Source organism: Ixodes scapularis, unplaced genomic scaffold (genome assembly GCF_016920785.2).
Source record: "Ixodes scapularis isolate PalLabHiFi unplaced genomic scaffold, ASM1692078v2 PGA_scaffold18__7_contigs__length_3171195, whole genome shotgun sequence".
NCBI classification, from domain to species: Eukaryota; Metazoa; Arthropoda; class Arachnida; order Ixodida; family Ixodidae; genus Ixodes; species Ixodes scapularis.
Genome location: NW_024609844.1, coordinates 2290800 through 2362888, shown reverse-complemented (window position 1 = coordinate 2362888; position 72089 = coordinate 2290800). Strand labels below are relative to the sequence as shown.

General features: G+C 46.0%; 2 protein-coding genes across 3 annotated transcripts; both read left to right on the top strand.

Annotated features, from left to right (window-relative positions):
* The first annotated feature begins 32155 nt into the window (after positions 1 to 32155).
* On the top strand, positions 32156 to 41684 carry LOC115313104 (BEN domain-containing protein 5-like). The gene is made up of 5 exons (XM_040205298.2): positions 32156 to 32465; positions 32590 to 32660; positions 32968 to 33187; positions 34264 to 34392; positions 41375 to 41684. The coding sequence occupies exons 1-5, from the start codon at positions 32156 to 32158 to the stop codon at positions 41470 to 41472; spliced, it is 828 nt and encodes a 275-aa protein (XP_040061232.2). The 3' UTR covers positions 41473 to 41684.
* A 16760-nt stretch (positions 41685 to 58444) lies between these two features.
* Positions 58445 to 63234, top strand: LOC120836418 (zinc finger protein 34-like). Of its 2 annotated transcripts, none has more exons than XM_040205297.2 (2): positions 58445 to 59535; positions 62496 to 63234. In XM_040205297.2, exons 1-2 carry the CDS (start codon positions 59457 to 59459, stop codon positions 63038 to 63040), a joined length of 624 nt encoding a protein of 207 aa, XP_040061231.1. In that variant the 5' UTR covers positions 58445 to 59456; the 3' UTR covers positions 63041 to 63234. The 2 variants fall into 2 exon arrangements, with proteins under 2 accessions (XP_040061231.1, XP_042146024.1); XM_042290090.1 differs by having other exon boundaries at positions 59274 to 59535; positions 62551 to 63234.
* Positions 63235 to 72089: the final 8855 nt, after the last annotated feature.

Below are 72089 nucleotides of genomic sequence, written 5' to 3'. Positions count from 1 at the left end.
TTTCAGAACCTTCCCCTAGCTCACTAATGTCTCTTGATGTGCAATCAATCATTTTTTTCTTTTCCTCTTTAGCACCTGTCCCTGTCCATAAGTAAACAACTCTAATGACTGTTGATTCCCCAGCGACTTTTCCTTTCAGCCACAAATGTTCAGCGCACTCCTTTCTGGTCCTTTGAAAGTTCATATTCTTCTTAATAAATGCTCCAATTCCACCTCCCTTCCTCGTTCCCCCTCCTTTGTTGCATTGTTGAACACACATAGTCATGGTTGCAAGGTGGCTGCTCTATGTCTCTGAGATGTGTTTCCACAAACCCATACACCATTAAATCCTCCTTTTTTAGTTTCCCATTTTAACCTATTTCTACCACGCTGCATGTTAATATATCCAATGTCTGATAGTGCTGTTTGTTTATACTTGATCTTACGTTTTCTCCTCTTTATAACCCTGGGGGCCTCTCCTGACTTTGTTAAGTTTTCAGTTACTTCAGTGCCCCCAGGGCCCTCGGTCCCCCCAAAAAAGCAGTCACCGTGCGACCCATCCTATCCCCCACCCTGTAACCCGTGGCCTCACTGTAGTGAATGCCATCTGCAAAAGGGCGGAAAACAGCGTCGTACACTTCCCTGTTTACTTCCATTACGTCGTACCGAAAGTGTCGACTCATACCCTAATTACTGTGTTGGCTTCGACAACCCTCCCCTCCGTTGCCCCGGACTGCCGCCAAACTTCTAGAATGGTGCACACAACCACGTGCACATTCTCAGACACGTCCCTCAGCTTACGCATTCCCACGTTTAGCTGCTTTCCAAGGTTCTGGCTCCTACCCTTGAGCACATCATTAAGCCCCGCATGAACTATTACTAGGTTTCTTCTCTCACGGCTATCCCACACCCCCTCACGTGCTGCGGTCATAGCATCCACCATACACTTCCCTGGCTGGACCTCTACGGTTACCCTCTGGTCCCCCTTCGCCCTGTTATGCACACCCCTCTTAACCCGTGCTACGTTAGAGCTCCCCGCTACCAGTACTCTAGATCCCCCTGGTACCTCCTCGCCTTTGTCCTGCAACTTATCTCCTGTCACCTGACTGTCCGACGCCTGCTGCTCGAAGGCGCCATTGAGCTGAGTGTCACTCAGCTCTCCAGCGTCGTCGAGCCCGCCGGCCAACAGGCTGGACTCCCGACCGCCAGGGACCCCAGCCTGCAGACTGGTGGTTCGTCCCGCTAGAACTGACACTTCCTCCTTTCTTCCTTCGCTACTCTCACTCGCTCGAATTACCCCTTCCAGGAGCTCTACCCTACTGTCACACTCCCTCTTACGCTCTTCTAAACCCGCCTTCCATACTTCCCCCAGCTCTTCCGCCTGCTTCTCGAGGCCGACCCGCTGCTCCCTCTCATGAGTAAGCTGCCTAGTCAGCTCCTCAACCTGGACCTCGAGACCCACCCGCTTCTCTCCTTCTACCTTAAGCTGGGCCTCAATCTCCCGAACTCTACCCTCCCATTCCCCAGTTACCTGCTGAAGCTTCACACAAAGCCGACACTCGAAACTCATCCCCGCCGCCTCCTCCAGACTTCCGAAACCTGTCTCCTCTAGGTAACACAACCTCCCACACCCCTCGCACTGCACCAACTCGTCCCCACCCTTGTCATGCCAACCCAAATCTAGACCCATATCCAGACCGGGAACAAACCGTCCCTTCCCGCCAAAAATTCAAACAGAGCCTGCTTTGCGAAATTAACTTCAACTGCTGCTGTTCAAACCGGTTCAAACCTAATACTGCTACTGCATAGTCACGTCCAATCAACTCTCAAAAAAGAGAGAAAAAAGAACAAAAACTGGCACTTAGCTTTGGATGCTCGAGGAGAACCAGGAAACACGTCCGCTCACTTGTCGATATACCCGCCACCAAGCGGTGGAAAAGGCGGCGCATGCTAGAAAGCTGTCGTGGGATCAGGCGCCGACGCGCGCCCCGCACTGCTGTGAAGCGGCGAGCGTAGAAAGGTTCTGGATGTACTCGGCGGCGCTGCGGTCGTATGTGCTGGAGGATCCGAGCCGCTCCGAGCATTCCGAAGGCCTTCGGCGAGCAGGTTTGGCTTGCGGTTCGTCCGTTTACCGGTTTGGCAGCGCTAAGTGGCTCCCGTTCTGAACTGGTCTTTACCCCGTGTTTACGGTCGTTTGTGGCCTATGAAGTGTCATGCCGCAGCCCGCTTCATCCTTGCGATCCAGCACATGCTTTAGTGGCGCCCTATCAATCCGTAGAGACGGAGTGCGGCAGCCGTGAGAGCTCCCTCAGCTGACTACCCCTCCTCTAGTTCACGGCCACCCAAGCCAGGACCAGGGACGTCATGAAGGAAGTTACTATGTTCAGTGCGCTCATGTTCGGTGCAAATAAAAAACCAATCAAGAGGTCGTTGCAGGGCCCCTTTAAGGTAGAATTAAGTATAAAAAGGCGCAAAAAATGTAAGCGTACTTTTTCAGGTTTTCGGAAAAATATGTATCGGGTAAAGTCGCTACGTTATCCGTCACTTTAAATAAGTAACGCAAGTACGTCACCCGCTGCTGTCTTAAAAAAGTAAAGGTCACGTTACGTTACTGAAAAAAAAGGCGTTACCGGTAATGACGTTACTTTTAACGCTTAGCACCAACACTGTGCAGCGGCGGCCGCGGCGGCTTGAGCTCCCTTTCGCACTTGGTTAGCAGAACGCGCAAGCCACCACAGCTTTTGTACCGTGGGGCTGCCAGATTCAAGTCTTTAACGATCGGCTGTAGACCTTTACAACCATCGCGAATGAACGTTTTAACATCTCAAATGAATAAATACCTACTTTAGACCGTACCGGCACGATGTAGGTATTCATTACCATGTTCATTAGGTACTCGAAATTCATGTTCACAACGATAAAAACAGCTCCGACCTCTTTTGCTTTGTTGCGTCTTCCCAACAGACTGGATCGAAGAATACAATGGCGACGAAGTGGATATCTTTGACCGTGACAGCCGCACGGGTGACAGCTCTCCTCAGACCGATTGGCCGGGCCCACACAAGCAGCAGACGCACCGACGACTGAACAATCACCCGTGCCGCTTCTGTCCTTACTCATGCTCTTCCGCAACGGATGTCGCCATCCACGAGAGGACACACACTGGCGAGAGGCTCTTCAGTTGTGGTGTCTGCGAGAGAACGTTCGCGCATAAGCCTAACTTGACAGCTCACTTTAGAATTCACACCGGAGAGAAGCCGTTCAAGTGCAACACGTGCAGCAGGGCATTTATTCAGAAATGCATCTTAACTAATCATGAGAGGACTCACACAGGAGAGAAGCCGTACAGGTGCGAGACCTGCGGCAGAGCGTTTACGACTAATAGCGGTTTACACCAACATCGGAATATGCATCACAAGCAGTCTTGTACACGTTACTAAAAAAAGGTAATCGATTACAATTACTATTACTCTTGGCTAAAAAGTATTCGATTAGATTACTTGATTACTCGACGGCAAAAGTAATTGGACATTACTTAAAGAAGTAATCGTTACTTTTCCGATTACTTTATTGTGTGAAGACGCATCTTTAGCGCTCATAACAATGAACTACTTTCAACCTGTATTTCACATTTGCACAAGTATTGGAGAAGAAAAACTGGCTCCCTCTTCGTGGTCGTTGCACCTCCTCAATGCGGACACAAGCATAGACTTCGTTTGAAGACGTTTAATGATTTGGGCGTTCGCCAGTGCGTGTGTGTGTGTGTGTGGGGGGGGGGGGGGGGAGCGGAGGGGGTTCGAGATCTTGTTAAGCTTGAGCAAGGGTTGTCGCTCAAAGTTTGCGTCGCTCATTTTATTATTCACATATGGATGAGCTCGCATGTTATACAAAAGAGCAGCAGATCCAGGATTTGAAACGGATCATATATAGTATCCACTAGCGGAAGAAATCGCCCGACCACTTCTCAACTCGAAACATTGCTTGTCACAAAGACCACATAGGGGAAATGGGGAAATATTTCAAATGCCTTTGTTATATTTTGCATCCCCTTCAGGCAATCTTCGGTTCTGGTTCTCCTACGGGCTGCGAGTAGGTACCCTAAGCAGGATTTTTTAATTTTTTTTTTATTTCTTTGTGTGTGTGCGTGAGGGGGCTAGTTTGAACAAAGGACTCACAAAGCTACATTCTGCTTCCTCAAACTTCGCCCTGAATGGCCTTTGTCACGCACTGTTGCTTCCCTGGGGCTTCCCACTCCCAGTTCGAGCTCGAAAAAAAAAAAGAAGGAAAAAACGGACATTCCACAGAAACTGTACATAAAGATTGACCTCGTTTCCTTGAGCTCCGCAAAAATCTTTCTTTTTTCCGTTCGAAAAAAAAAATCAAAAATTTATTTTTGTCATTTCATAAAAAAAAGGCGTGTGCCGGGGGGGGGGGGGGGGGGGGGGGGGTCCCGTGGACAAATTGTAACGGTTATAAGTAATTTCATTACTTAAAAATATAGTCAAATTACTCTTGCGATTACTGCCTAATAAAAGGAATCAACCGATTACAAAATTACTCCAAAAAGTAATCGATTACAAGTAGTTTGATTACTAGTAATGCGTACGGTACAAGTCTGATCACAAGTGACCGAAACTCTCTCGTGCGTCATAGCTCTGGAGGAATGTAAACGAAATACTCGAGCACCGACGTGTGTCCGTTTCGTTTGGCGATGGAGCTGCGGGGTTCTACTGGCGAACAGTGTGTGTTTAGCATTGTTCAAAATATTTCAGGGTGTCATTTATCGTGTAAACAAAAATAAAAATATGATTTTACCTTAGAAGAAGCGACCAGGGTTCCTTATTGTACACAAAAAAAAATTACCGGACGCATAGTATTTTTTATTCATTTAGAGAGTCATTAATCAAGGTGCTGCAACAAGAGTTTTTGGGTTGTCTGTAGGATCATGTTGCTTACAAGTCGGCCTACTCATACACAGAAGGTACGAAATAATAAAATAACTAAGGTCTTTCAATAGCAGCAATCTTGGACATTGCAAATGTTAAGAAAGCATAAGAAAAACAGAGTAATCTGGAGGGGCCAACACAATTTTAAGATATAAAAATAAAATTGTATTGAAAACTGATTAACCCACCGATCTGGAAAGTAATACTTTGTGCATGAGTACTGGAAGAGAATATACAAGACTCTACAAGACTAGAAGAATTACGAATGCAATGTTATTTCCTAGTTTATTTCGTAATATTCTTCGTGTTTTTTTGCCGGTTTGAATTGCTGAATTGCGATGACATCATTCAACGTGCTTGCTACAGGAAATACTTGTATGTATGTCTTGCTTTTGCATATATAATTTTACTTTTTTTTTGCAGATTGACAACGACTGTCTTTGATCATTTAGGATATTCATACTTTTAGTGCTATACGTTTGGTATTCATCAAGTTTCACTTGGATTCTTCAGGCCTTTCTTTATTCAAACTTCCTCTTCTAGTAGATGGATCAAATATATTTGTTTTACTAAAGGCATGATTGACTGAATTCTGTTTATTCGTGGATGTAAAAACTGTATAGGCATAATATATTTAAATGTCTTAATCTACGCTGACTGTACAATGGTTTTCACTATTGTGTGATGCGGCAGAATTGCTGTGGGTGGAGTTGTATTTCCAAAGGTATAAAATATATTTATTTTTATTTTTTTACATATACAGGGAGTTTGTTGGAAAACGGGAAAAATCGCTCCTGCAAAAACTAAGCACCACACAGAAAAAAGGTTGATGCCGTAATGGTCTGTGTCAAAGGAAAATTGTTAGGGTTCAATTTAAATGGATAATTAATAAGTACTTAAATTGTTATATACTAGATTTGTAAGCATGGTTTCAATCATAATTTTGCTCGGCATCATCTAAAACTACTAAGCACACACGCATTGCAATGATTTAAGGTCCGCGCAGCATTTTAAGGCGTTCCTATAAAATGCTCAAATTGGACATGTTTCTGGGTTTCGGTTTCTTATCGGAGCGCACCTCCGCGCGGGCAATCTCGCCCCCCGTGTCTAAAACGCGCAACGTTCGTGCGCCGCCACGCATTGCACGTGAAAGTGCTTCTCAACACTGGCACCGATGTCAAAAAGCCACACCTCATGTGACAGTCCGGAGGCTTTTTCTAGCCTATCTTGCGATACGTGGCGGCACACGCACGTTGCGCGTCTTATGGTGAATTCCAGTCGTAGATCCGGAGCCCTTTCCAAATCCGCGAGAGAGGCAAAATTCCGCTCCGTGGGACCCGCTCCGAGTCGACGAGGGTAAGAGGAACACGCATTTTTGGAGCTACCTCCCCCACGCCCCTCTCCCCCACACTCCTCCCCCGCTCGAGCTTGACAAGCCCACCAACGCCTCAGCCGACTGATCTTTCCTACGTCCAGTGACAACTGTCACTGCTTAGATGCAGAAATAACACGCCACACAGGCCGGGCAAAATTATACGTACCACGGAACCCATGTCACAAATAACGGAGAAGACGTCCGCGTTCGGCATCGTCACATACCTTTCGGCCGCCTCGAAGTGGCGGAGCAGGCACAGCGATTGCCATCGGTGAAGTTCAGATTTCTGGTATGACTTTATTAAACACAGAGGTAACAAACCATCACTTGCACAGTCGTCGCCTAATCAGTGGGCATGGGATCGGCAACATGACGCTGGTCACTTACGCCCTGCGTTTTTGCTTGATTTCTCAAGCTTGTGCCTTGTCGACGTCCCGTGCGTCGGCACTCCTGGATCATCGCGGAAGTGACAGCGGTTTCTTCGACACGTGGAGTGACTTTGAGTTGCATGCGTCCCCCCGATTCGACAAAGCAACATCGACAACAGCGCCACTAACAGCCATCGGTCCCTAGTTCTACGAGTGGCAGGACACACGATCCTCCAGTGGGCACGGGATCGGCAACATGACGCTGGTCACTCACGGACTGCGTTTTTGCTTCGTCCAGGTTGGTGAACTTCCATCCTTGCATGCTATAAGAAAACAGGCAGCAGGTTTCTAGTTGTCTTCCCATGCCCACATGTGTTTTTGTGTACAATTCGCAAGTGTTCCGATGTTTTTTCATTGCTACTGCTTTCGAGAGATGTGGAAACTAACCCGGGCCCCAAGACCAGTCTACGGTCCGATGCTGGTGTTCAGCCCGAGCCCTCGTTGGCTGATATTATGACTCTGTTGCAAAGTTTAAACACTCGCTCGCAAAGCATCGAGAAGGGTCAGGCCGGTTTGATCAAATCTGTGGACGAGATAAAGAAAAATCAAAGGTCAATCAAAGCACAAGTTGCTGACATTGGCACCCGGTTGTCAACTCTAGAATCACGATCAGTCGCGCTAGATGATTTGTCACGGGAGTTCCGAGCCATGCAGCAGGCGATCCAAGTAGTTCGGAAAGAGAACATCACCGTAGCAGCGCCAGTCAGTGATTTTGAAGATAGACTGGTTTGTGATAATCTCATATTTCACGGCATTTCCGGTTCACCCTCTGAATCATGGTGCCAAACAGAACAAAAGCTGACGATCTCTTTACTGGAATGTGCCAACTTTCAGCTAAATCCAGATAACGTTGAGCGAGCACACCGCCTGGGCCTCTTTCATGCCAACAAGTGTCGACCGATCATCATTAAGTTTTCATCATTTAAGATACGGGAAAAGGTGCTGTTATTACGTTCTAGCTTGAGAGCATCTCGTGTTTCGGTCTGTGGAGACTATTGCCCTGAAACGCGTCTGGCAAAGAGAAAATTGATCGAATTTGGGAAAACGCCATCTTCTGTTTTTCAATTACGGTACAACAAATTAATTGTAAACAAAAAATGTTATGTTTATGACGCTTCGGCGGATAGTGTTTATGAAACTGCTTTGACTAACAGCACCCCTGTTCCTTCGAACTTAACTACACCTGCATCTTGTGAGACCGTTCACTCTGAAGAAGTCGTTCATTCCGGTGGTGCCGCTTCTGAAAGAATCGCTCGTTCTGGGGTCACGGTTGAGTTACATGACGCTATCCATCTTGTAATAACGCGTTTTCCCGACTCCCCAATTTTTCTTTTCGGCGATTTCAATTTTCCTAATATCGTGTGGTTAGACCAATACCCTGTTCCAAGCCTATCCTCATCTCAGTGCAGCGAGTTTGTAAATATGTGTTCAGACTTCAACCTTCGTCAACTAGTTAACCAGCCTACTAGAGTTACTGCGAGCAGTTCAAGTATACTGGACTTAGTCCTTACCATTTGCCTCGACCTTGTCTCGCCGATTTCTTATTTGTCCGGCCTTAGTGAACATTCAGTATCGCACTTTTATTTCAAAGTTCAAAGAACCAAACCTGTTAAAAACGCAAAGCTAATAAGGGATTATAGTAAGGCCAATTTTGCGGCTATTAACGAAGAACTTTGTGTATTTATGGATTCCTTTTTGCTGAATTTCGACCAGCGCACGGTCCGATATAACTGGAATTTATTCAAAGAAATCGTACACAGACTTACAAATACGAACATTTCATGTCATGTCATAAAATATGTCGTACAGTCGCCATGGTATAACGTTACTCTAAAGAGACTTGCAAATAAAAAGAAGCGTTTGTTCCGTGCGGCAAAAGGCTCAACAAGCGAAAGTCGTTGGACATCCTATAAACTAGCCGAACAAAGTTATAACAATGCTGTTAAAGATGCGAAGTTTTCCTTTTTCACTACAACGCTACCGTCAATGTTAATTAACAACCCTAAACAGTTTTGGAATGTGGTAAATCAACAGGGAGGTTATTTTGTATCGCTGACAGATGCGGATGGAAAGTTGGTGCCAAGAGATGATTGTGCGAATTTACTGAACGACACATTTTCAAGGGTTTGTTTCGCCGTTGGAGACTGTCCCAACCCGGAATTTCAACCGCCGAACTTTTTCCCAATGTTTCCAATATTAATTGATCCTGCAGGAATATTCATCTATCATTTTAGCTAAAATTTTTCAGCAGTCCTTAGAGGAATCATGTCTTCCTGATGATTGGAAAGTGGGGAGGGTGGTTCCTCTACACAAGGGCGGGAGTAAGCATTCACCCAACAACTTTCGTCCAATACCTTTAACAAGCGTTCCTTGCAAAATTTTCGAACACGTCATCTACTCCCACCTTGCCAACTTTCTTGATTCTGATGCATTGTTCAGTCTGTACCAACATGGCTTTCGTAAAACATTTTCCTGTGAAACGCAACTTCTATCTTTCACTCATAATCTTCATTCCATTCTTGACCATGGATCCCAGGCGGACTGCGTATTCCTCGATTTCTCAAAAGCTTTCGATAAGGTCAGTCACCAATTATTGCTTTTTAAGCTGAGTAAACTTAATATTGACTTAAACGTTCTTCAGTGGATTCAACATTTTCTGTCTCATCGCTCACAGTTCGTATCTGTTAATGGCTCTAATTCCCATTTAACACCTGTTAATTCTGGTGTTCCGCAAGGTTCGGTTTTAGGACCATTACTCTTTCTTATTTACATCAATGATCTGCCCGCCATCATTTCATCCTCTGTGTGTTTATTTGCAGATGATTGCGTTATTTACCGGGAAATTTCTACCGACAGTGACACAGCCTTATTGCAGTCAGATCTAATCTCGATATCTAACTGGTGCCGCACGTGGCTAATGGAACCAAACATCACCAAGTGCAAGTCAATGCGTGTGTCCCGTCGTAATGCTGTTTGTCCGACTTATTACCTTAATAGCGCTCCACTGGAGCCCGTGCACTGTTATAAATACCTTGGCATCCACATAGCATCTGATCTTTCATGGAATATTCATATTGAACATGTTACTAACAATGCAAACAGCATGCTAGGCTTTTTAAGAAGGAATTTTAGTTCTGTGCCGTCATCACTCAAACTTCTTCTTTATAAATCACTTGTTAGATCGAAGCTGGAATACGCAGCCTCCGTTTGGAACCCCGGCTTTTAATACCTCGTTCAATCACTGGAGGCCGTCCAGAACAAATCCGCACGTTTCACACTTTCCAACTGCCACCGTACTTCCAGTGTAACCTCCATAAAACTATCGTAATCGTTACCCACTCTTGCGTTACGTATATAGGCAATATTTTCGTCTGTCCCTTTTTCACAAAATTTATCATAATCCGGCCATGCGTCACAATCTACTAACTCCTCCATATTATATTGACCGTCGTTTAGATCATAAGAACAAAGTGGGCGTCTTTCCATGCAACAGTAATGCATTTTTTTATTCATTCATACCGCGCACTTCTGTGGCATGGAACCACCTTCCTCATGACATTGCCACCATTGATAACTTGTGAAGTTTTAGAGATGCTCTTTCTAACTTTTTATTTTTTGATATATGACTGCTTATTTTGCCTGTTGTTATTTCTTTGTATTTCCCACTCCCCTCTGTAATGTCTTCGGACCTTGAGGGTAAATAAATAAATAATTTAATAAATAAATAAATTAATTCTTGCTTTATTGCACGAGAAAACGGCGGCGGCATGGAGTGTAAAAAAGTAAACAATCAGTGTCGGAAAAATAAACAGACCTAACCTTGCGTCTGCCTCCTTCCGATTTTCGGCCGTTCCTTTTCTCGTTCTTCCTCTTACGATCGCAGATGTCACCACTTGCGATATGTCACGCTCCAGCCTCGCTTTGCATCCGTTTACTACGCGAATTAGAAACGTTTGAGCCGTCCCAATCACGCGTAATACGACCGAAGCATCCGAGCAGATCCAGCTCGACCGACTCAATGTTGTCGACAGCGCGGCCGGTCGGCTCACCCCCGCCGACCTCATCGCGCATGCGCCACGGCCAAGTTAAAGGAAATGACGTAGCGCACTCTCAACTTCCGCAAAGAGCTCTGAAATACTGCGGAGCAAGTTCGGCGGAGTTGGAGGCGTACGCAGATCTATACGAGCGGAAGATGACCAACTCGAGCCAGATCTGCAAGCGGAATATATGAGCTCCAAATGGAGCGGTTTCGGAGCGCTCGAGATCTGCGAGCGGAATAGATCTTATTCAGATTCGCCCGCCATCTGTCGGACGATGGGCCAATCTTCCTTCCGACGCCATCTGACTGGCGAAGTGCTGTGGCCGTTTTAAGCGTGTGAAAGCGAGGCACAGTGTCCGCACGACTGCTCTATTGTTCGGCTATACGTTATTTAACGAGGAAATAAAATGAAAAACAACCGATGTAAAGATTCGGATCGTTCTTGTTTTCTTTTTAAGTTAAAGGTATTAAGCCACTGTTTAAATAGTCGTAGCGCTTTCCTCTACTATTCATGCTCCTAAAAAAAAGCCCCCGCGCGTTAGTGTTGCGTGCTTTTACAAGGCTTCTAAACCGCTTTTAATATATGACACTTTCCACAATGGCATGCAGGGCTCATGATATTTGTATGTAACATCAGCGAGCATTTATTATTTTATGTAACTTTTTGGGAGCTTGGATGTTGGCTAGCATCGTAGCTTCGCTCGCGCAAAGCAACGGCGAGGTCCAGTCAACATTACTCAGATAGTGAAGAAAGCTAAAAAAAATCGCAAGCGAGCTGGTGAATGGCGTCCATAGTAACCCTGAGATGTAGGAACAATAAAAAAAAAAAAACTACGCTCAAGATTTACACTAGCATACTCACACGAGCGAATGTAAGGCACACAAGCGTAACAGGAAATAACCGGCGTGTCGTCGCGGTGCAAGTACGTGGAATATACCGTATTAAAAAAATAAAAAAAAGCTATTCTACGGAAAGCCGGAACATTTTCCGTTTGTAATCATAATAATAATACTAACAAATAAATTCTATACTTGCGCATATATACTTCGTTGTTCTGTCCGTTTTCTTATATTTCCTACGGCTCAAGGTTACTATGGATATCACTCAAATACACTGTTTTACAATTGGTTCTTTTTTGTTGTTTTTTTCTTTTTTTTTCTTGCTCAAGTAGGTCCTTTACACCCGATTGAATGCTGGTGCAAAGTTCAGAAGAGCCAGGCGATGTGACAACTTCGTTTCGCACATGAATGATAAAGGCAACGGTGCTAAAAATCACAGGTGAACGCTCGCTTACTTTAGGCTGTATCATTATTATTACGCTACTCTCACATTTCGAGAAACATGTTTGAGATGTAGTCGAAAGCATAAAAGCTTTTGTGCCTCGCACACGCTTGTGTGAGTATGCTAGTGTAGATCTTCGGCGTAGTTTTTATTTTTTACCCGCAATAATAAATACTACTATCGTAAATTCGGGCTGTATCACACGCACTCCTTATAAATTTGTTTTGAGCTATCATTTGGTGATCTACCCAAGGAACGGAATTCAAATGTATGTAAATGGATAAGCAAGTATTTAGTGCTAATTTTTAACAAGTCTTTGAGTCTTTCTTTGGTTCCCGCAGAGTGGAAAGTCGCAAAAGTTATTCCTATTCATAAGTCTGGCGATAGCTCTTTAACTTCTAACTACAGACCTATATCCCTAACGTGTACTTGCTGCAAGATAATGAAACACATAATTTTGAAATTTATGACAGAATTCACTGAGAAACATAATATACTAAATGCACACCAGCACGGCTTTAGGAGAGGTTTGTCAACGACTTCACAGCTAATCGAGACACTTCATGACTTTTCGATGGGTATAAACAATAGAAGACAAATTGACGTAATTTACTTAGACTTAACAAGGGCCTTCGACCGTGTTTCGCACGTCAAACTTGTAAAAAAACTTAAACATATTATGGGGGAGGGACCGATAATAAAATGGATAGAGGAGTATTTAAGAAATCGTTTTCAGTTTGTTTATTACGAAGGACAGGTTTCACAACCAGTTGCAGTGGAGTCGGGAGTTCCACAGGGCTCTGTCCTAGCTCCACTCTTATTTCTTCTGTACATTAATGACATGGTTGATGGCACTGACGCAAACATAAGGTTATTTGCGGATGACTGCATTATTTATCGCGATATCTCATGCCAAGATGACCAAGCAATATTAAACAGATCTTTAAAGAAGGTAGCAGACTGAAAAGACGGTTTGTATGTGCTTGACCAATAAGAAAAAAAATGTTCTGGAATTTCCTTACAGCTTAGACGGTAAAATTTTGCGCAGAGTCACTGAATACAAATATCTAGGTGTCGTGTTAACGTCTAATTTAAACTGGAATGCACATGTCAAATACGTATCTAGTAAAGCGCTCGTCAAATTATTTTTTTCTAAAAAGAACGTTAGAACACTCTAGTCGTGAAACCAAGTTGTTCGCATACACCACACTCGTTCGCCCGGTATTAGAATATGCACTCATTGCTTGGTTCCCACATACGCAAACCAATGTCAACATCCTCGAAAGTGTTCAGAGGAAAGCGATAAGATTTGTTCACCACAAGTATGGTCGCTTTGATTCCCCTACAGAATCGCTGAAAAGATCCAGCCTACTGACCATTGCTGATCGCGCCAAACTAGGAAGACTCAAATTTTTATATCTCCTTTTAAACGACGCCTTTAAAATGGACAAGAACAAGTATGTGAATTTTTCCCAGGCAAGAACAACAAGACATAAACACTGCAATACATTAACTGAATACTCTTTCAATAATAATACTTTTAGGTACTCTTTCTTTCCTTCAGCTGTAAGAGATTGGAACAGCCTTGATCCGCTGTTTTTTAGCTACACAAATGTGGATGCGTTCATTCAAGCTCTTGAACAAGACCTTCTCAGCAAGTTCATCAGTTAGTTCTTTCTGTTATGTTCTGTTTTGTTTGTTTCAATATGAAAGGAAGTGGCGATTTCTAAGAATTACTTACTTTCGCGCGCCTCAAAAATTGTGTCTGTTGTTTTTATTTGTACCATACCTGCTATAATCCCTCAATGGTGATTGGCAGTATTTTGAAAAAAAAAAATTAAAAATAAAAATAAATTTATTTTCAGGCTTTTGTGTGTATGTGTGGAATCATATCTGCAATATTTCTAAGGTTGAGAGAACGGGGAACCAAGATTTAACGTTCAACGCCCCCATCATAGAACTCTGCAATTCGGGTCTGCACACGCTGGGTCAAGGCGCACTGGGTGAAGGACTCCTCGCACCCACAACCGCGAATACCAAATAAAAACAAACTCTCACCAGGGGCTTCGAAATATATCGTACAAATCGTCCTTGTGTGAACAGGCATAATCAGCTGGTCAGACAAGTTAACGCAAGATACTAAAACAAGGGCGTGAGTCGGCCTGCTCTGCTGCTGGAATCAAGCTCATTTTTATAAAAAGGGATTCTTAGTGAAGCCACTTAAAACAAACTTGCGCTTAATATTTTTAACTCATTCTCCAGTGGGTGACACCATCAATATACAAAAAAAAAGAAAAAAAAAACTACAAAAACATGCACGAACGCTGCGCGGGGAGAGCGGTTCGTACTGCGGCGGGCGACGTCGACGGTGCACTGTCCCCCTCCCCCGGCGCCCACCGCCTCAAAGATGGCGCCTGGCTTCTGATAGTACCCGTGGCCACCGAAAGATGTCCCTAATAATGAATAAAGTCTATTCACCATTAGAGACGGGGGGCGGGATTGTCCGCGAGGAGATGCGCTCCGATAAGAAAACGACACCGAGACACGCGTCCAGATTGAGGATTTCTTCCGAACGCCGTAAAACTTTAATGCTGCGCGTACCTTATATACCATAGGTGGATTTAGTAGTTTTCGACGATGCTCAGAAACATTCTATTTGAAACCATGCCTTTAAAATCAGTCTATAACAATTTAATGACTTAAAATTACTTACCGAATTATGTTGAACGCTAATAGTTGTTCTTTGATGGCAGGTGCAAAGGGCCAAAGCTGGCAGGGTGGTGGTAGCCACGAGCCCGTTGGACTACTCATACGTCGATCTCTTGAAGCATGCCCGCGCTCCCACCCACATCCACGTAGAGATCGTGGTCAGGGCCAGGCGATGAAAGAGAAGCGGTTGTCTGGTCCGGCAAACCCATAGCTCCCACCGCACTGTCAGCTTCAAGGGGCGTTGCAACGATATTCCGTGTTGGCCTTTCTGGCACCAGTGGGACTGAAGCACTGTTGTGCCCGTTACAGAAAACATATAACAAAATAACGTCACTCGTTAGATCGTCAAAAATTAACGGGTTTCTGAGATTCGTTACCGTCCTATAAATGTCACGATATATCGTTACAGTTACTTTCAAAACCTAACTTATTTTTGCGTTAATTTGAATTGTAGTGTTAATGGGCAGCGAAAGGACGATGATATGAACTTCGAAGACAGTTCAGCTACTACAGAGTAAGTCGGCGAACCAGTGCGCACGCTGTTGGGCACGCGCAGAGTGGAGATCGCGAGTCGATTCGCCGGTTCTTTGAATGAGTTTGTTCTCAAGGCCCACTAAACCCAGTTTTAAGTGCTCTTAAAACAGGGTTATGAAAGGTGTGGAACAAAGCGGTTCGGACATGAAGAAATTTATAAAAAGTGGAAATTACTTACAAGGACGAAGTAACTAGGTTTATGCGGTGGAGAAATGTTAGGGCTGAGTTTAGTGTAATGAATAGTAAAAAAGGCGACCCTTGTGTGGGTGAAAAAAAAAAAGTATATTTCTAATAATGATAAGTCAAATTCACGCTGTAGGCAACACAAAATAATAATCAAAACGGTAGACTAACGACTGTCACATAACACGGCAGTGGTAGCATACGAAGGTCGGGGAGGGAGTGCCTGTCGACGTGAGCGGCCTAGTTTCCAGGAGTCCTCCCCCATCTTCGAATTCTCCGACACGTGCGTGAAGTGTTTCTTGGCAGCTCCGCTCGGGGGTTCCCCTTCCCTCGCCCGCCCGGGCTCGATGGGAGGACGCAGTAGCCCAAGAGTAGCCTCGGTACTTGAATGCTTTGCCCGAACCTCGGGTTACTCCCGAAGCCATGGGCCGCAGACGGCCGTGTCTGTGGCGGCCACAGTCATAAATATTACGAGTCATGCTTTCTCATAAGTCTACCCATAAGTAAACCAAACAAAAAACGCATGAAGAGACCTGTGAACCTAGCACTGGAAACGGCGGGGAAGGTTTTCGGTTGGGGAGGCCAACTGTTTTTAAGGCCAAAGGGCAGATCCGCAGGGCAATGACCGTCTGGGAGAGGGGAATTTCTGCGTTTGGTGTGCGAGCCTGGGTTTGAGGGTGAGGAACAAAGGGCAGTGCGAGAAGAGACTCGGAGGCGAACCGGCGCATCGCGTCGTCGAGCGGGGCGACGAGACCAGTGTCGACGGCCCTACGCAAAGTGCAGCTCGGAGTTCCATCGAGTGTGTGCGTGCCATCTCAAGAAGTGGGTACGAGGCCAGGGAGCCCAGCCCATAGTGATTCAGACAACCACCGGAACTGCTCCGCCTTGGACGGACCGCGCAGGAAGACGTCGTCGACCATCGACCCGCCAGATGAGAATTTTGGCACTCGCCGAAACTTTTTGAAATTGTCATATTTTGACTCGGTTAATCGTAGTAAATTTATCAGTTTGTAAAAGCATCCGTGAACACAGATTTGTAACCCATGTTTTTGTAAGATTTATATTCAATATTCAACACTGCCGCAGTGTTAAAAGTAAAGTCTCTGAATTGTGTTGCCTCATTTAAGGAACTGACCCCTCAATCGTTTTGGGAACTGAATCATGGCTCGATGATTCTGTAAAATATTGGGAAATATTACCCCGGGGAAATACAGTATATCGCCATGAACGTCGTAGTCACGGCGGAGGGGTGTCCTTGTTCATTGCTGATGAGTTTCACAGCACTCAATTTCAAATTCAAGACAGTTGTGTTGAATCTGTTTGGTCTCGCATATACTTACGTAAAGGGAAAATAATTTTAGTTGGTGCTTATTATAGACCCCTAAATCAGGTCCCGAAAGAATGACTGGTCTCCAAGAAATTAATAACAATGACAAATAAGTGAGTAATTTTGGGCGGTGATTTTAACCTTCCAGAATTCATAATGGACAATGGAAATATTGTCGTGCCAAATACGACCTTATACAATAAATGTTAATGTCTCGAACATACATTTGGATTAAACAATATGTAACCCAGCTTACAAGAAAAAAAAACATTCTTGACTTGGTAATGTTGTGCAACCCTCTGGATTGCATTGAAAACAGAACAGTAATCCCTGGAATAAGTGATCATGATGCTGCTAACTGCTGAAATACCTCTTACCGAGTCTTCCAAGGCACACCCATAATGAAAGGAAAGTGTATTTATATAACAAAGAAGACTATACTGTACTGTCGCAAAACCTACAGTTGTTAGAGACTTTCTAGTTTTGTGTCGTTTACCCGCAGTCTCGGGTTTTTTTTTCAACCATCTACAGTTGTTTTTAGCGTTGTTTAATCACATGGCAGGTCTTACAGATTCTTGAAACATCGTGGAAAATATTCAGCGAAAGAGTACATTCTTTTGAACAAACACATACCCACTAAAAACATTAAAGATGGACAAGAAGCCAACAAAGCATGGGCCACCCCGGACCTTTTACAACTAATAAAACGCAAACAAAGCGTTCAAATTCCACTGTATAAAAAAAAAAAAGAGTCAGAGATGAGCAGAAATAGTTTAAAGAGCTTGTCGTCCCAGTAGAATATACTTGTTGCAAAATGTAAAATCACGTGTTTTCATAAGATAAATAGCAACTCTGCCAACAATAAAAAATAATTTAGGCGATTTGTGAAGAGCAATAAGAAGGCTCATACAATTATACCGGCCCTCCTTTTTGAAGGCGCTGATGTCACTGACGACACTGCAAAAGCGAACTAAATGAGTACTTTAAATTCGTTTTCAACGCCGAGATTCCAGCTGGGGAGATGTCACGTTCGGTAAATCTAGGATATGATCCAAATCCAATGTCGTCGCCTATCATTCAATACAAGAGAATCGAAAAGACACATCGAAAGCAACCGGACCTGACGGCATTCCGGCTGTCGTGCTTTAAAGCTGCGCATCTATCCAGTCGTGCTCTCTACACAAATATTTTTACAAAAAAACTTATCTTAGCACAAGCTTCCAGATTATTGCAAAACTATAAATGTTGTGCCAATCCACAAAAGCGGTCGCAAAAATGTTGTTAATAATTATCGGTCAATCTCGTTGACATCGATCATATGTAAAACTCGAGAGCATATCGTTTATAGCAGCGTAATTGCACATTTAGAGAAGCAGTACTACTTTACAAAGGAGCAATATGATTTCAGGTCCAGTGCATCATGTATAACATATTGTTAGCTGAATTTGATCATGACATCGCGCTTGCGATTGAGTCCGGAAAAGAGGTAGATTGTATTTTGCTTGATATGTCTAAGGCATCTGACAAAGTGGATCATTTTTTGTTACTGAGTAAGTTAGAGTGTTTTAATATCAATTTCGATGTTTTAGCCTGGATTGGTAACTACGTGAGTGATAGAAAACAATATGTACTTTTGAAGGGTTGTTCATCAAATAGAGTGACTGGTGTTCCCTAGGGTTCGGTATTGAGACCTGTGCTCTTACTGACATATAGTAATGATCTCTGTTCAAATACTTCTTCACGCTCTAAGCTTTTTTGCCGGCGCTTGCTTCATATACAGAACAATTGAGGATGACGAAGATTATTTAAACTACAACTAGACTTGGACCGTGTGTCAAATTGGTGCAGCAATTGGCGAATGGGGCTGAATATAAAAAGAAGGTAAAATAGTTAATTTTTTGAGAAAAGAACAAGATAGAGAAAATAGGGTCTATGCCATTGCCAATCAACAACTTGATAAAACAGATACAATTCGTCATCTCGGTGTTATGTTTTCAAGCGACTTACTATGGAATAGTCATATTAATTTTTCAACGAATTAGGCAAACAGCATATTAGGATTTTTAGGTCGTGATTTCCGTCACTGACCAAAAGAACTGAAGGAAACTTTATATGTTTCTTTTGTTCGTTCAGTTCTGGAATATGCATGCAAAGTTTGAGAACCTTAAACTAAAAGACTATCGGATAAATTGGAGCGAGTTAAAAAGTCGGTGCGTCAGATTTGTCTCGAATAAATATACATTCAAAGCAAGCGTCACGGCTATGAAAGAACATATACACTGGCAACTGCTCCCATGCAGAGGGAAAACTTTAAGATTAAAACTTTTTTCATTGTCTATAGAATGGTAAGACTTGCATCAATAACACACATTACATCCGATGTCCTTTCTACGTGTCAGAAAGAGTTGACCATTAATACAAAGTTGCAAACTATAAACTCTTGTTGTACATCATTTTTTATTCAAACTGCATTAGAATGAAACATGCTTAACGAAAATTGTTTCCCTCTATTTTCATCTTAAATGTTTTTTTTTTATAACCTCTCCTGTAATAATGCCTCCAAGGCGATGCCAGGTAACCTCAATAAATAAATAAATATCGGCCGGTCAGTGGTTGACCCTTTAACAACGTCCCGCCAAACAACCTCTTTCCTTATTTTTTTTTTTTGACACCGACACATTTTGGACGTGACTAAGCGTGCAAACTGGGCTTTGTCAAAGTTAGGTAAAAAAAAACAGAACACTGACAAAGACCCACCTACCCTAATCATAAAAGTTTGTCAGGAACGCAACCGTAGAAGATACTTACTCCTTAAAATTAGCCCCAAAGAAAGAAAAAAAAAACAATTTTTAGATTGCTAGGTCTTCATACCATGGCTGGGGATAGGAAACCTGGTCGCCCAGGAAGCCATCAAAGTGGGCGCGCCGCCGTGCCACGTTTTGAATTTCGCATAACGCGAGTAATGTTTGAAAACAAGTCTTTCAAGCAAACGCCACGGAAGACTGCTCTCGTCGCGTCGTTACTATTCGCAACTCCAACGCCCTATAGGTGGCGAGGCGGTAGTTCCAAGATGGCGGAAGAGACGGGGATAGATTCTCCAGGATATCCCGTGCGCCTGCTCGCTGACGCCGTTCAGCGCGCTACAAAATGATTTATTTGTCTACAAATGCGAAGCGGTTAGGGAGGGATCATTTTACAGGTGAAGGGGATGCTTATGCACGTTAGGAAAACGAGCATGCTGGTATTTAGAAGTTTCAGAAACCTCAAATTACGAAGCTTTGTGGTGAGCGAGCGCGTTTTAGGCACCGGCCACGTTACTGCTTGTGGCAGAATATTTTTGAGGGTGATGATGATATGTTTCCGCTTTGCCTGGCCATTAGTGCTCTAAAAAGAGAGCCGCGAACGGTGACCGTCAAGCTTCGGAACAGCAGCGTTCACAATATTGGTGCCTTCGCGTCACAACCTCACAACTCGCTGCTCACCGTCTCGGTTTTAGTGTATTGCAACACGCAATCAAACTGTTCTGTGGTTATTAATAGAAAGATTGTTACCGCAGCTTACCGCGCGGTGTAGCATTAAAACCGCAAGCTCGCGCTGCGCCTTTGAAGCACAATTGTCAGTGCGCGCCAGGGGCGTTGCCATGCTCATCACTCAAAAAAAAAAAGATGTTGTAGTCCTTATTTATTTATTTATAAATTTATCCAACACCCGCAGCGCCTTTCGGCATTACAGCGTGGGAGGGGGGGAGGGGGGGGGGGGTACTTACGCCAAACAATGCTTGAATACATCCCCTGTCAGATATAGGACACTCCAAAACTTGAGTTCGCCGTGCAGCCCACTGACATCAAACTGACGGCCCCAACTTTTACGAGAGGGTTGATGACAGGCACAACATAATATCAAATACGATATAGCTTCGCCAATACTGGAAACTCCTCCGAAAACACATAGAAGCGGCGGCGAACGTGACAGTGGCGCCTCTAGCGGACTCGGAGTCTACGGAAGCAGTCGTCGCAATGGAAAAGTATAGGCTCCGCGACGTCCTCGAGCTTTACAAGCCCCGTATCGTCACCCTAACAGCAGAAACAATTTATTACGGTCAGTTCGCTTGCAAAGTGGAATCCACTGATCGCAACTGCAACGACAATCGAATAACAACGCGCGCATAAACAAAGATAGAGCAGTTTATTTAGCGGTCTCAAACGCCTCTCAGGGGATCACGCGCGTTTCAAACGCGTCTCGGAAGCGGAAAAAAGGCGTTTAGCTACTCGAACTACGTCGTAATCGTTAAAACATGCAAAAACGACATGTTAATATTACCAGAGCAAGCGCACGAGCTGCTGGAGCATAAAAACAAAACAAAAAGTAAGGATAAAAATGAACGTGCAAACACTTACCAAACTTTGTAGAAAAAATGGTGTCGCCATTCTGGACGGAAATAAGAAGAAACGCGAAAGAGAAGCTAACAATGGCGAATAAAACAAAGAAGCTAGCAAAAAACTATTTTAACGACGACGATCGTTGCGGCGCTTATAGAAAAAAAAAAAAAAAAATGGAAAGCAGCAAATGAATAGCTGGTGGTCACCACCGGTGTTGAGTTCACGACAAACAAAGCGGAAGCAACAGACGAAACTAATAAAAAAAGAAGAAAGCGACCCTTTTTTTTTCAGCTGCTTGTTGTACATTTCTTTATTTGCTTTCGCGGCGTAGGTACGAACTAAAAACAAAACAGGGGAAACAAATAACGTAGTGCAGCTCACACTGCCCGGTAAAAAAGAGTCGCAGAAATGTTTTGGTCGCAGGCAGCAATCTTCTATATGTGCTAGCAGTGAGTAACTTTCTTTTGCTTTCGAATTTCTTTTTCCAGTGACTTTGGCGGGTAGTTCGTTCGCTCTCTTGACGAAGCAGTTTAAAAGTGCATCCAAGTACTTGTTGACGTAGGTGTCCGTAGGTTGACGTAGGAAGCAGAAGAAAGATTTTCCACCACATCGCACAAACTTGTTCTTGCAATGGTAGGCACCACATCGCACAAACTTGTTCTTGAATGCGGCCGGTTGATCAACAAACGATGACCTGCAGCAGACGTGCCGGCCGGAGTACACAAATAAAATTCGAATAAAAATGGGTAACGAGCTTACACTTCTTAATATATTTAATAAATATCAAAAAGCACGTATGACGATTTTGGATTAGAAACTCAATCGAAAGCGAAAATAGGAGGTTATCGCAGACGAGAGTGGAAGAAAACAACAACAACAGCAAAGTTGCAGACGGCCCTCAAAACGCCCGGGTCTAGCGCAGACGAACCGGGCAAGCGCCGAAGCGAAGGAAAGGGAGTAAAAACTAAGCCAAACAAAGCAAGAATACGCGATAATTTACACGTCGGGCAAAAAAAAAAAAAAAAAACGCAAGAAGAAAAAAGAAAACAAAAAATATACACAACAACATATATAGGCAGGAGGAAGAAATAACGCGGCAGAGTGGCGTCGCCTTAAATATATAAAAGAAAGAAGACAAAAAAATGGAAAGAGTGGAGACGGGTCAACGGGTGTCGGCCTTCGTCGTAGAAGTAAAGAAGCAGCGAAGCAGAAGATGTTGGTCGTCCCCGCGCTACCCTGCTGGAAATGAGGCGCACATTCACATTGAGGAAGTAGTCAGAATTAATGTGTGCCAATGTGCAGTGTAACACGAATGTGCAAAACCAAGAGTTTTCTCATTGGTGCACATAGGAAGACTGCAGGGAAGCCACAATCTTAGAAAAGCTGCAGTTTTCTGATTGAGGTGAAGCCAACCTTGGGGAAAGAACTCGGGCAAGTTTCTATGAGCACCAATGTGCTCCTATGAGCACATTGGCGCCGATAGCACCAATGTGGTTAAAAAGACATTTTCTCATTCGGGCCATGGGATACATTGCAGGAAAGACAAAATCCGGGGGAAGGGTTACTTCATAAAGCAGGTGAAGCCAACTTTAGGGAGATCTCAAGCAATCTCACCATTTTCTCATTGGTGCTTGTAGAAACACTACAGGGAAGCTGCAATCCGGGGCAACCAACTTCCAAAGCCAAGTTTGTAGACGATAGCTGGCAGAGTCTATGAAGACCATTAGCACCAATCTGCGTGATGCCTCGTTCGCTTATTACTGCCACTCTAAACACTACAGGGAAGCTGCAGCGTGAAGGCGTTGACAAGTGAAGTCAATCTCTAGAGTCGGCAAGCACTTATTAGGACTAAGAGTTTGCTCATTAGTGTCCATACCTTGACGTATTATCACCGACTTGTTATATACTAAATACAAGCTCAATTACCATGCCAAGGCCGCACCAGAGGGTTCCCTCCCCCAGTCGCACAACCATCTATGCTCACTATTATGCCAACCTGAAAATAATTGGTATAATTGGCTTTCGTATGGCACAAGATTTTTTTTTTTTTTTTATAGTGCCCCGAGTAGAACTGAAGTCCCAATCGTATGAACATTCAGATTTTCATGCAGGGAACAAACTTGCAGCAGCCTGTAAAGCAGTAGTAGGTACTGGTACACAAGAATATCACAACTGCTCTTTCAAATACAATGCTTTATTTTAACTGGAAGCTGCAACCTTTCACAGTACAAAAGTAAAGCATTTTGCATACAGTAACCCATTGTACGTGTTCTTGTTTAATACAGCCCTAGTCACCTTCATCTTTATGAAAACAGACTTCTCCCAAAGAGCAATTATCCCTACATTATTGCTTAATCATGGTGTCTACCAAACTATTACATGTCAAATTCGCAGACTTTTCTAGGTTTTCTTTTACATGTGAAACTTCAGAACTAGCTACACTTGTAGTTCCGTGCGGCAGGAGGGACGCACATGCCAAGAAAGGCTGACGCCAAAACCATATGGCTGTTTCCCTCTAAACAAAATGCTACATAGATGGCTCTGTTAAGTCAGTGATCATTTTCTCAGATTTAGCTAAGTTTTTCATGATTTCCCTGACTTTTTCAGAAGCTCAAAAGTTCATTTGCAATTATAGCTTTTTTAGGTTGGTAGACACCCTGCTAATGTCAGTAGGTATGCTTGATTTAGCTGCACCCACCTGCATGGTGCAGAAAGTGTACAGTGCAGGGCAATGTAATTACGGTATGCATTGTCCAGGATTAAAGGCATTTCACATAATGGAACAAGGACAGACACCACAAGTGGTTCTGTCCTCGTCCTTTTGTTACAATATTTCGATCCTGGAGACCAAACACAACAAGGCCCTAAAGAGTCCTCAAGATAGTCTGCACCAACAAGTAGGATACAGTGATGTACATACACTGAGAGTACCAGTGCAGGTGGTGTAGGCAAATCAAACATACCTACTAACATGACATGATGGTTACTCCTTTTAATAATAGTTGGGCAAAAGGCTGGCAAATAACCTGTTGCCTGACCGCATGACAACAAATTTTGACAAGACATTGTCTGCTGAGACAATCCTCACATTCTGCTTAGAATAATACTCATTTACATGGGTCACATGAAGCGTTCTTGACGAGACATACTCTTCAAGAAGTAGCACACAACGGTGAACACCATTTTCCTTGTATACACAGATTTTCAATATTTCTCCACACAACCCGTTTTTCAATTGTACAAAGGAATTATTGCGTCGCTTGCATTTACCATAATCTTTAGAGTGCAACAACTCACCTCCTGCAATCACCCTTTTATACACAGTACAGACACTGCCAGGTAAAACAACAGAGCTACCAAAAAAATTGTGGCTACTTCCATGTTTTAAGCCTTTGCCAATAAGGTGGCATTTCTCCACCTCATTTGTATGCACTAAGCGCTTTGACCCAAGCAAGCCCTCACAAAACTCTTGCACTGTTTGTTGCCTGATGTAGCATTTAACGAAGTAGTACACAGAGCGGTACAAAAGATAACTCTTGGCTATTTGCAGAGGTACTTTTCGTGTCCCTTTTGCTAATTTTAAAAGAAAGCCGTTTGCAGATTCATATGCAAAAGCAGAATGGGCCCATAACGGGCCCCACTCTTTTACGCTTTTCGGCAGATGAGTGAGAAGATGGACGTTATATGTCATTGACGTTTTCGTGTACAACTCTTGCATCCCACAAACAAACTCGGTCAACATAAGGTCGGCATTATTCACATCTGTATGCGTCACAGAGTCCTTGAGCAGAGCATACACACTCTGTGAAAGCAAAGCAAAAAGATATTTTCTTGGAAGAATGCCATCCAGGCAAGGAAAAGCATAGTACAACAACCAGCATTTCCACTCCGACGCCTTCCAGAACCGTCGCTCAGAAATGGGCCTTGGCAGTCGAGAAACAGTTTTGGGGGTAAACATCCTTTCTAATCTCTTGTTAATTTTAGCTACAGTCGAGGGCTCTCCAATATAAAACTTTTCACCAACAGACGAGAACCATAGCTCTGCTAGTTGCCGTACCACCCCAAGAAGGACAGCATGCATGTAGTCTGGTACGAACCCAGATACTATCCCAAACTTTGGCATGTTTATCAATGCAGACGGGCCCTTGACACCAAAAATGGTTGTCTTCGTTACAAATGCTTGTTCCATTTCCTTTTCCATTGTCTCATTAGTCCTGTCGGGGTAGCATTCTGGGCCTACAGGGTACTTGACAACATTACCTACGTTCTCACCAGGGTGGTAACACCACCCACAAGAATAATAGCCATTGAACTGCATTAACTTTTGCATCGCAGGACGAGCAACGCTGTCTACGCAGCAACAGGTTGCAACGAATTTACTATTAATAAGGGTACCATCAACATGCTTCCATGTAACTCCTATTGTAGCCAGATGCTTTGCATCATCGACAAACGACTTCAGAAACATATCCATGTTTGGTTCCCCCTTACCATACCACAAGCCTGCCAGCAGCAAATTCTTTTCCCTGGACACTGGTGGTAGTTCATTTAGCATGATATGAATAGGCCACACAGAGGCACGGGAAGATTTGAACACTGGAGCTCCATCAGTGTTAAAAGAAAATGAAAAATTGTTACAGAAAGACAAGAGGCCACCAGGTTTGGAAAGTTCCTGATACAGAGTGCCATCAAAGATGTCTTCAAGACAGGATATATTTTTGTGTTTCTTTTCATTCCTGTATTGAAGTTCCTGGACCAACCCTGGTTGATTTTCCAACATGAACTTTAGTTGTGGTGCAAGGGGTAACATGAGAAAGTAGGGTGAAGTTGTCACTGAAAATTTCTGGTGGCAATGTGGACATGTTGACTGTTGCAAACGTAGCTGCTCTCGGATGCCAACATATCCTAGACAATACTCACAGTACATGTGATACTGCATCATGAGGGAGGGACTGGAAAATGCTTTGTTGAACAGGTACTTTGTACTAGGCAGGATGTCCTTCTGGAACACGACATTGAAGAGCTGCAGGATGTCAACCAAGGCTGACACAGTAGGCCGGTGCTTTGCAAGAAATGACAGCAGAAGAACAAGCACTTCCGCTACGGTCGTTGTTGTACATTTGCAAATTTGAGTAGTCAAGTCAAAACCCTTGACGCTGAATGCTGATGGTGCATCAGAAACATGTTCAGTAGGAGAGCCAGGCTGCTCTCCTTCGCTCTGAATGTCCTTCTCTTCGCACTCTGAGCTCCCCGGAGAGCTAACTGAGAAGCTCGAAAGGCTGTCTGCGCTGCACGGAGACTCGGCCTCCTCACACATACTTTCAGTTTGCGGAATTTCACCCGAGAGCAACACCGGTGACATTTCAGCCAAAGAAATCTCACTCTGTCGAGAAGTTGGCCCACTGCAGTCTGTCTCACTTAGGTGGCCAGTGGTCAAACAAGCTTCAATCCCTTGTCCAGAACATGGCGGACCCTATAAAAGAGTGTTTACAGCAACAAATAAAAAAAAGGCAATATACTGTCTGACATCAAATAGCATTGGGCATATCATCAACACCAATGCGAGCAGTATCAGGCACTATATTTTGCAAAAGACCTTCAGAGCGCAACACATGTGCTGGTGCAGCAAACTGTCCTTCGGAAGCCATTTGGCACCATGGTCGCTGACAGGCTGAAGCCACACGGGAAGCTGCGCCCCTCTTCCTCCTCCACCTCCACCTCCACCTCCACCTCCACCCACCCACCCACCCACCCACCCCCTTCACTTCCCCCCCCCCCCGCCCGCCCCCCCCGCCCGCCCCCCGCCCGCCCCGCCCCCCCCCCCCCCCCCCCCCCCCCCCCCCCCCCCGCAGCAAAAACTTTCTAGCCTTGATAGCACAAGCATGAATGCGTAACCGAAGCACACTTGTGCTTTGGCGCTTCGGAGGTAACGAGCGTCTACAGGAGGTAGAGCTTCTGCAGCACTCTACCCCACACCAACCAACCGTACATGAGACCCATTTCAGTGCTCAGGAGCAGACATACTCATATCTACAGGGTGAAACAAGGAGACGGCAGGCTCTTTAAATCGACCGGAAAATTCGGTTTCTTAACCTATCGCGCTACGACTTTGTGCAGCGTTGCCCACAGATGGTTTTTTTTTTCTTTTTTGTAAAATTTGCAAAGAGCGAACTTACCTGAGGAAAAAGTAAAGAAAGAAAAAGGCTTAGCTCCGACGGAAACTCAGCGACGCCACCGGTCTTCAAACAACACGGCGCCGTTTCGCACGGGACACAAGAGATGGCGCAACGAACGCCGTCAACGAACGAGCATACGGCGCCGAGTGCCAGCGTCAGCAGACAATCTTTTCGACTCAAAAGCAACACTCGTTCCGCAGGCGGCGACAGTCGCAGAAACAAAAACAGACGCGGTAACAACGAGGAACTGCAGTTCCTTGTCTGCTAAATACGCCGGCTCTCGGCGTCGTCTGCTCGTTCGTTGGAGGCAGTTGGCGTCGCGACCGCTTGCGCCATCTCTTGTCTCCCGTGCGCAACGGCGCCGTGTTTGAAGACCGGTGGCTTCGCTGCGTTTCCATAGGAGCTAAGCCTTTTTCTTTCTTTACTTCTTCCTCAGGTAAGTTCGCTCTTTGCAAATTTTACAAAAGAAATGCACCATCTGTGGGCAACGCTGCACAAAGTCGTAGCGCGATAGGTTAAGAAACCGAGTTTTCCGGTCGATTTAAAGAGCCTGCCGTCTCCTTGTTTCACCCTGTAGATTAAACCAGCAGTCGAGCGGGAAGGCACGTGAAAATTATGTTTCATGCTCTGAAGAACGTGCTCTTGCAGGGCATCCTCCTTCCCCACAAGATGGACCCCATGAAACAGATGCTGTAAAACTATTGCTGCTCGCGAGCCACAATTTCACTAATTAGAAAAGATTTAGAACTTAGTTTAACCGTACACAAATAATCCAACCTTTAAAGGCCTGGATTTGGACCCCTGGAATAGCCTGCACCAACATAATTTGATCCTCTCTGGTGGTGGTGCATAGCCTTTACAGTACTAATTCTACAACCAAAAAACAAGCGTTACCAGCGGGCGGAAACGAGTCGGCGCAGCTTCCAGTGCATTAACGGCACGCTTTCACCACCAGCAAGAAGAGCAGCTTTGACGTCACGTGCAAGCCATGATGGTCCCAGCCGGATTTAAAAAATATAAAGGCCGCACAATAAAAACGTTTTACAGTATTTGACAAAAATTAAGAAAGCTTGAACATGAGAAAGAACGGCACGCACAGTATGAGTTTAGGTTATAGGGACATTATATGTTCGATCGAGTAGCACCACACGTCAATTTCGCGCTTTCTTAAATTTTTTGTCCGTATTCCAAAGATTTCAATCTAAGGCGCCCAAGACGTCTTCGATTTCCAAGACGTCGTCGTCGTCGTTCTTGACATCGTCAAGGCTTTTGAGGTCTTGGGCCGTGTGGGGTCTTACATGATAGAATTTTCTTTCAGATTTTCGTTGCAAGTTTTCCCATACAAGTGCAAGTTTTCCCCTATTTGTGTCCAAAAAGCAAATTGCAAGTTTTGCCATATTTGTGTTCAAAAAGCGACGAAGCTCGGCCCGGGGCGTTCGCACGCGCACATCGAGCGCCGTCGGGCGAGCTTCATCGCCTATTCGTCAGATATTCGCTCACAAAGCCCAGCCCAGAAGCACTGCAGCAAAGCATAGGAGCCGGAGGTTGGAAGCAGTGGCTCGATACAGAGAAAGACGAGAGCGAACGCACACGGTATTTAACAACGAAAGACCATGCATGAAGTAACGCTTGAAATGAACAAACTCACATCTCCACGATTGTGAGACTGCGCAGCTGACTTCTGCTCCAAAGGTGGCGGGGCGCCTTCAGCAAGAATCTGACAACAAAAAGATTTCGTCAATAAAATCTTACGGTTCACCGACTATAAAAGCCTACCTTTTCGGTCTGATGCCACCGAGCACGCGTCGACCGCGGCACGCTCTCTTCGGATAAAGGTGCCAGGTAAAGTCGGTATTTCTTCGGCCGCTGCTTACTGGCCATAATGCCGTTTCATATGCAGAAGTTTCGGCAGAATCGGCGTAGCGCTTGTTTGACGAGCAATAATGGCGAAGAATGACGCGGGAAGAGCGGGAAGCGGGATTAGTAGCGTTACAGTGGCTGTAGTAGCGGGATTGGCGGGATGGCTACCCGGGGACGTGGGTACTTCGAAAACGTGAAACGCACGCCATCGCGCCATAAACCGCATTGTAAACAAAACCATCTTTACAGTCTATAGTGCTAATAACAACGTCCTGAACTAAATATAATTCTAAGTTGTAAAATGAAACTTAATTTTTTTTTATTAGAGTTATCCTTCTCTTCTGTATTTGCCATGGGTGTTAGGTGGCCGTCTCGCCATATGGCCAGCCGGAGTCGGCGCGCGGTTTCAGTTGAGCCGGTTGAGCCAGTTGAGCTGCTAGTTTTGGTTGCATCACCTGCTGCGTATGAGCTTTCAGTTGCTGAAAAGACCGCAGGACATCTATTCCTACAGGAAGAAAGGGTAAGATTTTATTGCAGTAAAATATAGTTCAACAGCAGTTTGCGCCGGCGCATGGTTGGATCGGCGAAACGAAACTGCGATTCAGGCAGCAGTTTGCGCCGGCGCATGGTTGGATCGGCGAAACGAAACTGCGTTGCACCCGTTTTTTTTTGTTTTTTTTCTCTCACTTCTTTTTCGTCTTCTTCTTCTTCTTCTTCTTCTTTCATATTTATATTTAAAGCGAAAAGAGTACGTTTTATCGAAGTGTGGTTTAGAGAAATGCGATGTGTGCACGGCGGGAACCTACACTTGCAAGCAAACCATGCTACGCGCGCTCGCTGTCGCTCGAAGGAATGTTAATCTCAAGTTCGAGCACGCACCTACAAGGGTTCATCGCTGAGTACTCGGCAAGCTAGGCTGATGAATCAGAGAAACATCGGAAGCAGCATGCCGGGGGTTGCCATCTTCTCGAAACCGAGTTTCGACTTTCGAGGCAGCTCGAAGAAACTGTTTTCGCTAAAACTGCGTTCGTTAGAACGAGCTTCTCTAGACCGCACGCTGTCACGGTTGATTAAGGCGTATAATTAATATAAAAATATTAATCGGGAATTGGTGTAGTCTCGTCTTGCCTTGGTGCTTTGTTTGTGTAATAAATTACCTCGCTGATCAGCCACATTTTCTCCACCACATGCGGATGTGACGGTTGGAATTGTTTGAACATAATGCAATTACTTCACATTAAATTCGATTGTATTCTTTTCTTACAGAGATGAATTTCGCATATGTGCAATATTTTACTGGAACAGCACGACCTAAGACTATCATCAGTACATCTGCAATTAAAAACTTTGAACCGAGAAGTGAGGATGACTACAAGAAGGGTCACCTCTATGATGCTTTGTTGACTCCAGACGGAGGGGAGCCGGGCTGTTTTAAAGCCCAAATACTACTTTTGGCAGGTGATATATATCAATGCAGTTCCTCACAGCAGCACACCAGAGGAGACTTGCCCTATATGTTATTGTGTGTACCACTTTGCAGACTCAAAGTCGTCGATCGAGGAGAGGATCAAAAGGGGCAAGAGGATCCCTCTACCTAAAGTCCTTGACCAGGTTGTTGAGCACAGCAGTTCGGAAGACGACCAAGCAGCTCTTCGGGTCGAAATGGCAAGCATTTTGTTGCTGCTTATCCTTTTAGAACTATCATAGAACCCCTCCGGTGCCTTCACATAATATGTACAAATGAGCTGTGTTGCCACGAAAAATTATTTACACTATGAAATAAAAGACTAAATGTCACTACAAGTGGTAACTGAATAAAACAATGGCCTTAACAGGTAAATACAGATTAAAGTATGAAAATTGATACTTCACAAAAAAAACTGATTTTAGCTGGTTTCTGGTTGAAATTAAAATTATATTGTTTTTCCATTTAGTCTGTTCGGTTTTTTGGTACTGTAGTTCATTATTTATTCCCTCATATAGTTTTAAAGCACACCTTGGAAGATTACAAATTTTCTGTAATATTCAGAGAAATGAGGTTAAGTATGACTGATACATCTTGTCTAGTGTAAAACAATATATAACAATTTTTGTTCTTTTTCTCTATTAAGAAAAACGAAAAGGTAATAGGTATGTATGTGGATGTTGTCCTTATAATTATTGTGATTGGTTGACATTAGAACCGTTTATTAGACAGTGTTGCAATTGCACTTTTAAATGGAGCTATTATTAAAGCCTTGCCGAATTTGAACAATTTATAAAAGGCTACAAGTTTTTAGATATAAATTTTGCCTTTCATGGCTTGACTGAAAACCCGCAAGCCAGACCAAAACGACTATGTGAGCGCAACATAACGCGCTCCTTCCAGTATGCAGTTTTTTAACCAGGACACAAAAGGCGTAATTTCAGCTCTGAATATCTAAAAGCTTGTTGCCCTTTTGCAGATTGTTTCAATTCGATAGTACCCTAACAATGGTTTGCTTAACTACAATTGCAACATAGCCCCAAACAGTTAATTTACAGATTTTCGTTAATTAGTCAACATACTAGTGATTTTTCTCAAAGGCTTGATAAGCCGAGTGCAGTAATGCAGTGAGAATAGCACCCAGACAATCCGTCACCTGATTTTCTTTCTAAAATTTCATTTAAGAAACTGCATAATTGAGTTTTACACAAAAATTACTAATTTTCTATATAATTTGCTGTGATTGAAAACATAAATTGTATTGGAAGAAATCCTTATTGCAATTATATACTAAATTTTTCTTTGGCAGAGCAAAGAAATGTTGGTGTAAATTACAATTATTATTTTGACAAGAGTGTCCATGAAAATGTGACCGCCAATGAAATCAAAAGATGCTGGAGCTTTCCCTACATGGTGCTTGTAATAGTGCAGGCTCAGCAGAAATTGAATCGTACAAGAGAAGCAACAGCAAAGATGAAGCAAATAATTTCAGAAAAGTTGTCTCAGAAGCGCAAGAACCCACTTTTCCCAGAGGCTCGGAGTGCCAAGCATGCCAGGTATGAAAGCCACAGTGATACAGACAGTGGGGATGATGGTGCTGTTGTTCCCAAAAAGTTGTGCGACGATCTCCATCAGAAGTATCTTGCCCTAAAAAAAACTACAAGGGAACTTAAGGAAGACGTTGAAAAGATGCGGACAAGAGAGGCCAAAAACACAGACATTCTGGATGTGATTCTTGAGGGTGTAAACAGCATCAAATCAAAGCTCGAGAGCACTGGAGCAGGTGCGTATCTCTTTCCTTCTGAAGCATGAATTTTACAAAAAAAAAAAAAAAAGCCTCAGACAACCATGGTGATTTAAAATGTTTAACTTAGTTTTTTTTTTCTTCTTTTTTTTGCGCCGTCAAGGATGCTCAATAAATGCAAACACCAAGCATGATTTCGTGAAGAAGGTTAAACTCAGAACTGACGGAAGAACGGTAAGCTGATGCAGCAAATTTTTTATAGCCTGTGGTTGCCGTTTTAGTTTTTTTTAATATTTTGACAAAGTACTGGAAAGGACAAAATTATAAAGAAGCCACAAGCTAGATTTATATCTGCTCTTAAAATCTGCAATTAGAAAATGGCCGATCAATGTTTTAAGATTGTGGTCATGAAATAAAGCTGGCTTGAACTGTCGGTTAATTTGAAGTTTGTGTACTTGCTGTCATTTCCAACAGCTTCGTAGGATTACAAATGAAGCCTTTATTGTTTTTATTTATATCCATTGCTCTGCTTCATTTGCAGGTCTGTGTAAATGACAGTGTTACCCTTAGTTTGGACCAATGGGTCGCCTGTCAGCGACAAAAAAAAGAGTCCAAGTTTGTGAGGAGTCTGGCTACTGCCATATGGGGACGCAATATTTTGAAAAATCGATCTACGAGTGGCAAGGTGTCTAACCGTTTGATAAATGATGGAGGTGCTGCGAAGCCACCACTGACTCCAACAAAACTTAATGTGCTAGAAGGTGAGTAGCTTGTAGTTTACGGCACTTTCCGTGTTTACTCCGTTTTATCACTAACTGATTACATTCAACAGGGCCGCCATATTTCTCATGACCTGACTACAAGGTGAAGTAGAAGCAACAGATTAATATAACCAACAAATGGAGATTTTGGAGATGTTACTAAAAAAAATACTACACGAAATAATGTGCAGCGTATCGAACCTTTTGAACATTTATTTTTACCTGTTTGGTATATTATATTTCACAGTAGTGCACTAGATTTTTTTCGGTAAAAGTTGCATGCATTTAACTAGGCATCTTTTAAATATGCAGGGCATTTTTTCTTCCATAATTTTTACATGGGTGGATAACCATCACCTGTATTGACTAACTAACCAAAACCTGTTAAAAATGGTTTAATGGGCATGTTGCAATTGGTGGTTGACTGTGGAGCAACTACCGAGGATATGCTGTACAGATAGTGACGAGATTACTAAAACAACTGTCACTTTTCTATGGACCATTATCGGCAAAACTTCCCAGATTCTTTTTGGGGCGCAGTTCTTGAGTTAGGCAACGAAAAAGAAAATTTTAACAATGAACGTTTCAAAGCGACAAATTTTTACGAATTGTCGAAATTGGGTTAGCCTGTAATAATGGCTATTTTGGGGGGCCCCCATGAGGCCCGCCACCCCCCCCCCCCCCCCCGAAATCTTACATTTTGTTGGGACCTCCTCTCCCCCCTCCCCCTCATGCATCAATTTGTCATGGGCGCCCCCCCCCCCCCAAAAAAAAAACAAAATCCTGGCTACGTGCCTGATTGCAACATGCCTCATTAAACCACTAAATAAAAAGTTAATTGCCATATATTTGTAATTTGTCGACATATTCTGACAGTTATCCAGCCGTATATGTCCGTCATGCCCACAAATATAAACTAAAGGATAGACGTATCTCATTTTTTTTATTTATATAAAAGATAAAAAGATATCTGCATACTGCAAGATTAAAATTACCCCACACTTAGGTTGTTTTAAATATTACAAATTTCTCTGTCAAAATTATGCAGAGTTTAATAGTTGCATTTTTTTTTCCAGCATGCTATGAGGCCTGGCTACGTGAACATGGCGCCAGTGGCGATGTGTTGGCTGAGCGGATGGCAGCAATGACCACACACATAAACAGCGCCGTACGTGACCTGGGCCGTGACGTGCGGCATGCGCTAGGTACTGACCAAGAATAACGGACCAAGTGTCTCTGGAACTATGCTTGTCAAGGACGACGCTTCCTATGTTTCCACATGTATTATTTCAGAAAAGTAAAATTTGTGTTTCAACACTGGAGTGTCTCTCACTTCGCCGCAAGGTAGGTTTGCTGTAGCTGTTTTTTAGTGTGCTTGCCGCATTAAAAGCAGCTACAGTAGACCTTTCCCGCGATATTTTCTGCCATTGAAATAATATTAAAAATTCAATGAGCATAACATACAAATCCCTTAAAATTTCACATTACTGCTGCTGGATTTTCACTTCTTCAGCTCATTGATGCTTATTCGTTTCTATCCTGCATTCTCATTCAAAACGATTGACTCCTCCTTACAAAGCACATAACCGCTCATGGCAGTCTGCCTATTTTGCTCATTCGGGCACATTCATTTTCGCACCGAAATACATATCCATTTTGTCTCATTTTCTATATTCAGCTTGTGGGTTTCTAGGGTAATTTCACATTCAAGTTTCATCGGGTTGCTCATTCATGCACATTGGTTTTGGTGCAAAAATGAATGAGATTTTAGCTCTTTTTTCCAGCAGGGTAACAATCGGAATTTGTGCACTGAAAATAACGTGACTGAAATCATCTTTTTTCGCGGGGCTACGACGCTCTCCCCTTCTTTCTTTGCAAGCGCGAGAAGTCTGCTTTTTTTCGTGACTCCGCTTTTGTTAATCTATAAGCGCGTCAGATTTGCATATGCACAACGCCTTCTTTCGGAGCATACTCACATCGCCGTAACGTACGTGGTTCGAAATTGACATCTGCTTCTTCATCCGGAGACGATCTTAACGGGATTAGCCAGCTCGCCTGTTCGACGAAACGGTTATAAGCAATACACACATGAGAAATGGGAATTGCAACGACAAAACGAATCGACTGATAAAAACAATAAAGTTGAAACGAAGCTATGTTCTGAAATTTTTGTACATTTCCCTTTTTCACGAAACAGCGCGAAGGCATACATTCGTGTTTTGCTTGGCTTACATAAGTTGTGACAGAATGTATTCTTCGGGAGAACTCCGAAATTGCACCCAGAAAGCTGTAACATCTTTCCCACGCGAAGAGAATGTCCTTCACTCATGAGCTGGCACCCATTTTTTAACTTTCAAAGCAGCGAATGTCCGTGACAATTTTTTTTTTCGTTGGTCACCTCGCACGGAGATAGGCAAAACCAATGCATATCGGAGAATTTGTCTGCCAGCGGAGACTCCGAGCTCGCCAGGGGCGCTGCAATCACTTTTCGCCCGTTTTCCGCGGGAGTTGCCAGTATTGGCTTCCACGGTATTTGATAAGATATGAAAACAGCTAAAGTACGCATCAAAGAGTGCAGAAAAATGGAAAAAAAAACACCAAAGGTTTTACAGTAAGGCGAAGAAAACCCCGATTACTTTTTTTTTTTTTTACACTCATTTACACTTTAGCTATTTTAATAAGTTGCACAGCTCGGCTATTAAGCCGCTCGTAAAAGTTGGTAGCACCGGTTGAACGTCAGTGCGCTCTACGTCCAACTAGAGTTTAGGGGTGTCGTACGCTCTACAAGACCTGCCTATTAACATAATCGGCGTGTTTAGGGGTTTTATTTAGTGCTCTATCAGAAATAAATATTTTAATATACCGTACATTTTTCGTGCCATGTTATTTGCAACATTGGGGTCCCTCGGGCCAAAACTGCCCGTTCTAAGCTCTCGTCTCTAACGGCTGGCTAACACGGACGCGATTAAAACGCTTCGAGCATTTCTTTATTTGCTTTGTAATTACCTAGTACGTATTCGTCTTTTTAAAGGCTTGGAATAAATGGTCATGTTCATTGTAACGGCCTTAAAGCGCGAACCCATCCCAGATTTGTATTGCTCGACATACCGTTGCGCGACGAGTTTTCTCCTACTTATGGCAAAGAATAGACTTTCCGTAGACCGTACTATAGAGTTCTTCATTATTAGCGTGAGCGTTTTCCGTCACGTTGAGCACGTATTGAGCTGGCGGCCATGCACAAGACCAGAAATCCGCAGCGTATGCGATACACGAAAAGTCCCTAATCAAATTAGACGTCCTGGTCCTTCGTGCAAGTCTGTTGCAAGGCGGAGCAAAATAATTCCTATTTTAAGGCGCTCACTTTTTTCGTTAAAACGGCTTAACGCATGAAAGCCGAGAGTCCTTGCCACCATTTCCACGTCGCTGCCGTCCCCGCTCCTCTGGTTCTCCGTTTGCCCGCGGGAGGGCGAGCGGCGCGCTGGAGTTGCGAATACTCGCGGACATTTCTTGGCAGTTCGAGGGAGAGGAGAAGAGCCCGCGCACAGCTTTATTCAGCGCTAAAAATGGGAGAGGGAACGCGCGCCTGTACATTCCACTGCGTTGCCAAGAAAAGCTGTCCCTGAGTATCCGCGACTTCAGCGAACTGTAGCGTCAGGCTGAAGGGCTGGTCGGGCAAAATGGCGGACGAAAAGAGCTCGTTTTCGTCGTTCATCACGCGGACCACCACGAATGCCTTGCACAGCAGCGTAAAATTAGTGTTACATTTAAAAGCGAAACGGTTTGCCTACGGTAAAAACGTTCTTCTAGACAGTGCGTAGGAATGACTGGGCGGAAGCATAAAAATAACTACTAAAAACAATTTTTTTTTTTAATGTTGCCTAGGAGAATTATACACCGATAGCAGACGACCGAGTCGAAACGACCTCCTCTCTTGAGCTTCTAGGCGTTGCCGCTAGATGGCATCGATTTTGCTGGAGACGCCAATAGTAAGATGCCGGTGTTAAACTATCTCTGTGCAGGACGGGTGTGTATTTTCGGCACTGATTTGACGCCAAAGGAGCGCGGCCAATAACGTCACGGAGGTCAAAATAATGACACTTGTTATTTCGGCGTTTAGGACGTAAAAATTATATTTACTGTTATTTTGACGTAAGCAACGTTCTATTTTTTGGATGCCGCCGACTGCATTTTGAAACGTCGGTCGGTCAGCGTGTGTGACGTTGGCGGCTGGACGGTGTCCGCGCTGGTGTGTGTTGTCAACGTGCCGCGCCTGCGCTCGTCGCGTTCTGTTGCGTATTAATTGCCGACAAGCAGGAACATCAAGGTAAGTGTTTTTGAAATTTCGTTCGCCCGGTGCCGTCCGTCACTCCTGTTTGAAATGAAGGTTAGGTGTGAAAAGACCAGTTCAAACTGGTACCAGTTTCAAACTTGGTTATTGCTCCAGTTTGACCAGTTTCATAATGGTTGAACTGGTCAGGGTGGTTCGAACTGGCCACACTGGTTGACTGGTCATGGCGGTTGAGCTGGTCATGCTGGTTGACTGGTCATGATGGCTGAACTGGTCATGGTGGTTGAACTGGTCACACTGGTTGGCTTGTCACGCTATAGTTCGGCAAAAAATATGTTCCTTTGTTCAGACCACCCTGCGCTTCGGGCATTTTTAGTATACACAAATGTAGACACAATACGCCTACTACAAGCATCAGCTGAACATACATTGAGTACGTACACATACAGGGCATATACAAAAACATGAATACAACAGCACACTAACCCGATCACTACTTCCGAGCTCTGGGTTTCCGTCTTTTATACTGGTCGTTTTGAACGTACGGAATTTCTCGGTGACCGCCTAAGCAATAAAAAAACACTCCCAGCATGTTGATTTTTTTTCGTTCAATGTCATACCTCTCAGAGTATTTTGAACGGCTCAGGGGATGAATCTCTTAGTAAAAAGTAAACGCTCGGTGATGCCGTAATTATTTAAAAGCCAATAAATCAAAGCGAGAAAGTCAATAAATAAAGTGAGAAAGAGCTAGGGGTCAAACTGGTAAGCAGTTGGACCAAGTAGGCCAATCTGGTGACCAGTTTGGTCATTCTGGTTACAAGTTGAACCAGTTCGGCCAATCTGCTGACCAGTTCAGCCAATCGGTGACCAGTTTTGCCAATCTGGTGACCAGTTAGGCCAATATGGTCACCAGTCAGGCCAATCTGGTGACCAGTTAGAAGGCAATCCGGTGACCAGTTAGATCATTATGGTTACCAGTTAGATCAGTCCGGCTACCAGTTGCACCAGTTTGATTTCCTGTTAGGCTAGTCCAATTACCAGTTTCACCTGTCCAAATACCAGTCTGACCAGTTAGATTTTCAAACTGGTCGTTCCAATAACGACGGCCACAGAGCCCAGACGCTGTAATTTTGTAAGCATTTTTCTGGAACTGTTCATGTGTGCAATACAACGGATTCTCACCCTTGCATAGAATAGCTTCGAACGCCGTGCAGGCGGCGAGCTGGTAGCCTTGACTATAGAGCCACTGTATATGGCTCTAGCCTTGACTGCCATGACTGGAGCCCCCGTTGCAGAAGCGTTCGTGCCACGTCATCCAAAGCAACTAGCTGGTGCTTCTAGCAGACGCGGTTCAGTGAATTCAGCCACCGAATTTCTTTTTATAGCTCAAGTGTCGTGCGTTACTTGCGTCTTTGCGTCTGGTAGTGCTCACGTCCACCTGGTGGCTTCCTTGCTATCTGCACTCATTGCAGAGAGCAACTTCAGATGCGAGGCAGTCCAAAGGAAACTACAATTGAAAACGAGCGTGTTGGTTAATAGATACAAAACTTGAAAGTATAAAACAGAAAGGACGAGGACGGGAACAGGACATCTTTCAAAAAAGTGAAAGATGTCCTGTTCCCGTCCTCGTCCTCTCTGTTTTATACTTTCAAGTTTTGTATCCAAATGAAACCTTGGTACACAAGAACCTAGGCAGGCACCTGTCGTCGGACCACTGCCATGAGTGTGCACAAGCAGCCTGACTATCATCCAAAGCGGTGAAAATACGTGAATAATTACTGCGGCTGGACTCTGTCGCCTCTGGTACACGTGAACTTCACTTACAACAGAAGTGACGGACAGCACCGGGAGAAATTTGAAAATGGAAAACGCTTACCTTGATGTTCCTGATAACGCGACGAGCACAGGGCACGTCGACAACACACACCAGCGCGGACACCGCCGAGCACTCGACCATATACAAGCCGAGCCACCGACATTTCGAAATGCAATCGGCGGCATCCAAAATAAAACGTGTTGTTTACGTCAAAGTAACAGTTAATATTATTTTGACGTCCGTGACGTCATTGGCCACGCCCCCTGGATATCAAAACAGTGCCAAAAAAAGCTCGATGTACACGTAAGCATTTCTCATGAGTCTTGAATGCGAAAGCATATTATACAAGCCGATCGTCCGCTCTCTTTTTCGTCTGCTGTGTGCATTTCGTCGCCGGTCAGCGCGCGTGCCCCCCTAGTGACCTTGAACGCGCACGCTGATGGACACGCAGCGCCATGGGGTGAGCGGTCGTGGAAACTGACGAGCGCTGTCATGGCCTTCGGGATCTCGGAGGCCATGGCGCCGTGGACGCGCGCCAGCCAAAAGAACCGAAGGCGAAATCGATCAGCTTTACTTCGTCCCTTTGGGACCGGGGAAACTAGGTGCTGTTTTCGCGCTTCAAACTGATGACGTCAGCTCGCTCTATGGGGCAGTTAATGCTTTCGCATTAATAAACAGCCGTGCAGCACGGCCGTTGAGAAATGTTTTTTTCCCGTAGCGGCGACGACAACAGACAAAGCAAAAATCTAAAAATTATGTTGCTTGTATGATTATGTAGCCTTGTGCTAGTACGCCACAACGGGTGACCTGTCTCTTGGCTAAAGATGAGAAATTTAGCCAGTGCACTGCAACCGCTAACGTGGGGTTTTTAACGCGTCTCACGCAGTAGCGATTACACGAACGCGTGCCGGTACGAGGCTTAGCCAGACCAAAACGGACAGGGGGTGGGCATCGAATCCAGGAGATTCTGCAGCTCAAGCTTTCGCTCCACGCTCCGAGCTGAGACGCGTTAGATCACTGGGCCACCGATCCCCCTGCTGAAATCTCTGCAAAGTTTTGCCCGTGAAGCTGTCGCCGTAAAGCAACCCTTGTGGGTGGCTCGGGAGTAGAGTGCATCAATGTTGCTTGCTGGATGTTCCTTGCAAGAATGACGACATCCTTCGTGAAGGCAAGTGGCGCCTATAGTTGACTGTGGCCACCATTATGTCTCCTCCCTGCGACCGACGCCGAAAACAAACGAATACTTGATGGAATTTATAACGCTGCGTGTTCTTGGGGTTACCCGGTGCCTTTTCACGAGTGGTAACGCTCAATGACAATAACAGCGTAATGAGCTTATGAAGGACTGAAGAGAAGATGGCGGCTCTTTTAGCAGACGGTAGAGTTATCACCACTCTGTGAGGGCCACCCAGACACATTCAGGCATTCTACCCTGGAGCCACCGCTGCCCCTTCAGCCTAGTTGTCTTGTCCAGGACTGGAGCTATGAACCGGCAGAAGTAGACACCTAAGGTTGTTCATCAGCTAGAAAGCACCAGAATTTATTAATATCAAAAGTGATGTGTCTTTGACGGAGGAAAGAAGATTCACACTGCAAACATCAAAATATTAACTACTACTAAGAAGAAAAAAAAAAGCTGGCATGACTGACACCCGAAGACTCAAAAGCAGCTATTGTCCGTTCAACCTCATTAATCAGAGATCTCATTGGTCTCATCTTCATACACCTTAGCCCCTAACCAAGTTTTAATGCTCATCGTGTTTTCGGAATACGGAGTGTAAAATTCACGACAACAGGATTTCAACCACAGCATAATATATCAGGGGTTGAAGTGGATGATAAATCTCGTGTACCGATACGCTAGATTGGCTCTGAACATTACCTGGTTGGGGTGACCAGTGCATACTCATCTCACTCAAATGAAAAACTTAATTTTACTCTTTATACTTCACTTGCCACACCTGTTTTTAACTTTGGCACCCAATTTAAGTATTGCTGAATATGTTTAGCAAAAGGTAGAAACAAGTATGGCCGCTTTCCGTTTTGGACTGATTATTAACCGTCATCTTTCTAAACATTGCAGATCAAAATCGGCAAGGATTTCGACGCAGATGTGAACGACGCTTCGCTGCTTTGCAAAGGCGGCCTGTCACCAGCCAAGTGCCCCCTTCGGCGATTTAAGGCCCTTCGGCTACATTTTGTTTTTACACCAATAAGACGGAGCCAGGTCAAATGACATGACTACAGTTGAGCCTGCTGCGCGCGAACTTTCCATTTTCTGCCTTTCCTTACTTTGCCGGCTAACCGGTTTCCCCCCCTCCTCGCAAAGCCAAATGAAGGCTTTCATACATTTTTTGTATTAAAACTGTATAATCCCTGTAAGTATCTCTTAATGCGGACCAAGTGTTTTGTGTCTCCAACTTTTGCTTTATTGTGCCAAAATGTGTGGAGGTGGTCTTGTTTCTAAAGTGGTGAAGTAGCATGTGCCATATTTGTGTTTCCTTTATTGTTTGCTCAAGTAAAAGCAGGTTTACACATTTCTGACTGCCATTCCAACGACCGCAAATGCTTAAAACACTGGCGAATACTCATGACCGGCACCGCAGCGGCCGGTCATCAGCAGTCACAAACGCTTCACAAGCCACACCGGTCGTAAACAGTCGCATGTCTGTGTACTGCCAACGTTGGTTCCTTTACGTCAGTCCTCTCATATTGGGCCTACCAAAACTGTCTGGTGGCATGTTCGAAGCGCACACATATGTGTGCTTCGAACACGTTTGCATTCTGTTTTGGTTGGCCTAATATGAGAGGACACGAGAAAGAAACGCGCCTCAGACGGTGTTTGCAGACTACCTTTTGCTTGGTGTACGAGCAGTGTGACCGGAACTTTACGGAGCGAGTCAAGAAAACGTCAGCGGACGATCAGTCTGCTAACGTAAGTGAACAATAGAATTCGTCTGCTACGAAGCGTCCTTCGCAGACAAACAGAAAACAAGTAAATACTTTCACGTGTTCCGTTACCGGACCGGAATAAAGGCAGCCGTCTGCTAAAAGCCGAGTGCCGCGACCAAGTGATACGGGACGCAAGCTGAAACTATAAGGCTCTGCTGTACTCTACCTTTCGATGCGAACGGCAATGACCGCTCCCCCTGCAAGTCTTAAGCTCTGCTGCAGTACATAGCTCAAATTTTCCTATGCCCACTTGGATCAAATACATTATTACCGCACGACCCCTGTCACCGTCCGAGTGCCAGTGAGTAGTTCTCACCAAAGACTCGCGAACCAACTAAATATGTATCATTGGACGATAACTCTCCTCGAGCAAAACGCTGGGATGTCACCTCCAATCAGAAACCGAGAATGCTATCGCTCTCGCCGTGGACCAAACGCTAACCCCTAAAACTGGATTTGAAAAGAGGGACGTTATCTTGTAGCATAGCTGGCGAAACAGGCCCTGAACAAAACCTGTAATAAGAGCTATGTTCCAGCCTGAACCATACTTTCAGGGTCCGGGAGGAAGTTACAGAAGGTGTAGAAAATGGATAAGAAAAACCACGAATGAAAGGATCAGAAAGGTGTTCAGCTATGGCGGTCTTAAAGATGATAAGTCTTTAAAAAGAAGCTGAAGCAATTTTCTATTTGAGGAAACAACCTTAAATCGGCTCAATCTGGGCGCCAGGAAGTCCAATGTCGAAAAATATTTTTCGATTTCGTGCATGGAGGCAGCAGAAAATCATTTTCAAAGTACCGCTGATGCCCCTTCTTCCCGGAGCGTACAGTCATGAGAGGAGTTTTCGGAATCGCCACTTTCGAGTATCTTCAGTGCCTATCGAAGCTATGCACGTGCACTCTTGCTATTTCAAAAAGGTCATAAAAAATGAAAGCCGTTTACAACTCCCTGTAACGCCAAATTAGAGCGCAGCTCTTGAGGAGGAGGAGGGAAGGGCACTGGGGGTCAAGTGACCTTGGGGGGTCTCGTGACCTTGTGGGGGTCACGTGACCGTGGAGTGTCACGTGACATCGGGGGGGGTCACGTGACATCGGGGGGGGGGGGGTCAAGTGACGATGCCGACGCCGTTGACGTCGTCAAAGACGTCAACTCAAGACGTTACTGATGACGTTGTGAAGACTCTGGTTAGGAGCTGCACACACACCGTCGTCGGGCCCGACGTTGAGGAGAGAGTACCCAGCACTAGTTCCGGCACAAATAACTTTATCTAAACTCGGCTTGAGTTCGCGACACAGACAACTGCTACGACGTTCTCCGTCTGAAGGCTTGCGATGGCTAACCGCCCTTTTTCTGTCATTCCTCTTCTTTTTTCTCCTTTCTTTTCTGGCCGCCAGGCGAGGATTCTTTGTAATCTAGCGCGAACGCCACGGTGGGACACATACACACACACACACACACTTGCCCGCACGCACAGCACCGAATGAGTCTGTAATACACTGCGTCACACTCGCCCACACAAAAAAGGAATTTTCTCTTACACAAAATTCACCTGACAAAACTTAAAGGGATGTTCATGTTCAGGTTCATAAAGACACTCAGTTTTCGGACCGTAATGAACTCACTATAGGATACCTATCGAAACACTGGGTAAAGTGCACAGAATACACCATCACGTGGTCGCTAAGAATATCACACTAAGAAGCACACTAAGAAAGTTCCCGCAGATTACACACCACCCGGTGGGCCCCGCAGGTTTCTCGTACGTGTGTTCATTAAGGTCGATCAACTGGTCCGTATTTTCTCAAAGCATAGCGGTGTTCCCGCGCGGGTTGGCTTGCTCTAGGAGGAGCAGCAGCCGAGCTGTGAGACAACTCCTTTAAGAGTGCCAGCATGATGAAATCATTTGATCTCTTCTCGTCAGGATCCACTCTGTTCTCATCCGCTAGACACGGGCCGTGGGGCTCTGGAACGGCGGGCATGGCAGTAGGAGTCCCAACATCATTCGGCATGCCCGGCCCCCGAAGAGGCCCAATGTCACCCCGGTCACCACCTCCGGCACTATATCGCTTAGGGCGATTAGCATGAACTATTTTTTGCTCCCCTGTACGAATCTTTTACTCGGAAGGTGACCTCCGACAGTTTTTCTACGACCCGAAGCGGACCGCGCCATTTAGGCTGCAACTTTCTGGCGAGCCCATGGACGCCGGCCAAGTCGTTGATACAGACGACGTCACCCACGGCAAAGCTCCCACACAAAAATGGTCTATGGACGTCTATGGAAAATCCTATGGAGAGCTATCACCTTCTATGGCCCTCTATGGTCAGCTATAAGAAACCATAAAACACGCTATACCCACCTATAGAAGAATGTATGTCTTCAAAGCTCTAGAATCTCGACCATTCCGATTTCTATACCTGGCTATAGAATAATTTATGACTACGCAGCTATAGACTCGCGACTATTCAATATTCTTTAGCAAGCTATAGACATATGTATGTCCTTGATGCTATAGATTCGCGACTATTGAATGTGTTTTAGCCGGCTATAGAGTGGTGTATATCCCTAAATCTATAGAATCGCGACCATTGAATTTTCTTTAGCCGATTCTATGGCATTTTATGTCAACGAAGCTATAGGCCTCTGACCTTTCAATGTTCTTTAGCCGGCTATAGAGTGGTGTATGTCCCTAAACCTATAGACTCGCGACCATCGAACTTTCTTTAGCCGTCTCTATAGTGTTTATGTCAGCTAAGCTATAGGCCTCCGACCATTCAATGTGCTTTAGCCGACTATAGAGTGGTGTATGTCCCTAGATCTATAGAATCGCGACCATTGAATTTTCTTTAGTCGTCTCAATAGTGTTCTATGTCACCAAAGCTATAGCCTCCGACCTTACAATGTGCTTTAGCCGGCTATAGAGGGATGTATGTCTCCCGAGTTATAGACTCGCGACCATCCAATTTTTTTAGTCGGCTCAATGGTTTGCTTAGGCTATAGATCCGCGACCCTTCTTTTTTTTTTTTTTTTTTTTTTACTGCAGATGTACGAAAATGGACGAGAGTCATTCATGCGCTCGATCGGGGCGAGAATTTTCTTCAGCCAGGTTAACGGGGCGTACGTCGGCGCGGCTATACGCCCGCGATCACAAAAGCTTCCTTAGCTGCCTATAGGACTATTGCAGTTTTGCCGGCTGCTTTCCCTGCGCATTGCCTTATTTCGGCGTTGACGTCATCTCAATCTTCCGTTTTTTAGCTCTAATTATCTGTCGTTTTCAGTGTATTTTGTAAGTATATGTATTTCGTAGCGCGCCTTCTACTTTGTCCGTGTCCCAGCCATGTTTTTATTTCTTTCTGCCTGCTGTGTTAAATATATTTAATGTTTTTTGTGTATATTTCGTCGTTCTCGACGCGGCGTCAAGAACGGTGCTTATGCCACTACAGAGGTGAGCTTTACTCTTGTCACGACGGTTTATCGCGCTATAAAGCCGTCTATTGGACTCGTATAAAGTCTCGAGAGGGCGGTTTCGAATGCCGGTGCGCATGTCATCGGTGTAGGTAGAGCAACGACGTAGCAATCGCGACGCGAGTGCTGACTGCGCCTCGATCTGGCCGGCCGCGCTCGCTCTGTGGAAATGTAAGCTTGGGACTCTCGAGCCCTGTTAGCTTACTGAAGATGCAAGACACTACTTGGTCGTCGCGAATCCTTTGCCCATCGAATGGCTTCGAAGCCGTTCCAGCGCCCGGCGTATACCCTACGCAGTGCCCTCCAACAACCGTTCGCACAGCATCGGAACCCTCCGTCTGCGAGCCCCGGCGGTTCGCCGTCGCGGGGATTATGTTCGCGGAAGTTCATGTTCGCGGTGTTTCATGTTCGCCGCAGGAGTTCATAAAATGCTCCCATTGAAGTCGCGGCGATAAATCGTCGGCGCTCGCAGACTGCCAGTAGGCTCCGGGCGGTCGCTGACAGGCGCTGCTGCCTAGGGTACGCCGAGCACTGGAACGTTTTCGCCGGCGTTCGCAGGACAAAGATTCTCAACGACAAAGCAGCGCCCTGCATCATCAGCAAGTTAACGCTGCTCGAGGGTCCCACGCTCACATTTTATCAGAATGAGCTAGGCGCAGTCGTCTCTCACTTCGCGATTGCTGCGTCGTTGCTCTGACTAAACAATTGACAGTTCTCTCGAGACTTCATGAGCGTTAAATCGACGCGTCTATAGCGCGATAGAGTGTCGTGACAACAAAAAAGCTTACCCCGGCAGGGGCGTGAGCAGCGGTGCAATGTCCGTCAACGCCCATGTCGAGAATGGCGAAATATACACAAATAACAGCCGAAAAAAAATTGATATCATTAGGCACGCGCTACCCTAGGTGCGTCCTATTATCTCTCTTTTCTGCGAATTCAACAAATCAGCAAGCGCTGTGGCTAATTTCTCTTCTTTTTCTTTAAATTATGAGACATTAAAGTCATTAGAGCTTCTTGGAGCGCACATCCTCACCATGTGTCACCATGGTGCTCAGAGATTGTAATTGATGGCAGTGATATAGACTGAATTCACGGATGAAAAACGTATTACGGCACAAATTTCTTAAACCACGCAATCATAGATGCCACAACGATGCAAAGATTCCCAAAATTTAAGTTTAAAAATGCGAACCTAACAGTGTACACATAATTCAAAAGTGCTTAGTAAAATATATATATATATATATATATATATATATATATATATATATATATATATATATATATATATATATATATATATATATATATATATATATATATATATATATATATATATATTTATTTATTTATTTATTTATTTGTTTGTGGACATCCTGCGCAAAGAAAAAGCATTCGCCATTAATTATTCATTTTAAATTATAATGTGAGCTACGAGGCGTAAAATATGATATCTTCAAACCTGCCTCGTTTTGGGTCACTTCTGGGAAGTGCAGCTTTAGAAAAAAGTCCAAAAGCTGGGGGGCCTTCATGGAGCTGTCCTGTTCACTCGATAGTGACAGCAGAGTAGACGCTATGCGTGTTTGAGGCCAATCACGTCTCCGGTTAGGGTCCCGTGTCAACTGTCTCGAAGCTGGTGATAACGCTGGACACGGCACCTGCCTTAAGTCCAAGGCCACACATAGCATCCACTGCACTATCAACCTTGGCTCGAACTGTCAACAGGATATAAGTGACACATTCTCTCGCTGTGTTCATTGTTGGTATGCCCCTGAAGATTAGTCTTTGTGATCACACCCCCGTTCTGGCCTTGAAGAAGCTCTGCTTTTCAATTTTTCTGTTTTCTCTTTTTCCCTAAGCTAAAAGCATTATAGAAGGTGCGGACTCGGCGGACCAATCAACCGTAGACTTTTTATCGCTTCACTCCGCTCTCTGTGCGCATGTAACGGAAGGAGCGTGATCACGTGGTTTGACGGATGACGCATTAGCCACTGCCAATCCCGGAATGAGGCTGCTTGCGGACCTAGTTTCGCGTGTCGTGCGGCCCGCGGGGCTGCTGTGGATTTCGCTTCTATGGTAAAAGGTATCCCGATCGAAAAGTCCTACCCGTATGTCGGCAACAAGCGATTTCTTCAAAGAAGCCCAAGACATTCTTGTGATGCGTTCAGTGTTCGGTTCGGCAAATGACAGCTTGTGCTACATCGTGGTGAATCTTCACGGATCCCTTCCTTCTCGGTTTTCTGTTTGAGTGGTTTGTCTGCAGTGCCCGTGTCGACGTATATTTCGGATTACATCTTTCAAGTCCGGTATTTTGAACGTAAGTGCGCTGCAACCTACTCGGCGACAGTTGAACGTTCTGTAGTGTCTATCTCCTGGCAGTACCTATCTTCTGAGAGCTGGGAGAATAATTTCCCCGTAATTCTAACGCAGTCGCCTGCCATTAGCTCTCTGAAATCAGGTGAAAATTGTAGTTAGAATACTGACATTCTTATTCTCCCAGCGTTTTGTGAAAAGACGTTTCATGGACACGTTTACGTGGAAAGACGTTTCATGGACACACGTTTAGTCGGCACTCGTTACGCGAATTGCACGCTGCAGGGACATTTCGTCGCGCCTGTATTCCTGAAGCGCGTGCTCACCGACTCAGCCCACCCGTTCACGCCACTTCTTGGCAAATTATTACAAAAAAAACATATTTTGAGTTGTTTATAAACGTCACGTGTTGATGAAACGATCTCTATGAAACGTCTTTTGATAAACTGATTGCAGCGCCAATGAGTGGGGACTGGCATTAGAATTTCGGGGGGAAGGGGGGGGGGGGGGGAGAATTCGGCCGGCTGCCGGGGAACTAGACACTACCCAGGAATTGCCTTTCGTTCTTGTTTGCTTTGCAATATTCTCAGTTGTATAACAGCTCAGTAGTACCTCTTCACATAGTAGAGATTGCTTAATGTGTGCTTGTCTACAGAATGGGCTGTGTGTAATAAACTTCTAGGAGATTTGAAAACAATACCTTGTGTCTGTTTACCTGTGCTTTTGCAAACACCTGAGTGAGTGCATTTGTTTTTTGTTGTTGTTTTGTTGAAATGTTAGCTCTTTGTTTTAAATGGGGCTATGAAGTTCGGCACGTCTCACAAAGTTTTTTTTTTAAAGATGTCCAGTGGCAACAAATAATTTGTTTCACATTTCATACGATTGCGGTAAAAAGAAAAACTACAGGCAGCTTTGCCACGATGGTAAAGAGACTCATTAGACGAGCTATAGAATGAGCTATAGCGGACCATGCAAAGAGCCATAGGCGGCTAAAGAAACTATAGGAAAAGCCATGAGCAGCTATAGCACGGTGTCTAAAAAGATCCATAAATTAAGCCATAGAGATCTCTATAGCAGACCATACAAGAAGCTATAGGCGGCCGTAGCACGATGGGTAGAAAGAACCATAGGACGAACTATAGAATGAGCTATAGCGAACCATACAAAGAGAAATAGGTGGCTAAAGAAACCACAGGAAAAGCCATAGGCAGCTATAGCACGGTGTCTAAGGCGAACCATAAAGTAAGCCATAGAGATCTCTATAGAAGACCTTACAAGAAGCTATAGACGGCCAAAGGAACCAAAAGAAAAGCCATAGGCAGCTATAGCACGGTGTTTAAGGCGAACCATAAAGTAAGCCATAGAAATCTCTATAGATGACCTTACAAGAAGCTATAGATGGCCAAATGAACCAAAAGAAAAGCCATAGGCGGCTATAGCATCTTTTCTAAAGAGACCCATAGATTAAACCATACAATATTCGATAGCCAAATTTCTATTGAAAAAGCTATAGACAACCATAGGGTAGACCATAGGAAAAGCTATAGACAGCCATAGAAGCGGCTATAGCTAATTGGGCCAATTTTCTATAGCCGGCCATACAACGGATTTTCTATAGCCGACCATAGACCATTTTTGTATGGGCTCGAAGTTGCGGCGTCCCTGTCGAATAGGTGTTTCCTTGTTTCGGCAGAGTCAGCCAGCATCAGGCGTGCAGGCTCGTGGGCGGATGAGAGTCGCTGAAGCAGTTCGTCTCTGTAGTTATCTAGAGTGCCGTAACTTCCCGTCGGCGACTGGTAAAGGGCTGATGGCATCTCGGGATGGCGGCTATGAAGAAGGAAAAAGGGGCTCTGTTTAGTACTCTCGTGGGTAGCCGAGTTGTACGCGAAGGTGATGTAAGGCATCCATACGTCCCAATCCCGTTGGTCACGGGCCACATAGTGACCCAGCATTCCGCTGATAGTCTGATTGAGGCGCTCCACCGCTCCGTTACACTGGGGGTGATAAGGTGTTGTAAGAATCTTCTGGATTCCCAGGAGATTACATACCTCTCGCAGGAGCTTTGACGTTAAGTTTGCACCACGATCTGTTAAAAGTTGCTGAGGCGTCCCGTGGCGCATTACAACGCGCTCGACGAAGAGGCAGGCCACGGTTTCCGCCCGCTGGTCGGGCATGGGAATCACCTCGGCGTACCTAGTGAGGTGTTCAACAAAAACGAGCAGATAGCGATTTCCCTGGGTTGATAGGGGCAGGGGTCCCATGATGTCCATCGACGTCCGTTGGAAGGGCTTTGAGATTTCTTCGAATATTTCTAGAGGCGCAGGCTTGAGGCCCTTAGGAGTTTTCCGCAGAGAGCAGGAGCCGCAGCGATCGCAATGAACTTTGACGTCCTGCTTCATGCGCGGCCAGTAGTAGTCGCGAGAGAGCCTCTCCGTCGTCTTCCGTGCCCCAAGATGTCCGGCGTAAGGAGCATCGTGCGTTGTTCTCAGCAGCTCATCGCGAAGTAAAACCGGGACGACGACGTGGCCGCGCGATGTCTCCGGTGTCGTCCGCCTGTCTCCCTCTCGTCGGCAAAGTAGACCTTTGTTGTCTAGATAGTACTCGCTGTGCCGACCCTTAGCGTTCTCACATTGTTTGATCAAGCTCACCAGCTCATCGTCGTTCCTCTGTTCTTGTCGAAAACGCTCTAGGTCCAGCATTGGTCTGAAGTCCGCCACGCCGCGAACGACCGCCCGACTCAGAGCGCCTGCGTTCTGGTTCAACTTCCCCGCACGATGTACGATTTCGAAGCTATGTTCTTGAAGCAGCAAGTTCCACCTCGCAAGGCGCGAGTTTGGGTCACGGACGGACATCAGCCATTTGAGGGCGTTGCAGTCCGTAATAACACGAAAATTCCGTCCGACTAGATAGCATCGAAAGTGTCGCACAGCCCACACCACGCCCAGACACTCTTGTTCAGTGGCACCATAGCGTTTCTCAGCTTCGTTCAACTGGCGGCTCGCAAATGCTATTGGATGCTCCTGTCCACCATAAACCTGGGCCAGCACTGCGCCCAAGCCTTGGCCGGATGCGTCAGTCATAACGATGAAATCCCTTGAGAAGTCCGGGAATCTCAGAAGGGGGGCACTGGTCAGAGCATCCTTCATTAGCTCAAAAGCCGTCTGTGCTTCCTCGTCCCACACAAAGTCTACCTTTGGCGAGGTGAGCCGCTTCATGGGCCTGGCGTTTTCCACGAAGTTTTTCACATGCCTGCGGTAATATCCAAGCAATCCCAAAAACTGTCGTACTTCCTTCGCATTCCGAGGGGTTGGGAAATTACGGACACAGCTCAGCTTGTCAGGATCAGGCCTAACACCCTGCCTCGAAAGGATATGCCCCAAGTACTTCACTTCCTCCCCCAAAAACTGACACTTGGAGGGCCCCAACTTCAGACCCGCTGCCCGGAACCGCATCAGCACGGACTCCACATCCGCTAGGTGCTGGTCAAAGTCATGGTTGTATATAATCACATCATTTAAGTACACATGGCACGACTTCCCTAAAATACCTGCAAGGATTACGTCGGCTGTGCGCTGCCATACCCCCGAGCTGTTAACCAGCCCCATGGGCATCCGTCGCCACTGATAGTGTCCAGACGGCGTATTGAAGGCCGTCTTTTTCTCGGTCACTCTCGTCCATGTCTATTTGCCAGAACCCTGAGGCCATGTCGACCACGGTGAAGTACTTAGCAGTGCCCAACTGAGCAATGGTCTCCTGAATATTTGGAAGGGGGTATGGGTCGATTCTTGTCACCTTGTTTAGTTCGCGATAATCGACCACAATCCTGAACGACCCGCCGGGCTCCTGAACCAGGAGAGCGGGTGCACCCCAGGGGGAAACGGAGTGTTCTATGATACCTTTGTCCAACAAGGCCTGGACCTGTTGCTCCATCTCGTCTCTCATAGCGAATGGTATCCGATACGCTCGGCGGTATACGGGTGCAGCATCCCACCTGTTGATTCTGTGTTTGATTGTGCTACAGTGACCGAGGTCCAGCTTCGTTAAGGCAAATGCCGCCCGGTACTTCCACAGGAGCTGAGCGATCCTTCTTCTCTCCCCGGAGTGGACGTGGGACACCTCGAACATTCCCAAGAAAGCCGCCTCCGACATGCCGTCGACCGTGTCGCAACTCAGTATCATCTCCTCAAGTTGTGGGGCAGATTCTCCGCCAACAAAGACTCCGACCCGCTTGTTCTTGGGCAATCGCATTTCAGACAACGTAAGATTTGCTATCCTGACCGGCACACGTCCCCTCTGATCTACACACGCCAGAGCATCAACCCCCAGAAGCCCATGAGGCTCAATCTCTACCATCTCCACCACACCCAGTGCACCGCGGGGCGGGTTCCCCCGGAGCTTATTAACCACGATAATCTCGGTCCTTGGTGGAATGACGCACTCCGACACCAACATGACAGGTGTCTCAGCAGAGCATACACCCCGCACAGGTTGTGATGGTGACCAGTTCAAGATCGGAACCTCTTCCCCGTCGAGCACAACCACCCCTTCGTGGTCAGCTGGTCCAAGCCATGGGCGCGCACAACATCCTGCCCCAGGATTCCGGACACGGGGATCATCGCGCTGTCGTTGCAGATAGAAAACGAATGGCAGAACAAGGTTTTCCCGATCCCAAGTGGTATGAGATAGCAACCACGGGTCTCCAGCTCTTTTCCTGTTATGCCTGTCAACCGCGTGCGCGTGCCCCCGAGGTGCTCGTTGAACGTGCGACCACTCTTACTCAGTTCTCTGAAGACGGACTCTTTAAGGAGGCTGACCTTCGGCCCGGTGTCCACCAGAAAACGTAGCTCCATTTTCCCATTATTTGCCGCCACCACCGGACTGCTCTCCCCGCAGAACTTAATGGCCACGTTTATTTCTCCCCCTCCGCCGGTGTCGCTCGGAAGGGGACCTGTTAGTTCCTTGCCCGTGGGGCCCTCCCGAAGCGGCCTTTCTTCTTTCTTCGTTCCTGCGGGGCTGCTGTACCCCTTGTGCGGAGTTCGAGAGTGAGCTCCTTTCATTCTCGATTCTACTTCCGCACTCTCTTATTCTATGGCCGACCAGGTTACAGTACCAGCAACGCATTGGGAGACGCACTGACGTATTCCGAGGGAGACCCCTCTCCATCGGCGCCGGCTGAAAAGCGATGCTGTCAGCAAACAGCTGATAGCATCGCTGTCAGCTGTTCTTCCCCTGGCTGCGAGGCGAGGATTCTTTGTAATCTGGCGCGAACGCCACGGTGGGACACACACACACACACACACACACGTACCCGCACGCACAGCACCGAATGAGTCGGTAATACACTCCGTCACAACGTCACTGATGACGTCATCAGTGATGATGACGATGCGGATGCCGGTGACGTCATCAGTGACGTCACTGATGACGTCATCAGTGATGATGAAGATGACAATGCGGATGCCGGTGACGTCACTAATGACGTCATCAGTGATGACGATGCGGCTGACGGTGACGTCATCAGTGACGTCACAGATGACGTCATTAGTGGCGTCACTGATGGCGTCACCGGCATCCGCATCGTCACGACCAGATGTCACGACCAGAGGTCGGCGTTTTAGGTCGCCCTCACTCACCCCCACCCTCACAGCCACACTCACCTACGCCCCTCACTCGCCCTCACCCTCACAGCTACACTCACCTTCAGCCCCTCACTCACCCTCACCCTCACAGTCACACTCACCTTCAGCCCTTCACTCACCCTCACTGAACCTCACGGCCCTTACGCACTCACTGCCCTCACTGCCCTCACGGCCCTCACGGCCCGCACGGCCCTCACGGCCCTCACGGGCTCACCGCCCTCACGCCCCTCACTCAGTCATGGCCCTCACGCCACTCACCGCCCTCACGCCACTCGCGGCCCTCACGCCACTCACTGCCCTCACGGCCCTCACCGCCCTCACGGCCCTCACGCACTCATAGCCCTCACGCCACTCACCGCCCTCACGGCCTTCACGGCCCTCACGCCACTCACCGCCCTCACGCCACTCACCGCCCTCCCCCCACTCACCGCCCTCACTCCACTCACCGCCCTCACGCCACTCAGGCCAGCTTCAGATGGGGCAATTTCGCCCAGAAACTTTACGTCGCAACACCAGCAAGTTAGCAACACGGGCCGCCCGCGATCACACGCAGCAACCAATTCCTGCAATTTGCCATCGTCCTCATAAATTTTATTTTAGAGCGCAGCTCTTAGGGGCCTGTTTCCGGCTTGAGCGGCGTCGCCGTCGCCGTCGGCGTCGGCGTCGCCGTCGGCGTCGGCGTAACCGCGCGGTGCATCGTGGGAAATGTCCCATAATGCACCGCGCGAGCCCCCCACCGGGGTCACGTGACCCCCTGAAGTCACGTGACTCTCCTGAGGTCACGTGACTCCCCGATGACGTCATCGTCACTGATGACGTCACCGGCATCCACATTGTCATCGTCATCCACTGATGACGTCACCGGCATCCACATCGTCATCGTCATCATCACTGATGACGTTACCGGCATCCACATCGTCATCGTCATCATCACTGGTGACGTCACCGGCATCCGCATCGTCATCGTCACTGATGACGTCACCGGCGTCCACATCGTCATCATCACTGATGACGTCACCGGCACCCACATCGTCATCGTCATCATCACTGAAGACGTCACCGTCATCCACATCGTCATCGTGATCCTCACTGATGACGTCACCGGCATCCACATCGTCATCGTCATCATCACTGATGACGTCACCGGCATCCACATCGTCATCGTCATCATCATTTATGACGTCACTGGCATCCAGATCGTCATCGTCATCATCACTGATGACGTCACCGGCATCCACATCGTCATCGTCATCATCACTTATGACGTCACCGGCATCCACATCGTCATCGTCATCATCACTGATGACGTCACCGGCATCCACATCGTCATCGTCATCATCACTGATGACGTCACCGGCATCCACATCGTCATCATCACTGATGACGTTACCGACATCCGCATCGTCATCGTCATCATCACTGATTACGTCACCGGCATCCGCATCGTCATCGTCATCATCACTTATGACGTCACCGGCATCCACATCGTCATCGTCATCATCACTGATGACGTCACCGGCATCCACGCTGTCATCGTCATCATCACTGATGACGTCACCGGCATCCACATCGTCATCATCATTGATGACGTTACCGACATCCGCATCGTCATCGTCACTGATGACGTCATCAGTGACGTCACTGATGTCGTCACCGGCATCCGCATCGTCATCGTCATCATCACTGATGACGTCGTCAGCGACGTCACTGATGACGTCACCGACATTCGCATCGTCATCGTCATCATCACTGGTGAAGTCATCAGTGACGTCACTAATGACGTCATCGGTACCCGGATCGTCATCGTCACTGATGACAGCATCAGTGACGTCAGTGATGACATCATCGGCATTGGGGGTCACATGACCCCCCCTGGTTAGTCTAACCCCCCCCCCCCCCCCAGCGCCCTTCCCTCCTCCTCCTCAAGAGCTGCGCTCTAATTCGGCGTTACAAGGAGTTGTAAGCGGCTTTCACTTTTAGAGCGCAGCTCTTAGGGGCCCGTTTCCGGCTTGAGCGGCGTCGGCGTCGCCGTCGCCGTTGGCGTCGCCGTCGCCGTCGGCGTCGGCGTCGGCGTAACCGCGCGGTGCATCATGGGAAATGTCCCATAATGCACCGCGCGAGCCCCCCACCGGGGTCACGTGACTTCGTGGGGGGGCACGTGACCCCCCCCGAGGTCACGTGACCCCCCGAAGTCACGTGACTCCCCTGAGGTCACGTGACCCCCTCCTCGAGGTCACGCGACCCCCGAGGTCACGTGACCCCCGCCGATGTCGCGTGACCCCCCGATGACGTCATCGACACTGATGACGTCACCAGCATCCACATCGTCATCGTCATCATCACTGATGACGTCACCGGCATCCACATCGTCATCGTCATCATCACTGATGACGTCACCGGCATCCACATCGTCATCGTCATCATCACTGATGACGTCACCGGCATCCACATCGTCATCGTCATCATCACTGATGACGTCACCGGCATCCACATCGTCATCGTCATCATCACTGATGACGTCACCGGCATCCACATCGTCATCGTCATCATCACTGATGACGTCACCGGCATCCACATCGTCATCGTCATCATAACTGATGACGTCACCGGCATCCACATCGTCATCGTCATCATCACTGATGACGTCACCGGCCTCCACATCAATATCGTCATCATCACTGATGACGTCACCGGCATCCACATCGTCATCGTCATCATCACTGATGACGTCACCGGCATCCACATCGTCATCGTCATCATCGCTGATGACGTCACCGGCATCCACATCGTCATCGTCATCATCACTGATGACGTTACCGACATCCGCATCGTCATCATCACTGATGACGTCATCAGTGACGTCACTGATGTCGTCACCGGCATCCGCATCGTCATCATCACTGATGACGTCATCGGCGACGTCACTGATGACGTCACCGAGATTCGCATCGACATCGTCATCATCACTGGTGGTCACGTGACCCCCAAGGTCACGTGACCCCCCCTGGTTAGTTTAACCCCCCCCCCCCCCAGTGCCCTTCCCTCCTCCTCCTCAAGAGCTGCGCTCTAATTCGGCGTTACAGGGAGTTGTAAGCGGCTTTCATTTTTTCTTTCACTATTTAGACACATTTACGCGTTATAAACGTGTTTTTATGCATTTAAACCTCGTTAAGAATACTAATGCACCTTTCTGAAACAGTTTATTTCCAAAAAAACGATCAATTTCAAACCAGAAACAAGTCTTTCGGTGTCATCATCACTGGCACGAGGTATCACGTGAAAATTTTGCGTCCCTGATTGGATGCAGCCGCTTCAAATGTATTCGAATTGCTCCTAGTTGCTTGCTTATTTCGAGCCGGACCCGATCTCAGCAATTCGTGTCGATCTAGGGAAAGCTAGAGAACAACCCACCATTAAAACCAAAATTGCTGAGAAAGATGCTCGATCTGAAGGGGGCCTCACGCACTCACCGTTCTCACGCACTGATGGCCCTCACACCACCTCATGCACTCACCGCCCTCACGGCCCTCACAGCCCTCACGCCTCTCATGCCACTCACTGCCCTCACGCACTCATGGCTCTCACACCCCTCACGGACTCACCGCCCTCACACCATTCACGCACTGATGGCCCTCACGCCACTCACCGCCTTCACGCCCCTCACGCACTCATGGCCCTCATACCCCTTACCGCCCTCACCGCCCTCATGGCCCTCATGGCCCTCACGGCCCTCACGGCCCTCACCACCCTCACGGCCCTCACTCACCCTCACACTCATGAATTTTCCTGGTTCAGAAACTCACTCACCCTCACCTCACCTGTGAAGATGAGGGTGAGTGAGGGTGAGTGAGGACCCTCATGAGTGAGGTTTGCCGAGGTATGGTCACGACTGGTGCCAGTGCGGGTTAGTGGCGAGATTGCAATTGCACGCGCTGCCATGCGAGGGACACGCGCTTGGCGGCCGAAAGATCCTCCTATGAAGTAAGTCCGAGAGTTTTCGTGTTTTCTCGCGTTTGGTTAAATCTTCGAACAAAACGAACGCAATATTCAGATTTACGGGATAAAACTACGCTGGAAGCAGAATCAAACTCATTTTCTGAAATAAGTGTTTCAGCTTCCCTTTAACGGAGGTGAAGAAAAGGAAAAGCCACTTTAAAATCGTCATGAGTCGGGAGATATAATAGAATAAGATATTTGTATTGCAATAGGGACTGTCAACTTTATACTGGTGATCAATGGCAATCAATTTATACTGGAGATCACTTAACCATATTATAAGATTTTGTAATCAACTTCTGGCTGATCTCAAGAGCTTTTTACTCATACGGGTTTCAGGGGAACTCGTGAACGTACATTAAGTACTTCAGCTAAATCCCATTCTCATTTTTTTTTTCTAAATTAGCCCCGCTTATGTTAGTTTCTAGCAAAACGCGAGGCTGACTGATTGATCTACGTTGCATATCATTTTATATGTAACAGCTTTAGTCCCGTGGATGCAGCACTGACGGAACCGGCGAAAATTCTCCTTCTCCCCCAGGCGGTTAGACGTTGCATATATAATAAAACATCTCTCGCGGAAATAAAGATGGTCAGTGGTATTCGGTCAAAACATTCATTCTTGAAAATGGTATAGTCACTTGGAATTTAATTTTTTCGTGTCCTTCAGATAGAAATCTCTCGCAGACACTCTCGAACTGAAAGACGGTGTCGTTGTTTGTGAAGTGGCCTTCAGTTCTTTACTTGTCTAAACTGCACGGCAAACGCACGTTATCCCGTTTTTTTACTTCTTTTTTTCTCGTTTCTGCGTCGTCATTCGTAGTCATTTACTGCGCAGTTTGATCAAGTAATGAATAGCCAACTAGACCAATTCCCAGCACAGGTGCCCTTCAGTTTTAGTTTCGCTCATCAAATTTGATGATATTTGAGGGCAAGTAAAGTAACTTTGTGTTGGCGACTGTTTATTAACACTCATCCTTCGAAACTTTGCAGGCCAAACTATCCGGAAATCCTCTTAACGCAATCAGCCAGGTCAACCCATGGCAGTGCCAGAACCGTGGGCAACATTTTTCCCCAGATGAATGGGACCGACTAGCCAGATTAAACAGGGAATGGCCACAGCTCAGCCAACTACATGCAACAATTCCATTCCCGTCCCTTCCTCTGTTCGCCGACACAGCATGTCCGTTTTGTTGACGTGTAACTCTCAAAACCTATGGCGGTGATACACGGTACAGTTGTTGCTTTTGTAGCATGCCTGCCTTTTCTTCAGCAGCAGAAAGCAGCGACGCTGAGACTGAACCACGCTCCTTGATCGTACCCAGCTGTGTCTTTCTCGATTCGTCTGGGAGTGTATCGACGTAATCCTTTACCGTATGTTTAAAGGTGAAGTAAAACCTTTGAAGCACGTATTAGTAGAGAAGGATCGCTTTATGTTTAATTTACGTGTCTTTTTAATTGTCTTTTTCGGGATGCTCAGTATCCAGCTATGATACGCGTGTTTTTTTGTGATATGATTATTTTACCTTTTGAATTACACCACAATACGAATGTAAACCCCTAAATTTATCTACTTCATCTACATGATGCGTCCCTGTTTGCTTGTTCCTTTAGTTCGTTCTGGTTGGGCTTCTGGATTGGTGTAGTATAAATAAAAAGAAAGGAAGTAAAGAAGATTCGATCTTCACACCTTACAGAAATTGCCCGAGCAGAATTCGACTACGAATGGCAGGGAACGAACTGCGAGCACAAGGGGGCGGAGCTCTTCTTCCAAGGGGCCGAATTGCAGTGGCAACCATGGGAGATGGAGCAGAAAGGGAGGGCAGACGGCGGTGCGACTTCTGCAGCCAATCTTGTGGTACCCACAGAAATAACAATACCAGGTATGAAAAGACGCAAAACAGGACAATACTCATCCAGCTTCGCACCAGCTTAGAACAGGCTTACGTAATCATGAACGGTCCCACACGGATAGAAATCCTTGTTGTCTGCTAGGTTTTTCAGTAGGCAGAAACTCTGAGCAGTCTGATGTGGTACGCAAAGTTTCTCCCACGTGGAAACGTCTTTCAGGTTTAATTAGCGCCCTGCAACAAGCAGATGAGTATACCACAATGAAATACAGCTTTTTTTTTTTTTTTGGAAGGAGGTGGGGGAATAAAAAATTACAGTCCAAAGTAAAAAAAAAAAAAGACAACTTTGATGCAAGTAAACAATCAAGCTGGGCTCTATAAAAGAACATTCTGTCCGAGCACTCGAAGCTTCAATTTGTTGCACCTTGTATGATATTAGAGAAATGTACCGTGTTGAGTTGTTTATTTATTTTTATTTTTGTTTTTTTACTTGAATTTCAGTTGAGGGGGTCGCTGTCACTCACACTATAAATTATTTTTAACATATGAAATAGCCCAAAAAGGTTTCGCTGTTGCAACACAACACAACATTCGGCGACACAGCATTATTTGTGTCGCCGAAGTTTAGCCTTAGACTGGCAAATGTTCATACCAATACCAATTTGAAACAGTGTTTTTCACTGTTTCAAACAGCTCGTAAAATCCTCGTCGTGTACATTAGCAAATTTTTAATTAACAAAGGTACAACACGATTGTTTTACGAGGCTTTTGGATGCAATTTTGTGTGTGGGTGTGTGGAAGACCCTTCCAGCGTTACTTAATACACAGTCGCGATCATTATGAATGTCAACACGCTATCACCTAGCGCTCCGTACTCGCAGCGTTATGCAGCTGCAATGCTTAGGCGTTACCGAAAAAAGTAACGATATACGTTACTTTCGAAATGAAGGGACGCGTTACCGAACTACGTTACTTGAAATAAAAGGAATGTGCTACCGTCACCGACAGAAAGTAAAGCACGTTACTTTTGCGGCATTTTTTATTTATAAATTGACGATAGCAGCGCTTGTGTGTGTGTGTGTGTTTGAGTGTTTGTGTGTGTGTGTGTGTGTGTGTGTGTGTGTTTTTGCAACAGCGTTTTTTGACACTGGGATAATGGGCCCTGGCTTTGGGATTTTTCCGAAGTGGAACATTTTGCGTGGGGAAAGGGTAGGAAAAATGTTTGAAAATATGTGGAATGAGTGCAATAAGAATGACTTGGATAACACACTACGTTTCAGCTTAACTCCAGACACAGCCGACGCTACAAGCTAATGGGACCATTATAGCTGCATCAAAAGCGCAAGTCACTGGGCCTTTTTTCTTCATGATTGGTTCAGCGATGACAGAACACGCCCAGAGACACGGCGAACACAATGATGGCGCCCTTTTCACTCTTTCGGATTGGTACCATCAGCTTGTAGCGGCGGCTTCGTCTGGACGTAAGGTAAAACGAAGTATAAAAAAGTGAAAGCCGTTTACAACTCCCTGTAATGCCGAATTGGAGCGCAGCTCTTGAGGGGGAGGAAAGAAGGGTACTGAGGGCCACGTGTTCTCGGGGGGGGGGGGGGGGGGGTCACGGGACCCTTCCGAGGGCACGGGACCTTGGTGGGGTCACGTGGGGGAGTCACGTGCCCCCTTACGAGGTCACGTGACCTCGGGAGGGATCACGTGACCTCGGGATATCACGTGACTCCCCAGGTCACGTGACCAAAATTTCCCCATTAGATTTAGCGGGGAAATTTTTTCCGCTAGATTTAGCGGGGAAATTGTTTCCGCTATATTTAGCAGGGAGATTTTCCCGCTAGATTTAGCGGGAAATTTTTTCCGCTAGATTTAGCGGGGAAATTTTTCCGCTAGACTTAGCGGGGAAATTTTTTCCGCTAGATATAGCGGGGAAAATTTTCCGCTAGATTTAGCGAGGAAATCTTTTCCGCTAGATTTAACGGGGAAATTTTCCCGCTAGATTTAGCGGGGAAATTTTCTCGCTAGATTTGGCGCGAAAATTTGCCCATAATGCACCGTGCGGTTACGCCGACGGCGACGGCGACGCCGCTCAAGCCGGAAACGGGCGCCTAAGAGCTGCGCTCTAAAACGCGCAAAAAATGTGTACTTTTTCCAGGTGTTTGGTAGGTGTACCAAGTAAGCTAATTTCGTTACCCGTTACTCAAAATAAGTAACCTAAGTACTAGGGTGACCAGACGTCCCGTTTTGGCCGGGAAAGTACCGTTTTTGAGGTTCGCTTTTGCCGTCCTGTCTTTTTTTCCCAATAAAGATTCCTGTCCCGTTTTCGCACCAGTGCGTGGTTTCGAAGTTGGCACAAAGCGAGTTGAAGTAAACCGAAACGATGTGTACTCGTTACAAGTATATTTTACAAAAATACCAGTGGGTACTTTAACTTTAAAATATTTACCCAGAGTAAAAATTAGAGAACTGTTCTTGCCCACAAACATTTTTTTTCTATCGCGAAGAGTCGTGTGTAGAAATTTGTTTTCCCAATCTCAATCTTTAGTACCCCCCCCCCCCCTTCCCCAGGCTAGGATGTCCCGTATCCTATCTTGAGGAATATGGTCACCCTGCTAAGTACGTTACCCGTTACTGTCTGGGAAACTAACGACTACGTTATTACGTTACTGAAAAAAGTAACGCATTACCGGTAGCGACGTTATTTGTAACATCTTACCGCCAACACTGTACAGCGGCGACCGCGGCGGCTTGAGTTTCCTTCTGCACTTGGTTAGCAGAACGTGCAAGTTACCACAGCTGCCCCACCATTGGGCTGCCAGAGTCGAGTCTTTGACGATCACCTGTAGACCTTTATCACCACCGCGATTGAGACTTCTCAACATCTGAAATGAATGAATACCTACTTTAAACCGCACCGCAAACAAAGTAGGTATACAGGGCCATGTTCATCTAGCTCTGACCTTTCTTGTTTTGTCGAGTCATTCCAGCAGGTTGGATAGAAGCATACCATAACGACGAAGTGGACATCTTTTACCGTGACAGCCGCAGGGGTGACACCTTTCCCGAGGTCAACTGGTCGGACCCACAAAAGCCGCAAACGCACCGACAACCGGACAAGCACCCGAGCCGCTTGTGTCCTCACTCAAGCTCTTCCGCGGCGAGTCTCGCCATCCACGAGAGGACTCACATTGGCGAGAGGCCCTTCAGTTGCGGTGTCTGCGAGAAAACGTTCGCGAAAAGGTATGGCTTGATGGCTCACGATAGAACTCACACCGGAGAGAAGCCGTTCAAATGCAACACGTGCAGCAAGGCGTTTACTCTGAAACGCACCTTGGCGAATCACGAAAGAATTCACACCGGAGAGAAGCCGTTCAAGTGCAACACGTGCAGCAAGGCGTTTACTCGGAAAACCAACTTGGCGAATCATGAGAGGACTCACACCGGAGAGAAGCCCTATAGATGTGAGACCTGCAATAGAGCGTTTGCGGCCCATAGCAATTTAAACAGTCATCGGAAGATATATCACAGGTGATCGAAACCACCACGTGCGTCATAGCTGTGGAGGGGGTTTAAACGAAATACTCGAGCTCCTGCGTGTGTTCATATCGTTTGGCGGTAGACCTGCAGGGGTCTTCTTGCGAGCAGTGTGGGTTTTACATACTTCAAAATTTGTCAGCCTGTTATTTGTCGTGTAATCAGAAATAAAAATGTGAATTTACCTTGGAATAAGAGAGCGGGGCTCCTTTTTGTACAAAAACAAAACTACTGGAAGCATACTATATTTTATTAATTTAGAGTCCTTAATCACGTGCTGCACCTGTAGTGTCTTAATTGTCTGCAGGTTTATTTATGTTGCTTACAAGTCGGCCTACTAAAAAAAAATATACGAAATAATAAAATCACTAAGGTCTTTCAATAGCAACAAGCTTCAATAATGTAAAATTTTAGAAAAGTATAAGATAGACCGAGTAATGCAAACACAATTCTAAGATATAAAATAAATATGTATATATATATATATATATATTTTTTCAGAAATCCTAAAATTAGGGCGATTGAAAACAACCCCAAGATTCTCGGACAGGCGAGCGCCGCCACTACTTACGCCATCTATCGGCCGCCGTTGCGCCGGCGCCCGTAACTCAATGGACCAAAGCGATCTTTTTTTATACAAAGAAAACTAATCACTCAATCGCTTTGCACTTTATTGTCACGTTTTAATACGCTGCCCTCAACCTCCAAGAGAAATTTCGTGGTCCTGGGTTTATATTAAGTCTGGCCAAAATGCAACCAAACTTTTACTCATTGGTTCCTATGGCGAACCGCAGAAAAATCATACGTCTTTTCAACATTCAATGCAAACCCTAAGAGAACCACACCATCAATTTAGTTGCATTTTGCTATATATATAGCCAATGTCTCTAGCTCCATGGAAACATTTTTTATTTTCAAATTGCTTAAATTTAAAGTGGTTCCCCAGGACTTTAAATACCAAAAAGAATCCGCAGTTGGTGAGGAGACTCGAGGATTCAGTGACGTTGTTGCGTTCCTAAATACATTTTTTAGCAACATATGTAATGTATAACAAAACGGCAACTACACTGAATATTTTCTTAATTGATAAACACGAAACCTGAATGCAGGTTTTTTTTTTTCTTTTTTTTTTTTGTTCTCATCGCGTCATTAGCTCAAATACATTATACTTAAAGCGCTAAATAATTAAGGAGTCAAAACGCTTTTTTATCCGAACTATATTTTACAAAGTGTCCAAATTTCATTTCACCAGCTATTCCACTTCCTCGCCCCCCCCCCCCTTTCCCAAGAATGGTATTAAAAATAAAAATGCCAAAATGAATGGGCGTGGTCCAGACATTTTGGCCAAAGCGACATGAAGAGTACCATTTATGGCGACATTTAGCACGATGTTACTGCTAATTAATCAATCTTATGTAGGTTTGCTGCGCGTGCGCCCAAGAGCTTTTGAAACGGCCCAGTATCTCTTAAGTCATCACAAACTCATATGTCAAAATCAGGCAAAAAAGGGGCGTGTCCCAGAAATTCGGCATACGCGCCGCCAATTGTACCATCAATGGCGACACTCAGCACTCTATAAGCCATAATAATGCATCTGCTCTAGTTCTGCGACGCATATGCCCGAGCGCTTTTGAAGCAGCCCAGAATTTATTTAGTTATCACTCTCCAAAGCTTGCCTCAACCGTCAAAAGGGGGCGTTTCCCACAATTTTGGACATACGCGCCGTCGATTGTACCATCAATGGCGACGCTCAGCAGTCTGTAATTCAATATAAGGAATCTCCTCTAGGTCTATGACACGTATGCCCGAGTGCTTTTGAAGCGGCACAGGATTTATTTAGTTATCGCTCTCCAAAGGTTGCCTCAGACTCCAAAATCAGCCAAAAAGGGGGCGTTTCCCACAAATTCGGGCATACGCGCCGTCAATTGTACCATCAATGGCGACGCTCAGCAGTCTGTAATTCATTATAAGGAATCTCCTCTAGGTCTATGACACGTATGCCCGAGTGCTTTTGAAGCGGCACAGGATTTATTTAGTTATCGCTCTCCAAAGGTTGCCTTAGACGCCAAAATCAGCCAAAAAGGGGGCGTTTCCCACAAATTCGGGCATACGCGCCGTCAATTGTACCATCAATGGCGACGCTCAGCAGTCTGTAATTCATTATAAGGAATCTCCTCTAGGTCTATGACACGTATGCCCGAGTGCTTTTGAAGCGGCACAGAATTTATCTAGTTATCGCTCTCCAAAGGTTGCCTCAGACGCCAAAATCAGCCAAAAAGGGGGCGTTTCCCACAACTTCGGGCATACGCGCCGTCAATTGTACCATCAATGGCGACGCTCAGCAGTCTGTAATTCATTATAAGGAATCTCCTCTAGGTCTATGACACGTATGCCCGAGTGCTTTAGAAGCGGCACAGAATTTATTTAGTTATCGCTCTCCAAAGGTTGCCTCAGACGCCAAAATCAGCCAAAAAGGGGGCGTTTCCCACAAATTCGGGCATACGCGCTGTCAATTGTACCATCAATGGCGACGCTCAGCAGTCTGTAATTCATTATAAGGAATCTCCTCTAGGTCTATGACACGTATGCCCGAGTGCTTTTGAAGCGGCACAGAATTTATTTAGTTATCGCTCTCCAAAGGTTGCCTCAGACGCCAAAATCAGCCAAAAAGGGAGCGTTTCCCACAAATTCGGGCATACGCGCCGTCAATTGTACCATCAATGGCGACGCTCAGCAGTCTGTAATTCAGTATAAGGAATCTCCTCTAGGTCTATGACAGGTATGCCCGAGTGCTTTTGAAGCGGCACAGGATTTATTTAGTTATCGCTCTCCAAAGGTTGCCTTAGACGCCAAAATCAGCCAAAAAGGGGGCGTTTCCCACAAATTCGGGCATACGCGCCGTCAATTGTACCATCAATGGCGACGCTCAGCAGTCTGTAATTCATTATAAGGAATCTCCTCTAGGTCTATGACACGTATGCCCGAGTGCTTTTGAAGCGGCACAGAATTTATTTAGTTATCGCTCTCCAAAGGTTGCCTCAGACGCCAAAATCAGCCAAAAAGGGAGCGTTTCCCACAAATTCGGGCATACGCGCCGTCAATTGTACCATCAATGGCGACGCTCAGCAGTCTGTAATTCAGTATAAGGAATCTCCTCTAGGTCTATGACAGGTATGCCCGAGTGCTTTTGAAGCGGCACAGGATTTATTTAGTTATCGCTCTCCAAAGGTTGCCTTAGACGCCAAAATCAGCCAAAAAGGGGGCGTTTCCCACAAATTCGGGCATACGCGCCGTCAATTGTACCATCAATGGCGACGCTCAGCAGTCTGTAATTCATTATAAGGAACCTCCTCTAGGTCTATGACAGGTATGCCCGAGTGCTTTTGAAGCGGCACAGGATTTATTTAGTTATCGCTCTCCAAAGGTTGCCTTAGACGCCAAAATCAGCCAAAAAGGGGGCGTTTCCCACAAATTCGGGCATACGCGCCGTCAATTGTACCATCAATGGCGACGCTCAGCAGTCTGTAATTCATTATAAGGAATCTCCTCTAGGTCTATGACACGTATGCCCGAGTGCTTTTGAAGCGGCACAGAATTTATCTAGTTATCGCTCTCCAAAGGTTGCCTCAGACCCCAAAATCAGCCAAAAAGGGGGCGTTTCCCACAAATTCGGGCATACGCGCCGTCAATTGTACCATCAATGGCGACGCTCAGAAGTCTGTAATTCATTATAAGGAATCTCCTCTAGGTCTATGACACGTATGCCCGAGTGCTTTTGAAGCGGCACAGGATTTATTTAGTTATCGCTCTCCAAAGGTTGCCTCAGACGCCAAAATCAGCCAAAAAGGGAGCGTTTCCCACAAATTCGGGCATACGCGCCGTGAATTGTACCATCAATGGCGACGCTCAGCAGTCTGTAATTCATTATAAGGAATCTCTTCTAGGTCTATGACACGTATGCCCGAGTGCTTTTGAAGCGGCACAGAATTTATTTAGTTATCGCTCTCCAAACGTACGCGACGCCATATCCCATGTTACAGTAGCCATGTCCTCCGGATTTCGACAACAGCGCCACTCGCGGCAGTCTGCACTTCTGGCTTCACACGGCCGATGGGACGCCGCCGAAACTTTTTCACTGCCCCTATATTCTAGTTCAGTGTAACTAGATCGCCGACGTTAGAACGCGCAACTCGAGAGCGCTGCGATAGGAGCGCGCTTGCCATTAGAGTGCACGTCACAAGAGCGCATGACCAGTAGAGCGCTTGTCACGAGATTGATTACCTTGTCCGAAAAAGAAGCTTTATTGTACGCAAACACTTTAAAGCACACAGAACCACTTGACGATCGGCTGGGTGCAGGAGCCGAGATTGAATGTTATTTCGAATGGTGAAGTTGTGTACATTAGGAAGTGACTTCATACTCAACCATAACCACATTTTCTGAGTTCCAAGTTTGCGAAGCGCTGCTCAACAACACAAGGTGCACCTCACTAGACTGTTTTTCTCTACCACACAAACTTATGGTGTAGTGGAAAGTCATCACTGGGGCCACTAACTTTAGCGCGTCGGTGTCGCATTGGCCCTGACAGCATTCACAAACACGTTACGAAAGTGCGTCACACACCGCTAACAAATAAATGCGCCCCGCAAACTCAATAATGAGCGGCCGCATCATCGACGTCTGTCCTGAGCCGGCTCTGCATGCCATTCGTGCCTTCTTTTTCTGGACAGCATCTCCGTCGCAGTGCACACCGATGTTGCGATCGCCGGAGTACGGTAGAAGCTGGTCGTGTAGTTTCCGCTTCTTTTTTGTTGCGCGAGCGCTTGCTGCAGCCCAACGCACCACCGTCTTCCATATAGCTCTGTTGCAAATCGCGGTCGTCTCAACCACCAGCATGGTCGACACCGGCGTGCGACGTCCTTTTGTGGCGTAGGTGCAGCCCATGTATAGACCGTTTTATCGTGGGTAGCGCCACTTTGAGAGCGAGAGAGAAAAGGGGAAAGGGCTACCGGCGCTTTCCCCCTTTCTGATTGTGTAGAAAGAGTGGAAGTCCCGGATGAGAGGCTTGGCCGGTGATGGGTGTCTGCTGTGCCCCACCTTCTTTCGCGCTTTCTTTTCTGTTTTGAACTCGCAAACTTAATTAGAGCCACGGGCTTTGATGGCAACAGTCCCCCGGTCATCGGGACACCATTGCTCGGTCATAGGGTGCACGAATAACGACAGAAAGCGTCGAATACCGCCCAAGGACCTCGTAGCTTGCATGGAATTCGGCAAGGCACGTGCGGCTGCAATGTTTTGAAGCTCCACCGCTTTCCGCGTGACTGTAAATGATGAACCATTCATAAATTTTCGCTTGCAATGGGCCCATTTCAACGCAGCCGTTTTTAGTAATGAACAAGCGATACACGAAGTTACCTTAATTAACTTTTGTAAACACCCGGAGCTGCTACATATCGTTTTGCTGCGCTGCTTTTATCTTGCGTGTCCGTGTTCTCATATTTCATTGTGGATGAACGACGAAGACGTTCTAGATGTGCTTATATCGAACCGCAGAAAGCGTCAAAGCAGCCACGAATTATTTTAATATTTGATGTAATATTTTGAGTACTAACCTCCAATTTCTATCACTGACACGTTCGCTGCTGCTGTTCCCCCCGTTGCCGCACTGGCGGATCCCATTACTCGAACAAAGAAACGTACACACTGGGCTCGAAGACGCAGATCGCAACACACGAGTCGTACCCTGGAGCGACTATCCAGCGCTTCAAAGTGCCCAATCAACGGAAACAACCCAAACAACCCACCAGCGGCACTCCAAGGAGCGCTTTTGCCGGCTCTCTTGTATCGCACAGGGGATCGCTATTCAGGAAAACCGATACACCTAACTTTTCAACAATTTCTAGCCTCACCCGGCGGCGGAAATAAGCCTTCAACTAAGTGTTGTAAATGATAAAATCGAGTCAGTCACCACTGCAAATTATCAATATTAAGATAAATTCAGTTACAAAATTTTACAAGCTGAAAAAGCAATTATCACGAGAAAACTGGCACGCATCTTGCGAGCATACCCCATGTTCATCGGCGGTACAGCGTTCGGTGCGCGCTCCATTCACAAGCTGTTCCGAGCACAGTCGAAAAGATGGTGTTGAGGAAATGTCTTTTCGGTTTACGAACGCAATCCACTGCCGCCAAGATCGGGGTCATGTGGAAAGCGATGGAGCTTAAAGACATTGCAGCCGCTCTCGCCTTGCCGGATTCCTTGCAAGCTACATAGGTCCTCGGACAGTATTCGACGCTTTCTGTCGTTATTCGTGCACCCTATGACCGAGCAATGGTGTCCCGATGACCGGGGAACTGTTGCCATCGAAGCCCGTTACTCTAATTAAGTTTGCGAGTTCAAAACAGAAAAGAAAGCGCGAACGAAGTTGGGGCACAGCAGACACCCAACACCGGCCAAGCCTCTCATCCGGGACTTTCACTCTTTCTACACAAAGGGGGAAAGCGCCGGTAGCCCTTTCCCCTTTTCTCTCTCGCCCTCTTTCAGTAAAACGGTCTATAGTACAATGGTTTGTTTTAGGCTTCATCTAGCAGTCTGAAGAGTCTAGGACATTTCGGTGCTCGAAATATTCGGTGTGCGGAGTTTTTGTTGCATGGTCGTGGAACACAAAGCGACGCAAAGAGTCGCTTTTGTCCTTATTTTACGATTATTGTTTGCCCGAACTTCATAAAAAAATGTCATCTTCTCTTTCTGCTCGACTTTTTAGCAGACACCACCGCCCCGCGGGCGGTAGAGCATGTGTGTTCTCGCCTCCGACCACGATGAATAAACTTGCACCCCCGTGTAGCGTCTTTTGGGAAGCCGGGATCAGGGACTGCAATGATGCTCGACGATTCCTCAGAAGCGTTGCTAGCAACGCCGATTAGGTCACAGAGCAGTGAGCACACGCGTTTTGTAAATAAAAGGGGTCCACATTACCCTTTGTGCATGATTATATTTCTTTTGAAGGCAGCTGGCCTCAGACTCTTACTTTATTACGTATACGACGACTCACCTGTGATACGTGGGCGTTATAGTATTTAGGAGGGCTAGAAACTGGCATTCTTTCCGGAATATATTATTATCAAGCCACACATGCGAATAACTTCATATGCGTGTGCTTATGCACGTTACATACCTATCATCCAGACATATTTATGACAAATCTTAATAAAGATGTCCTAGACGTATATTCTAACCTTTAGAATATTAAAGCATGCTATTGCCAGAAATGACGGGCCGTTTACACCGAAATATCCGTGTACCTTACGTCTTTTATGAACATGTCCTCATTGGATCACACAGGCAAATAATTGCTTAATTACACGTATCGTATGTTTTCATTAGGAGGAAAAACATAGTCAAATAAGACATCTTGATAATTACATCCATTATATTTTATGCGCCACTGCCGCCACAATATTTGAACATTCAAATGTCCGCAATGCCTGCTGGAAAGCTCAGCTATTTGAACTTCCAAACGTGTATTTACACAAAAATCTCCGTGCAGCAAAAAATCCTTGCACCGAAAAGTCCGCGCTCCGAAATGTCGGCACCGAAACGACCTACACCGAAACGTCCTACACTGAATTGTTCGGATCCCCAGTCTGAAGAATCGAACAACCTGGCGAATAAAGACAGAGCCATTTGACTCTCCTTGTATTTTTCTAAATTTGTAAAACGCCAAGTATCCGGGTTCACCAGAGATTTAAGCCATAACTGCAGAGACTGGCGGCTTCATAATAATATATAAAAACAAAACTTATGCAAACTTTCACAAGAGCGGTCGTTGAAACAGGGCGCTCTCGCACTACCCCATGCCTCCCGCGCTTGGAAATATTGAATTTAAAAAAAAAAAAGAAGCAATACTGGAACGGGGTGTGTGTGATTCATGCTGAAAACGAGGACGGGGGGGGGGGGGGGGGGTGCACTTATCATTCTTCTTTGTTCAGTATACCAGGAACTCTGTGATAACGTTATTGTCCCGTTCAAGGTTTTCGAAACGCACAATGTCGCTTTAGAGCCTGCTTGGGGAATTCGTTCGGGTCGCTGAGGTGGGGCTTGATGGAAGTAGGACATCCGGACGCTACAAGCTGTTCCAGCCGATGCACTGCTGTGAGGGTTTCATTAGCAAAGCGCACATGAAGGCTCCCTAAGTTTCATATGACTTTTCGCTTTTTGGCGCGCATCGTTGCACCAAATCCGAATGCCACGTGTCACTTTTCCCAGCACTGAGTCACCTCCGATGTCTCATGGTATCGAGGCGCTCGAGGGGGAAGGGGGGGGGGGGGGGGAGAGAGAGAGGAGGCTCCACTACGTTCTTTCTTGTGTTTGGGTTCAATGTTTCAATCCCAAGTCTGTAAATAACGGGGAGGCTTGGGAGAAAGCTTCGGAAACCAGACAGCTTCTTGTGCAAATCGTGATTGATTTGAGCCTGAGCTACGAACTACGTGCATAATGAAATGTCCGAAAATATTTGTACCCTTTTTTTATCCCTTTCATCGCCTCATCTAAAACTTTCTGGTTTTCTCGTGCGTAAATGACATCTTTAAAACAATTGTGATCTTGGGTGTTCCCTATTTTAGACAAGCTTAGTAGCACAAGTTTGACACAAATAGGCGGCGCACACCAAGTCACTGAGCCAGAAACTTTCTGGTTGTCGCGGGGTAGTCAGCACTGCATAGCGTACGCGTGTTTGTCCTCATGCGACTACCATTATATTGCCGGAGAAAATCAGTTCTTTTCTTGGTCCTGACATTTAATTGATAATATGACAAAAATACAGTTGTCCTTCGATGCAAAAGGAACTATTTCCGAAAACGAGAAACGATCTCCAAATACTATTTTAAAGCATTCAATTAAACGGCTTTGATCAAATGGCGTTTGATTCAATAACGTTCAATTAAATGGCTTCGATGAGACGGCGTTCGATGAAGTGTCCGGACCCAATCACCAGCATTAATTTGAAATACGACCTAATCTTTCCTACCTTGCTCAGTCCACGGATAAA

Bases quoted from the DNA above. Each gene is read 5' to 3' on its own strand.
- LOC115313104 (XM_040205298.2), top strand. From the start codon at position 32,156: ATGAAGCAAATAATTTCAGAAAAGTTGTCTCAGAAGCGCAAGAACCCA. The intron at 32,466-32,589 runs GTGCGTATCTCT...TGCGCCGTCAAG, and splicing joins GCTCGAGAGCACTGGAGCAG to GATGCTCAATAAATGCAAAC. The intron at 32,661-32,967 runs GTAAGCTGATGC...CTTCATTTGCAG, and splicing joins TCAGAACTGACGGAAGAACG to GTCTGTGTAAATGACAGTGT.
- LOC120836418 (XM_042290090.1), top strand. From the start codon at position 59,378: ATGGCAGGGAACGAACTGCGAGCACAAGGGGGCGGAGCTCTTCTTCCA. The intron at 59,536-62,550 runs GTATGAAAAGAC...TTACCGTGACAG, and splicing joins CACAGAAATAACAATACCAG to CCGCAGGGGTGACACCTTTC.